Below are 70,849 nucleotides of genomic sequence, written 5' to 3' on the forward strand. Positions count from 1 at the left end.
AAAATTTATTCTAATAGGAAAGAATCACCAATAAACAAATGCTAATATCCAGTTGACTGTTTCTCACATCCCATCACTTTGATACATCTCATTTCTTCATCACTCTCTTGTGATTTTGGACTTGGTAATTCTACTGAATGCACTATAATAATTAATGATAATATCCTTATTTTCAATCAGCTGATTCTCAATCTTGATTTCATCTGAAACCTTATATTTCCTTTGCCATGAACTGTGAAATATTTTCAGTATCTGAGAATTAAAATGAACATACTTAAGGGGCTTTATTGCCCCTTAAAGATTATATTGTGTTTACCAATAATCTAATTCTTCTACCTAAAAATGATGCTGATTTTCTCCAAGTTTATTTTTCATCCCAGAAATATTTTATGAGACTCTCTTCCTCTCAGTACAGGAGTGCCACCTCTTAATTATCAAGAAAAAAATTGCCACTTTAGTCATTGCTTGACAACCATGAACTTGCACCTAAATAATCACATGTTGATTCTTTTCCTGAGACATCACTTACTGCAGGGATACTCTCAAATGCCTAGAAAAATACTGTCTCCAATAGTAAAGGTAATTCCCCTAAAGTTTTCTCAGAATATCTCCAATACCAGAATATCTTGTAAAGTTTCACAGAATAATGATGCAGTTACTGTCTCATGTTATTTAGCTTGGGTTCGGGCATCATTATTTCATCAGTTGAATTTAATCCAGAACTAAGAACAGTTTAGCTTCATGACATGGAGAAATAGAAAACCACCACCTTCATTCAGATTCTTACAAGATGAAGATGTGTGTCTATCTCTATATTCAAGGACACTTATTACTGTACTGTCCCATAAATATAAATACGTAAGGCAAAGCAGAAATGTTGACAGTTAGCATTCTTGGCTAATAATCAGGCTAGGCTGACTGATGACTGAGGTAGAAAATTGCCTTAAAGCCACCTGATACATATATAAAATAAGACATACATTGTATAGTTAATTAAATAATTGTTAGTTTTTTAAAGGTTTAATCTAGTAAGAAAACACGTTTATTTTAGCTGCAAGAACCAAACGACAGAGAGCTCCTACCAGCATACAGTGGCGCCCTTGGCACAGTTTGGTTCTACTAGCAATTTGGAACCAGAAATAGTAGGATCACATTAAATGAATGACTTAATGTTCTCTAAATATTAGGATTACACTCCATTACCAGTAACAGAATAGTTGGGGATGGATTAATAATATGTGTACAATGATTTATTAACTATATTTATGTAATTTTATTGGTATACTCCATGTTATAAGCCATACATCAAAAAGAGATGATGTAAATAGTTAGATAAAATAACATTGATAATGTTAGTATTTTCTTCTCTCACTACCAATAGATATTGAGCTCACCCTCTCTAATTCATGCCCTTCCCTCTGTTAGGTGGCCATCACATACTGAAAAGGACTTGATTTTCTGAATTATCAAATGGTATATTTCTCCATGAGAACCTGAAGGGCATTGCTACTGAGCCCGGACAGGAAAGAACCATGGTCCCCATGGAACAGGTGTACAAATAATTACTTTTAATAATAAATTATTTTTATCGTATATTTAAAAAATATATCTCAATTGACACAACTGAACTGATTTTTGTCTTCAATATATCAAAAGTGTTTTATTTTTATGCAAATTTTAAACTGTGCATCGTTAATTTCTTCTAATGATTCTGGTAAATTTATTATGAAAAAATCATGGAATTTGCAATAACAGGATGACAAACTGGGAGAAATAAAATAAATAAAAAATTCATAGAAGTTACTTACACTTTGGTCAGAGTACAAAAAATAATTGAGTTTTATTTGATACACTAAAAAAATAAAATCTGAACACACTTTAGCTCTCAATATGATAAGTGACAACTAGAGATTCCTAGGGCTAAGGGTAAAGCTATTCTCAGAGAACACACAATGCAAATTAAGTTCACTCTCATTTTACTGACTTTAATTTTAGGCTGTTCTGAATATCATGAGTCTCAAAGTGTAGACATAATCATGGATAATGATGGGGAAAATAACACCATTAAATGTACTAGGCAAAAAAAGGCTGATCATAACATACGTGGGGTTAGCTCAGACATCTGAAGAAAAGATAAGGCATATAATGAAAAAAAGAACCCAAGAACTATTTGTATAGAATGAATATGTTCCACTGAGGGGAAAAAAGTAGTTGGGTAAAATTTATTTTTTTACCTTCATCACGAGATTTAACTTTTAAAGTGGCTTTATTTTATAAATAATATTTGAATAGTGAGTGATATTTTCACTTTGCCTTCTGTAGATTTAAGAATAAAATCTATTTTTAAAAACTGTTTTGTTATATTAATCAAAGTGTCATTTTAAACATATATTTATTCCATATTAATTGAGGAACCTTGTGAAACCTATGATGGGTCATAATAACAAAAGTAATTATAAGCATTTTGGGTGTCAACTTGAGGGGTTGATTGGCAAATAGCAATAAGTGGCAAACTCAAAAAGTCAGATGACAAATTTAGAAAATAAAAACTCATTTTTCACTAAAATTAATTTCATAAACATATCTTTTTAAGATACACAAATGCCAGAAGAATAACTAGATAAGCATCAAATGTTACTGATTTACTGCAGTGCATCAACAATTCTCTAGAAATTAAACTTAGTGTGGGGTGCAGCTGAAAGTACAACTCTTGCTGACAAGCATATTGTTAATTCTGAGACATTTAATTCTCAGCTGCCCTGGGGGAAAGCATAGGCAGGGAAAGTGTCACTGCTGAATTAGGAGGCAGAAAAATAGCTGGAGAGACTTGATCACAAATTGTGTGCTACCAATTTTGAAAAACCCTAATAATACTACAGGAAAATTTTTTGTTTCTATTTTGTTTACTTTTTTCTGACTATCCCAACCAAGAAGACATCAATTAGTAGACACCCGTCTTTACTAAAGGCTTGAAAGTTTTATTTTTACTCATTATATCCATATATATTACAGTGAAGAGATTGCAAGTCGTAGCTATTAACTGTGTCAAATATTAAATTTGGAGGGATATTTCCAAGTGGGAAATTGAAATGTGAAGGAATGCATTCTTTTCTGTGTACACTAATTAAAAGCAATTGAACTTCTTTCTGATATTATCCTCCCTCAGTGCATAAAATGTAGACAGAACATTTAAAATGCTTTAATTAATTTATTTAATATTCACAGACATAATGATTTTGTGCTTTTAACTTTTCTGGAGAATTCTATGCCTTCATTGATCACAAATTTTTGACCTCAGTTTAGGCTGCTGGCCTAAAAACAGGCACACTTGCCCCACTACTGCCACTGCTAGGGCCCAAAAACTGGTTCACTGGTGTCCAAGTCCCCAGCTAAACTTCAGCACAATTTCAACTAGTATCTGCACCTTAAGCCACTGAGGAAATCACAGAAACCACTGACCCTATGTACTGCCAAAGAAGTCATAAAAAGATCACACTACCATGGGCACACAAAATCAAAGCCAGAGTAATTTCTGCAGTCAACAACATATATACATCCTTAGGAAAACATATTTTTCTACAAATGCAATTTTTAAAAATTGGAACACCAGATGTGTACATATCAATAGAATGACACAGGAGACATAAAAAAGCAGGGAAATATGACATCACCAAAGGACCACAACAATTGTCCAGTGATATAGTTTGGATGTGTGTCCCTGCCCAAATTTCATATAGAAATGTAATTCCCAAGGTTGGAAGTGGGGACTGGTGGGAGGTAACTGGATCATGGGACTGGATTTCTCACGAATAATTTAGTACCATCCCTCTTGGTACTGTCCTCATAATAGTGAGTGAGTTCTCATGAGTTCTGTTCATTTAAAAGTGTGTAACACCTCCCCTTTGTTGTCTTGCTCCTGCTTTTACCATGTGATGTGTGTGCTCCCCCTTGGCCTTCTGCCATGATTGGAAGCTTCCTGAGGCTCCTCCAGAAGCAGGTGTCACTATTCTTCTTGTAATGTCTGCGAAACTGTGAGCCAATTAAACTTCTTTTCCTTATAAATTACCCAGTTTCAGATATTTCTTTATAGCAATGCGAGAACATGCTAATACATTCAGCAACAGACCCTAATATAAAAAGAATTGCTCAAAATGCCACATGAGGAATACAAAATATTGATTTGAAAGAAGCTCAATGAGATACAAGAGTGTAGGGAAAAGAAAAAAAATGAAAAATTGCTTTGCTTAAATGCTGTTAATTTGTAACTTTGCCCCAGCCACTTTGCCCCAACCTTGTGCTCACAGAAATATGTGTTGTATGAAATCAAAGTTTAAGGGATCTAGGGCTCTACAGGACATGCCTTGTTAACAAAATGTTTACAAGCAGTACGCTTGATAAAAGTCATCGCCATTCTCTAGTCTCAATAAACCAGGGGCACAATGCACTGTGAAAAGCTGCAGGGACCTCTGCCTTGAAAAGCTGGGTATTGTCCAAAGTTTATCCCCTTGTGATAGTCTGAAATTGGCCTCAGGGAATTAGAAAGACCTGACCATCCCCCAGCCTGACGCCTGTAAAGGGTCTGTGCTGAGGTGGATTAGTAAAAGAGGAAAGCCTCTTGCAGTTGAGATAGAGGAGGGCCACTGTCTCCTGCCTGCCCCTGGGAACTGAACGTCTCAGTATAAAACCCGATTGTACCTTTGTTCAGTTCTGAGATACGAGAAAAAACTGCCCTATGGCAGGAGGCGAGACATGTTGGCAGCAATGCTGCTTTGTTATTCTTTACTCCACTGAGATGTTTGGGTGGAGAGAAACATAAATCTGGCCTACATGCACATCCAGGCATAGTACCTCCCCTTGAACTTAATTATGACATAGATTCTTTTGTTCACATGTTTTCTTGCTGACCTTCTCCCTGTTATCACCCTGTTCTCCTACCGCATTCCTCTTGCTGAGATAATGAAAATAATAATCAATAAAAACTGAGGGAACTCAGAGACCGGTGCCAGTGCACATCCTTGGTATGCTGAGTATCGGTCTCCTGGGCCCACTGTCATTTCTCTATATTTTATCTCTGTCTTATTTCTTTTCTCAGTCTCTTGTCCCACCTGACGAGATATACCCACAGGTGTAGAGGGGCAGGCCACCCCTTCACAAGAGAAATCTAGAAACAAATACAAAGAAATCAGAAAATCAATTCAGGATAAGAACCGAGAAATTTACCAGAGAGATCAATATTTTAAAGAAAAAGCAAGCAGAAAATCTGGAACTAAAAAAGTCATTGAAAGAAATACAAAATACAGTGAAATCATTAATAATAAAATAATCAGAATAACAAATCTCAGAAATTGAAGACAGGTCTTTTGGAATTATCCAATCAGACAAAAAAAAAAAAAAAAAAAGAATAAGAATGAACATCTTCAAGATGTCTGGGACTACACAGAGTGATGGAACTTACGAATTATCGGTATTCCTGAGATCACCCTCTATTAGTCCATTTTTGCACTGCTATAAAGAAATGCCTGAGACTGGATAATTTATAAAGAGAAGAGGTTTAATTGACTCACAGTTCTGCAGGATATACAGAAAGCACAGTGGCTTCTGCTTCTAAGGAGGCTTTAGAAAGCCTCCAATCATAGCAGAAGGCAAAGGGGGAGTGAGGCACATCACATGGCTGGAGTAGGAGAAAGAGGCAAGGAAGATGCACACTACACAGTTTCAATCAACCACATCTCACAATAACTCACTCACTCACTATTACAAGAACAGCACCAAGGAAATGATACTAAGCCATTTACGAGAAACTGCCTCAGTGATCCAATCATTTTCCAGTAGGCCTCACCTCCAACATTGGGGCCCCACGTTCAACATAAGATTTGAGTGGGGACACAGATCCAAACCATATCACCTTCAGATGTAGATAGACCAAAACTTTAGAAAATATATATAACGAAATAATCAATGAAAACTTCCCAAGTTTATCAAAAGAGTCAGACATCCCGATACAGGAGGCCCAGTGATCCCCAGGAAAATACGTTGCACAAAGGACTTAACCATGGCATATTATATTCAGAAGGTCTGAAGTAAAAGTGAAAGTATTTTAAAATTAGTGAGAGTAAAGTATCTAGTCACCTATAAAGGAAACTGCATCAAACTAACAGCAGACTTTCCAACAGAAACCTTGCAGGCCAGAAGTGAACGAGATGGTACCTTCACAAAGCGCTTAAAGAAAAACACTGTCAGCCAGAAGTTTGTATCCTTTTGATAAGCTTCATAAATGAAGGAGAATTAAAGTTTTCCCTAGACAAGCAAATGCTAAGAGACTTTGTCACCACTAATCTAGTCCTACAGGAAATGCTCAAAAGGGTCTTAAACACGGAAACAAAAGGTTGATATTCACAAAAATACACAAAAGATATAAAATTCACAGCTTGTATAAAACAATCACACAAGGAGCAAGGGAAAAATATAAAACGGCAACATGACAGAATTTCATCAAACCACAAAGACAGAGAAAAAATAAAGAAAAAAAGAAGTTAGGTATTGATGGAACGTATCTCAAAATAATAAGAGCTATTTATGACAAACTCACAGCCAATATCATACTGAATGGGCAAAAACTGGAAGCATTCCCTTTGAAATCTGGCACAAGACAGGGATGCCCTCTCTCACCACTCCTATTCAACATAGTGTTGGAAGTTCTGGCTAGGGCAATCAGGCAAGAGAAAGAAATCAAGGGTATTCGGTTAGGAAAAGAAGAAGTCAAATTGTCCGTGTTTGCAGATGACATGATTGTATATTTAGAAAACCCCACCATCTCAGCCCAAAATCTCCTTAAGCTGATAAGCAACTTCAGCAAAGTCTCAGGATACAAAACTAATGTGCAAAACCCACAAGCATTCTTATACACCAGTAACAGACAGAGAGCCAAATCATGAATGAACTTCCATTCACAATTGCTTCAAAGATAATAAAATACCTAGGAATCTAACTTACAAGGGATGTAAAAGAACTCTTCAAGGAGAACTACAAACCACTGCTCAATGAAATAAAAGAGGACACAAACAAATGGAAGAACATACCATGCTCATGGATAGGAAGAATCAATAGAAAATGGCCATACTGCCCAAGGTAATTTATAGATTCAATGCCATCCCCATTAAGCTCCAATGACTTTCTTCACAGAATTGGAAAAAACTGCTTTAAAGTTCATAAAATTAGCGAGAGTAAAGTATTTAGTCACCTATGAAGGAAACTGCATCAAACTAACAGCAGACTTTCCAACAGAAACCTTGCAGGCCAGAAGTGAACGAGATGGTAACTTCACAAAGTGCTTAAAGAAAAACACTGTCAGCCAGAAGTTTGTATCCTTTTGATAAGCAAAAAAGACCCCGCATTGCCAAGACAATCCTAAGTCAAAAGAACAAAGCTAGAGGCATCACGCTACCTGACTTCAAACTATACTACAAGGCTACGGTAACCAAAACAGCATGATACTGGTACCAAAACAGAGAGATAGATCAATGGAACAGAACAGAGTCCTCAGAAATAATACCACACATCTACAGCCATCTGATCTTTGACAAACCTGAGAAAAACAAGAAATGGGGAAAGGATTCCCTATTTAATAAATGGTGCTGGGAAAATTGGCTAGCCATAAGTCGAAAGCTGAAACTGGATCCTTTCCTTACTCCTTATATGAAAATTAATTCAAGATGGATTAGAGACTTAAATGTTAGACCTAATACCATAAAAACCCTAGAAGAAAACCTAGGTAATACCATTCAGGACATAGGCCTGGGCAACAACTTCATGTCTAAAACACCAAAAGCAACAGCAACAAAAGCCATAATTGACAAATGGGATCTAATTAAACTAAAGAGCTTCTGCACAGCAAAAGAAACTACCACCAGAGTGAACAGGCAACCTACAGAATGGGAGAAAATTTTTGCAATCTACTCATCTGTCAAAGGGCTAATATCCAGAACCTACAAAGAACTCAAACAAATTTACATGAAAAAAACAAACAACCCCATCAAAAAGTGGGCAAAGGAGATGCACAGACATTTCTCAAAAGAAGACATGCATACAGCCAACAGACACATGAAAAAACGCTCATCATCACTGGCCATCAGAGAAATGCAAATCAAAACCACAATGAGATACCATCTCACACCAGTTAGAATGGCAATCATTAAAAAGTCAGGAAACAACAGGTGCTGGAGAGGATGTGGAGAAATAGGAACACTTTTACACTGTTGGTGGGATTATAAATTGGTTCAACCTATGGAAAACAGTATGGTGATTCCTCAAGGATCTAGAACTAGAAATACCATATGACCCAGCCATCCCATTACTGGGTATATACCCAAAGGATTATATAAATCATGCCGCTATAAAGACACATGCACACGTATGTTCACTGTGGCACTATTCACAATAGCAAAGACTTGGAATCAACCCAAATGTCCATCAGTGACAGACTGGATTAAGAAAATGTGGCACATATATACCATGGAATACTATGCAGCCATAAAAAAGGATGAGTTTGTGTCCTTTGTAGGGACATGGATGCAGCTGGAAACCATCATTCTCAGCAAACTATCACAAGAACAGAAAACCAAACACCGCATGTTCTCACTCATAGGTGGGAACTGAACAATGAGATCACTTGGTCAAAGGGGAACATCACACACCGGGGCCTATTATGGGGAGGGGGGTGGGGGGAGGGATTGCATTAAGAGTTATACCTGATGTAAATGATGAGTTGATGGGTGCAGCACACCAACATGGCACAAGTATACATATGTAACAAACCTGCACATGATACACATGTACCCTAGAACTTAAAGTATAATAATTAAATAAATAAATAAATAAATAGAAAAAAAGAAGTCATAAAATAACTTGAAAACAATATAACAGGAATAAAATCTCATATATCAATGTTAACCTTGAATGTAAATAGAATAAATGCTCTACTTAAAAGATAAAGATTGGCGGAATGAATTTTTAAAAACCATAACATAGCTATATGCTGCCTATAAGATACTCATCTTACCCATAAAGACCCATATAAACTAAAAATAAAGAGGTGGATAAAGATATTCCACACAAATGAAAATCAACAGTAAGCAAGACTAGCTATACTTAGATAAACACTGTATAACAAAAATCGTTTTAAAAAAAGACAAAAAAGGTCATTATATAATGATAAAGAGATCAACTTAGCAAGAGGATGTAACAATCCCAAATACATATACATCCAACATCAAGCACCCAAACTCAGAAATACGATATTCCTAGACCTGAAAAAAAGAGATACACAGCACACAATAATAGTGGGGGAATTCAACATCCTGTTCACAGCACCAGACAGATCATCAAGACAAAAATTAACAAACATTGGTCTTAAATTAGACTTGAGACCAAATGGACATAACGGACATTTACAAAGCATTCTACCCAATATATATTCTTTTCATCAGCACATGGAACATTCTCTAAGACTGACTACAAGTTAGGTCATAAAACAAGTCTTAAATTTTTAAAAATCAAAATCATATCGAGTATCTTCTCAGGCTACAGTGGAGAAAAGCTAGAAATCAACAGCAAGAGGAACTTTGGAAACTATATAAATACATGGAAATTAAATAGCATGCTCCTGAACAGTCACTAGGTCAATAAAGAAATTAAGATGGAAATTAAACGTTTTTTGAAACAAGTGAAAATAAAAACACAACATACCAAAACCTATGGTATACAGCAATAGCAGTGCCAAGAGGGAAGTCTTAAGATTAAAGCCTGTATCAAAAAAGTAAAAGGACCACAAATTTACAAGCTAACGTCACACCTTAAGGAACTAGGAAAAGAACAAACCAAACACAAAGTTAGCAGAAAAATATAAATAACAAGGAACAGAACAAAAATAAATAAAATAGAACCCCCCCCAAAATACAAAGGATCAATGAAACAAAAAAATTAGTTCTTTGAAGATACACAAAACTGACAAACCACTAGCTAGACTAAGAAGAAAAAAAAAAAAAAAGAAGATCCAAATAAACACAATCAGAAATGACAAAGGAGACATTACAACTGATACCACAGACGTACAAAAGGTCACTAAAGACTATTACAAACAAGTATTCACAACTTAGATAATCTAGAGTAAATGGATAAATTCCTGAAAACACAGTTTCCCAAGATTAAACCAAGATAAAAGAGAATTCCTGAACAGACAAAAAATTGGTAATGAGATTGAAATCAGTAATAAAAAATCTCTCAACAAAAAAATCCCAGGATGAGGAGGATTCACAGCCAAATTACACTAAACATATAAAAAAATTAATACCCATTCTTTTGAAACTATTCTAAAACATAGATAAGGAGGGAATCCTCAACAAGACACTAAAAAATGGAATCCAACAGCACCTTAAAAAGATACTACACCATGATCAGGTGGAATTTATCCCAAGGGCGGAAGGATAGTTCAACATATGAAAATCAGTAAGCGTGATATATCACATCAACAGAATTAGAAACAAAAACCGTATGATCATCTCAACAGATGCAGAAAAGGCATCCAATAAAACTCAGCATCCCTTTATGATAAAAATCCTCAACAAACTAGGCATAGAAGAAATACACCTCAACATAATAAAGATTATATATAACAAACCCCCAGCCAGCATCATACTTTTTAAAAAATAGAAACCTTTCAGATCCTCCTGTGTATCATTCATCTATAAGAATGTTTTAGTACTTCTGCTTATTACAAGAGGGCAGCTGATTAATATCAATCTCTTTTTCTTTCTCCCACTAGAATCAGAAGACCTTTCAGAACAGGATTTTCTTGTTCACTTGTTTTACCTACATCCTTAGCAACTAGCACAGGGCCCTAAATAGAGAAATTTGAAAATACATTTAATGATGCTGGTAGAAATATTTCTGAGGACATGTTTTGTGCATAAGGAAATGAGTAAGAAGACTTTTTCCCCACTTTTTGCAAAGACCTCAATCGCAAGTCTAAAATATGCATTACCTAAAGTCTATCTCATTTTTTAATAATTCTATCTTATTTTTAAACATTTTATATTCAGGGGGTACCTGTGCAGGTTTTTTATGTGGGTATATTTTGTGATGCTGAGGTTTGGGCTTCTAATGATCCTGTTGCCCAAGTAGCAAACATAGTACCCCACAGGTAATCTCCCAACGCTTGCTCCCTATCGTCCCTCCTCTAATTTAGAGTGTCCCACGTCTACTCTTCCCATTTTGTGTCCATGTGTACCCAACAACATCATATTTAATATGGGAAAGTTGAAAGCATTTCCTGTAAGAACTAGAACAAGACAAGGATGCCAACTTTCACTACTCTTATTCAACACAGTGCTGGAATTCCTTGCCAGAGCAATCAGGCAGAAAAAAGAAATAAAACGCATCCAAATTGGAAAACAGGAAGTCAAGTTATCCCTGTTTGATGATGATATAATATTATTCCTGAAGAGCCCTAAAGACACCACCAAAAATTCTTAAATTTGACAAAGGAAGCAGTAAAGCTTCAGGATACAAAAATTAATGTACAAAGATCAGTAGTGTTTATAGACACCAATAATGAGCCAGCCAAAGACCGAATCAAGAAAAAAATTCCATTTACAACAGCTACAAAAAAATACCGAGGAATATCTTTAACCTAGGAAAGACTTCTAGAAGGAGAACTATGAAACACTGATGAAAAAAATCCTAGATGACATAAACAAATGAAAAACCCCACGCTGATAAATTAGAATATACAATATCATTAAAATGACCATACTGTTCAAGGCAAACTACAGATTCAACACAATCCCTATCAAAGAAAGAAAGAAAAAGAAATTGCCCAGCTGGTGTCTGCTGCAGAATTGCTTGCTTACTTATTGGGGAGCAATCTCCCATGTTTGGTCACAGAAGTGTTCTGTATTGATTGTTGGGGTGTGAGAGCAGAGGATAAACAGTTTGTTTTTCAGTCCCTGGGGTTTTTACAGAGGTAATCAAGTTAAATGAGGTCATTAGGATGGGCCCTAATCCAATGTGACTGGTGTCCTTATAAGAAGAGGAGATTTGAGCTGGGCGCGGTGGCTCACGCTTGTAATCCCAGCACTTTTGGAGGCTGAGACACGAGGTCAGGAGTTTGAGACCAGCCTGGCCAATATGGTGAAACTCCATCTCTACTAAAAATACAAAAATTAGCCAGGTGTGGTGGCACACACCTGTAATCCCAGCTACTCAGGAGGCTGAGGCGGAAGAATCACTTGAACCTGGGAGGTGGATGTTGGAGTGAGCCAAGATCCTGCCACTGCACTCCAGCCTGGGCAACAGAGCGAGACTCTGTCTCAAAAAACAAAACAAAACAACCCAAAACAGAACAAAACAAAACAAAACAAAACAAAAGAGGAGATTTGAGAGAGAGCTCATGGGAAGGTGATGGCAGACATGGAGGTGAAGCCAATGAACACCAGAATGCCAGAAAACTACCAGAAGATAGGAGAGAGGCTGGAACAGATTCTCCCTTCTAGAGGGAACCCACCTACACTTTAATCTTGGATTAATGCCCTCTAGAATGGTGAGAAACTAAATTTCAGTTGTTTAAGTCCCCTAGTCTGTGGCATTTTGTAATGGCAGCCCTAGCAAATGAGTACAACACTCCACTCTTTCCATCAAGAGGTGGAGTTGATTTATCCTTCCCTTGAATATGGGCTGACCTTATGACTTTCTTCAGCCATAGAATGTGGTAGAAATCATGACTTGGCAGTTCTGAGTCTAGGTCTTAAGATGTTTGGTTGCTTCCATATTCACCCTCTGGGAAGCCAAACCACCACATGCTAAGGAAGTCTAGGCTATCCTGCTGGAGAGGTCCCATGGAGAAACAGGCCATTTTGATTGTTCCAGCTTCAGTCAAGCTTCTAGCTAATGTCCCCAGTCAACATCATATGCAGCAGAACTGTCCAATTGAGTCCAGCAAACCCCCCAAATAGTGAGAAATAAGAAATCATTCAGCTGGGCATGGTGGCTCACGCCTGGGAGGCCGAGGCGGGTGGATCACCTGAGGTCAGGAGTTCGAGACCAGCCTGACCAACATGGTGAAACTCCATCTCTACTAAAAATACAAAATAATTAGCTGGGTTTAATCTCAGCTACTTGGGAGGCTGAGGCAGGAGGATCACTTGAACCCAGGAGGTGGAGGTTGCAGTGAGCCAAGATTGCGCCACTGCATGCAGCCTGGACAACAGAGTGAGATTCTGACTCAAAAAGAAAAAAAAAAAGTTGTTTTAAACCACTACATTTGGGGCAGCTTGTTATGTAGCAATGGGCAACTGAGATGTGCATCTTCAGTTCAGTGGGGCAAGTACTCCAGCATCTCTGCCACTGCTGCCCTTAAAGCCTCCAGTGCCATCCTTGCCACCCTCCTCCTGATGGATTCTGGGTGACTCCTGCCTCCTCATATTGCTTGCTTCTCTTCTTTTTTATTTTTATTTTTAAAGATACATTCTATTTGATGTTCCCAGCATTGCTCACTTCTATACACTAATTTTCAGGGGTGCATCTTGTTGGCAGGGCCTGGGTGCTGCCAGCACTTCAGCTGCAAAGGAGACTGGGAAAGAGTGTTTCTGGCTTTGGCATGTGGGGAGGGGTTGGAAAGGTCCCCTAACATACAAAGATGTTCAAAAGGTACTGGCATCCCTGAAATGTAATGAAGGTCTTCAACCATGCCCAATACTTTTTGGGAACTTAATGTGTTCTTGGCACACAGCTCTGGGTCCGTTCACCTTCTAAGGGTAAACAGGGCCCTGAAATCACCTTTCCTCACTCTCCATCCACATGAATTAGGAAGAATTGACTCTAGGGATGGATGTGTGACTCAGACCCAACTAATCTGAATATCAGAACCTCAGTGATTAGTTTGGAATGATATGTGAACCAGTCCAAGGCAACTAGGTGTCACCTTGGCTTTTTGCTGAAATAAATGAGGACTTGGGCTGAGAGGATGGAGCCTAGAGCAGCTGGAAGCCAACTTCCTACTGCAAAGAACAGAGATGAAAGAGGGGAAGGAAGACCAAATGCTGATGTATTTTGTGCTTCTTGGTACCTGAATCAGTCAGACCACCTTTTATGTGAGCATATAAATTACCTGTCTGCTTACACCAAGCCAATTTGCATAGTTTCCCATCATTTGTAATCCATCAAGTCCATATTAATATTTTTATTTAACAAACTATTTTTTATTTTTTATTTTTTGAGATGGTGTCTTGCTCTGTCACACAGGCTAGAGTGCAGTGGTGTGATCTTGGCTCACTGCAACCTCCGCCTCCCGGGTCCAAGCGATTTTCCTATTTCAGCCTCCCGGGTAGCCCCCCACTACGCCCGGCTAATTTCTGTATTTTTAGTAGAAACGGGGTTTCACCATATTGGTCAGGCTGGTCTTGAACTCCTGACCTCAGGAGATCCACCTGCCTCGGCCTCCCAAAATGCGGGGATTACAGGCATGAGCCACCGTGCTGGCCTTATTTAATAAACTCTTTGAAGTAGGTACTATTTATTAACCCTATTTTACAAGTGAAGAAACTGAAGCAAAGAGATTAAGTAGTTTACCTAAGGCTACCTAGGGGCAGAATTCAAATCCAGGAGATACAATTCTGAGAGCTAACAAATATTCCGCTCTCCTCGGTGACCCAGGAGGATTCACAGAGGAGGGTGTGACATGTAGACTGACATTTAACCCCAAGAGGGCATAGGGATTTGTGGGGTGGGGTGGGGAGAAGAGGCTTCCAGGGGACGGAACAGCTTGGGCAATGACAAGGCCTTTTCTGCTGAGAGGAAACCTCACCTGAAATTCACTTGCCCCAGTCCTGAAGCCTGTCCCCAAGCGGTTCCCTCTTGGAGGGGAGCATCAAACCCCATTTCTCCAGGGCCACCTCTACCCTCCTGGCTTCTGGACCTCTGCCGCCGCCCTATGCTACACGTCGCTGCCTGTCCTGCGGTGGGTCCCCTGCGGGAGGGGGGACCCCTGATAGGGAGGGAGGAGGTGCGGGCCCAGATCTGGGCGCGGGACCTGGGTTTCCGAGGCAGGAATCCAGCAGTCTCCGGCTTCAGCGGCTTCCAGCTTCCTGGCTCCCGGCTCCCGGCTCCCGGCTCCCGGCTCCCGGCGGGGCGGGCCCGGGGAGGAGCTCGGCGCGTCCCCGCCCAGAGGCGGAACGGAGGGCCGGGCCGGAGCGGGGTGGGTAGGGGACGCGAGGCGCAGCGGGGCCCCACACAGGCCGCGGCGGCTGGCTCGGGCCCCTACAGTCCCGGCGGCGGCTGGAGGAGGAAGCCAGGCGGCTGGCGGAGGAGGAGAGAAGGAGGAGGCCGAGACCGGTGCGCCGCTCGCCGCAGACTTACTTCCCCGGCTCAGCAGGGAAAGGTACGGTGCGCCCGCTCTCCGGCCCCGGGCCCCGGCTCTCAGCCTCCCTCGGGCGCAGGCAGGGGCTGCGGCCGCAGCGAGAGGGTGAGGGGCCCGGAGCGGTCCCCGAGGGCTCGGCCGGCGCGGGGCTTGGGCGGCCAGCGCGGCGCTCGGGCGCTCGGGCGGGGGTGCGGGGCGTTCCGGGAGGCTCGCGGGGAGCGGGGGGCGCCGCGCCCCCCTGGCTCCCGCGGGGGAAAGCAGTGGTGTGGGCCGGGGTGGCGGTGATCCCGGCGCTAGGGCTGCGCGGCCCGGGCCGGGCGCCGGGGGTAGAGTGCCGGACGGACCTCCGGGCTGCGTGCGGGAGGGGAGCCTCCCGGCTGCCCGGCAGGCGCGCCCCGTGGGCGCAGACAAAGCCGGGCGCGGACGCCCCGCGACGACTCGGACTGCCGGGAGGGTGGGCACCGGGGAGAGGACAGAAGGCTCCCCAGTGATGGCCCGAACGCCAGGAGAGTCTGTGCTGACCGCTCTGGGCTCCGGGCGTCCGGGTGGTCCCTTTAGGGCCCCTGGCAGGGTGAGGAGCTGCTTTCTCCTAAGGGCCAACTAGGGTCTTACGGGATGCCCCGGGCTTGGCGGGAGCCGGGCTCGCAAAGGGTTCGGGCGTGTTGGACGGCTTACTTTGGGGGAGGGGCTGAGGGAAGCCACTGCCCTGGGGTAGGGACGAGGGCTCCTTTAGAGCAGTTGAGGGGCCCGCGGCGCTTGAGCCAGGGGGCTTGGCCCGATGAGATACGGGCGGTTCCTGGCATGTATAGTGAGAGGTGCCCACAGGTTGTTTGCAGAACATTGCTGTTGATGGCATATCACGTACCAATCTGTGGGGGCAAGTTGGCCATGATTGGAGCCAGCAGTAGGTGCCCTGGGGTTACCGGGAGCGGCGCGGGCCGGGGTGCCATGCATCCGAAAGTGTGTGCAGTGAAGCCCGCACATCTGCATTCGGCCACCCCTGCCCCCTTGCCTCCTGTTAGGCGGAGAAAGCATCCCAATTCCTGCCGCTGGCCCTGCCTCCGCTTGGGCTCCAAGGTCCTCTCCCTGTCCCCCTTTCTGCAGTTACCCCTGCTCTCTCCGGTGTTAGAAGTGGCTTCTTTCCCCCTGGATCGTCCATAGCTTTATGAGAAATATGCTTTGGCACCCTGTCTCTCCAATTTTGTAGCTCCCTTTTTGCCTTATTCCCTCATTCCCTCCAGCTTCAGACCTTTTTCCCTTCACAGCAAAACTTCTCTGGAGAGCCTTCTGCACTCGCTTCTTCGGAGCACAGCTCTTCCGTTCTTTAGCTGGCTTGCCCTGACTTCGGTCCTACCCCTTCACTGAAATAGCCTCAACCAAGCTCTCCAGTGAGCTCCACGCCCCCACAAGCAAGTCTTCTTCCACCTCTCCTGGTCTCCTTGAACACTCTCCTTCAAGAACCAGTATCCTCCCTTGGCTTCTCCTGGTTTTCTTCCCTCCTTGGCTGCCGTTTTTCTTAGACTTCTTTTCAGACAACTTCACTCAGCTCCAAATGTTGGAGGGCCCCAGGGCTCTGTCCATAGCCGCTTCTCTCCCCGGTCTATTTACAAACTCTTCCCCGTTTCATTCTTTCTTATGATTTTAAAAATCAAGCATCAGTTTGCAAACATACAGATCTTAAATGTACATCATTCTGATAGTTTTAAATAGCAGATTTTATCTCCAGCCCCAGCCTCTCTACCTAACCCCCATCTGATGATTTTTGATGTCCTGGGTGACAAAAAACTTAATATGGATGAAAATAGAACCCTGATGGCACTCCCCAGGCCTTCCCATCTTAGTGAATGACCCATCATCTACTCACTTTTTTTATTCTTATTTTTATTTTTTGAGACGGAGTTTCGCTGTTTTCGCCCAGGCTGGAGTGCGATGACGTGATCTCGGCTCACTGCAACCTCCGCCTCCTGAGTTCAAGTTATTTTCCTGCCTCAGCCTCCCAAGTAGCTGGGATTACAGGCATGCGCCACCACGCCCGGCTAATTTTTATATTTTTAGTAGAGATGGGGTTTCACCATGTTGCCCAGGCTGGTCTCAAACTCCTGACCTCAGGTGATCCACCCGTCTTGGCCTCCCAAAGTGCTGGGATTACAGGCATGAGCCATTTCTCCTGGCCCATCTACTCACTTTTAAAGATGGGAAACCTAGCCGGGCGTGGTGGCTCACGCCTGTAATCCCAGCACTTTGGGAGGCCAAGGCAGGTGGATCACCTGAGGTCGGGAGTTCAAGACCAGCCTGACCAACGTGGAGAAACCCCGTCTCTACTAAAAATACAAAATTAGCTGGGCGTGGTGGCGCACGCCTGTAATCCCAGCTACTCAGGAGGCTGAGGCTGGGAATTGCTTGAACCCGGGAGGCGGAGGTTGCCGTGAGCCGAGATCGTGCCATCGCTCTCCAGCCTGGGCAACAAAAGTGAAGCTCCATCTCAGTCAAGAAAGAAAGAAAGGAAGGAAGGGAGGGAGGGAGGGAGGAAGGAAGGAAGATGGAAAAGAGGGAGGGAGGAAGGGAGGGAGGGAGGAAGGAAGGAAGGCAGGAAGGAAGGAAGGAAGGAAGGAAGGAAGGAAGGAAGGAAGGAAGGAAGGAAGGAAGGAAGATGGGAAACCAGGGGCACAACTCCACCAAGAGCAAGTCCTTTTGGTTCTTTTCACAAAATTGATCTCAGGTCTGCCCTCTGTGCTCTGACTCCACTGTTACGGCCCCAGGCTACCTGCCCCAAGCCAAGCCAAGCCACCTAACCCTCTCCCCAGGTCTGCACTTGTCCTCCTCTGATCTATTTTAGTAGAGCAGCAAGAATGATATAGAAACTGTTGATGGGACCATCTCATTTCTCTAAAATTCTTGATAGCTCCCTATCACACTTGATTAAAATCTCAAAGCTTTCCCTCAGCCTACCAGACCCTTCCCATTCTGGCCACAGCTGACCTCCCCAGCCTTATCTGGACCACTGTCTCCTCTGCATTCTCCCTGACAGACTCATCTGAATCATTTCTGCCCTTTGGACACCCTAAGCTCTCTCCTGCCCCAGGGCCTTTGCTTGTGCTATCTTTCCTGCCACGAGTGTTTTTCCAGTGCCCTTTACTGGCCTGGCTTTTCTCCTTCTTATTTTTAAGGTCTTCACTTAATTATACCTTCCTCAAATGCCTTCCCAGTCTTGGGAAGTCCCCCATAATTCATCATAGCACCTGACTTACTTTCTATATTATATTTATCACAATTCACAACCATTTGTTACAGTTGTTTGTATATTTGACTTATCTGGCTTCTTAAGGGCCGGAACCTTGACTGAAAGGACCAGTGCTGTATCTGGAGCATCTAGCACAGTGCCTGGCATATAGCTGATGCCCAGGAAATCTGAAGCCAGGTGGGCAGATTGGGGCTGGGTTGGGCAGACAGGTGGGTATTGCAGTGAGCACAGGAGCCCCCTTTAAACTTCAAGTGACCCTGAGGATTTTTTTTTTTTCCCCACAAAAGCAATTGTGCAGATTGCTGCAAGAATCTAAGGGCGCCAATGGGATGTGAAAAAGGGAAGTGGAGAAGGTACGGGTGGCTCGAGAGCAGGCCTGTATGTCGAGGGCAGCCGGTGGGATGTGAGTCTGTGCGTGTCACTGTGGTTGGGGTAAATGATTTCCTTTGCTTTCTTTGGTAGAAATCCAGGCTGGGTCAGCAGAAGGATATGTGTGCATGTTGGGTGGGAGGGAGATTCTCTAGCTCGCAAGATGTGGGCAGCCTGGGCAGCCAGGAATTGATTTCAGCCCACTCTCTTGGGGGACTGCTGGGTGCCTAGCCCTGGGGTGGTCTCTCTCTAGACTCTTGCCTTTCTACCCACAGCTTTCCTGTTTGCACAGAGGAGCCAGCTGAGTGTTAAATTGTGTGGCTGGTACTCTCAGAATGGAAGGCTGAGAGCTAGGGGACCTCAGATCTGGGAGGGAGGGGAGCTGGGCCCTGGACAGGAGACAGGGGTGGACCAAGGTAACACCACGACGTGGGTGCTAGAACTAGGGGCAGTGGTCCAGATCTGGGATCGGGCTGGCATGCCTAGGAAAGGCCTTGAGCTGGGATAGGTGGGGATGAGGAGGGCATCCTGGGTGGGAGGAATCAAGCAGAGGTCAAGAGGCAGGGCAGGGCCCTGGCAAATTCACTGTATGCCCTGCATTGTTCTAAGGACTTTGCAAACGTTAACTCCTTTAATCCTCTTAAAGGCTCTATAAGGTAGGTCTTATTCCCATTTTACAGATGGGAAGACTGAGACACAGTCATACAACTAAATAATGACAGAATGAGGATTGAATCCAAACATTTTACAGATGGGAAGACTGAGTCATAGTCATACAACTAAATAATGACAAAGTGAGGATTGAATCTAAGCAACTTGACTCCAGAATCCATGTTCAAAATCAGTCCACTCTGCCACTTCTCTCATGCCTCTCAGTTATGTGTCAGCCGAGGGCTTCCTAAGAAGAGGCTTTCCCTGCCTCCCAGAGGTGCCTGGCCTTGGGGGCTGGGGAGGTGGGAAAGAAGTTACACCCTTTAAGGTAGAAGGGATCCTCACTTGGAGTGGGTAACCGAATTTTTCTGCTTCATGCCCCGCTTTTTCTTCCAGGAGAGGCTCCGGACCCAGACCAATGGGTTGGGCATCACGTGCACTGTGATTTTGGGGTGCTGGGAAGGTCTGCTGCTTCTGGTTCAGCTAGTGCTTTCTGCCTGAGATGCCATCATTAGAATGTCACCCTTCTGGGTTTAGCATTGCCCTCGTCATCTGCCTGTAAAATGGGATTAGAGGGACTTTTTTTCTTTGCTCCCTGGAGGTCACATGCTTGAGTGCCTTCTCCTTGTAGACTCTGAAAGGAGGAAAGGCTTCCCCTGGGATGCCAGGCTGAGGAACTGGGCCAGGAAGCAGGGAGGAGGGTGTGACAGCTCTGCCCTGGGAGGCTTTCCTGTTTGGCATGAGGATGGCTCTGAGCAGGTGACCTGGCCTCCCAAGGACCTGACTGGCTGGCTGAGGAACGGTTTGCTGACCACACAGGGATGGGGTCTGTTTTCTCCGAATTCTGAGCCCCAGAGTTGAGGGTATCTGCTCATCTATCTGGACAGATCCTGCCAGCCTCCTAGGAGGACAGGGAGGCAGGGTTAGTGGAAACTGAGGCACAGGGAAAACATTGCTGTCGGAAGCTCACTCATGGTTGTCAGGAAGGGCTCCCTTCTCTGGCAGGGGAGCATGGAGGAGGTCTGTCCACGATGCCCAAGTCCTTGTCTGCTGAGTTGCAGTGAAGGCTATGGCTGAGCCTGAGATGGACAGGCTAGAGCTGAGGTGGACTTCCTGACAAGTAGACACTGGGCCTTGTTAGCTGTGGTTAGCACCTGGCATCTCCTGTGCCCCAGCCTGGTGTTCAGAGCCTTTGGGAACACAGGACATGGTTCCTGCTCTCCAGGAAATAAACGTGAGCCATGCCAGGTGTGATACAATGAGGTCCTCTTCCCAGATGAGGTGGTGCTTTGGGAGGGTTCTGAAATCTTGGGCGGCTTTGGCAGACAGAGGAGGGGATGGCATTCCTAAGGTGGAGGAGAAGTGGGTTGAAGCCAGGCCTGGAGTGGTTTGAAGCCAGGTTGGGAAAGGCCTTGGCTGCCAAGCTGCTGAGTCTGGCCTTGATTCAGTGGGCCCTGGGGAGCCTTTGAAGGTTATAGGGCATGGGGGCAATTACCTGATTAGAGCAGTGGTCTATAAAAGTGCTTTTCAGACTCGAATGCACATAGATCACCTAGGCAGCTTGTTAAAATGCAGGTCTGTCCTGTCTGATTCAGCAGGTCTGGGGTGAGGCCTGTGACTCTGCATTTCTTCCTTTTTTTTTTTTTTTTTGAGACGGTGTCTTGCTCTGTTGTCCAAGCTGGAGTGCAATGACAGGATCTTGGCTCACTGCAACCTTCGCCTCCTGGGTTCAAACGATTCTCCTGCCTCAGCCTTCTGAGTAGCTGGGATTACAGGTGCCCACCACCATCTTTAGTAGAGACAGGGTTTCACCATGTTGGTCAGGCTGGGCTCGAACTCCTGGCTTCAAGTGATCCGCCTGCCTCAGTCTCCCAAAGTGCTGGGATTACAGGCGTGAGCCACTGCGCCCCGCCTGAGACTGCATTTCTAATAAGCTCCTTGGCAGTGCAGTGCTGCTGCTCCATGGAGCACACTTTGTATAGCAAGGATTTAGACTAGAGTCTTGAGGGATGAGTGCAGTTCAGGTGGGTGGAACAGGTAAAGGGAACCACCTTGGCTCCTGCGGCTCGTGTGTTTCAGGATGTGTAGGGAGCTGCCAGTGTAGGGGGTGGGGGCGGTGTAGGTGGGCTGGGGCCGGACAGAGGGCACTGTAGAAGATGTGAGATGCAGGGGCTCTGCTGGGAGCTGGAGCTGTGTAAGGGCCTCTGGGTGCTTGGTTCATAGGCCAGGAACAGGTCTGATTTCCAGGGCCCCTAACTGTAAGGAGCTCCCAAGACTATGAGTGGGTACATTGAGTGACTGTATCCCAGGGCAGGGTGACATGCAGACAGCACGGAGGGCACCTTATCTCTGCCCACAGCCGAGCCTGGCACTGAGAGCAACCAATCTGGAGTGAGCAGCCTTCCTCCAGCCAGGGCAGGGCAGAGAGATTGGGGAAACAGCTGATCCAGCCCTCTAGCTCCAGTTGTGACGTGTCTTCATAAAAGACCGTAGTCTCCCCAGCTGCCGGGCCATCACCCCAGTATGTGCAGTGCCTGTCACCCTGACCCAAGTCCTTGTTGCCTGATGGTTACGTGAGCTGCTGTTGGGGGATCTTATCCCACTCTGGCCACCTCTGCGGTATACATGGGAGTAGTGGGGGCCTGGATGCTTCTCTCTGCTCTGCCCTGGCTGGGCCACTACAGGCAAGTGTCTGTTCCTCTCTGAGGTGTCAGTCTCCTCATCTGTAAACTGAGGGGTTCAGGTCCCTCCTTGGGGGGTTATCACAGGGTTTGTTGGGTGGGGCATTGCATCTTCCCAGAGAGTCAGCTAAACACATTTTAGTTTAATCTTAAATATTAAAGTTAACATTAAAATTTACATGGGGTCGAATTAGCAATTTGCTTGCAAAAAACCAGGTTGCTTTGGGGCTCTCCCAAGGCCCCTTGCACCTCAGACTCTAAATGACCTGCGGTGGGTATCTGAGGACACTGGTCGGTTGAGTCCCCCCAGATGCTAGCAGAGGGGTAGCAGTCACCACACCTAAAGGAAGGTGCAGAGGGCAGACACAAAGGGCAAAGGTTCAGCTGCCCTGGGCAGTGCCATGAGGGGCTGGCAGGGTAGGGGTTGACTGGCTCTCAGTCTGAGCTCCCTAGGTATCCCACATACGCCTCCTCAGAGGAGGACAAGGCCAAGCCAATCATACCCCACTTTGACCCCTGCCCCTGGGCCAGGCTGTCCTGCAGGATGGGAGGGGATAACATTTCTCAAAGACTGTTCTGGGCAGCCTCAAGGGTTCAGGGGACAAATAAGGGTAGAAACTGGCAAATTCACTCCACTACCCTATGGGAGGTTCAGAATACATTGAAGAGAATTAAAGGCCCTGACAAGTCCTGTAGAAAAGAAACTGTTGAGTGTTTCCCAGCCTGATCTGACCATGGAAATATTTTTTTAAACGACTGCCAATAATGTCCCACCCACCAGGAAAACACCTGCTGGGAGGAGCTGATGTGGAAAGATGCTGCTCACTGGAAGGCCATGAACATGAGAGCACAGGTGGACTTCCTGGTAGAGGTGGACTTGGTGGGATGGGCACATTTGGACAATCAGTAGAAGAAAAGGGCACTGCAGAGAGAGAGAGATGCCAGGCTCCCCTCTGAGGCCTCAGTTTCTTCATCTCTGTAAATCTTTGCCCTCCATGTCTGCCTCCCCACCTTCCTTTGGGTGTAGTGACTGCTACCTCCCTGCCAGTGCCTGTGGGGACCTCAACTGACCAGGGCCCTCAGATGTGCCTATCCCACCTCTACCAGGAAGCTCCCTGCCATCCTTCCTTTTCTCCCTGGTATTTCTGGGCTGAGGGCCAGCCCTGGGTTCTTTTGGCAATGGCTCTGCCTCACTGGGTAAGTGAGGAAGGATCTGGAAGGACCTGTCTGGTGCCTGGGATCCCCAGGTAGCTGGGCCTGGGTCTTCTGGATTCTTTTTCTTTTTTTTGAGATGGAGGCTCACTCTGTCGCCCAGGCTGGAGTGCAGTGGCGTAATCTCAGCTTACTGCAACCTCCACCTGCTGGGTTCAAGCATTATCTTGCCTCAGCCTCCTGAGTAGCTGGGATTACAGGCGCTCACCACCATGCCCAGTTAATTTTTGTGCTTTTAGTAGAGACGAGGTTTCACCGTGTTGGCCAGGCTGGTCTGAAACTCCTGACCTCAGGCAGTCTTCTCGCCTTGACCTCCCAAAGTGCTAGGATTACAGATGTGAGCCAGCCCAGCCGTCTTCTGGATTCTGAGAGGGCCTTTTCCTTATACCTCCTGGGCATCTCCTCGCTCTGCAAGTTCTCCCCAGCCTTTCATCTCAGAGCTTAACACAGCAGGGTTGTGAACTCTGAACAAGAAGCTAAGCCTCTCTGTGCCTCTGTTCCCTCATTTGTACCCTGAGGCTAATATTTCCTCCCTCCTAGGGTGGCTGGGTTGTTGTGACACTCTAATACCGGTTGGCTGCTCTTACTACTGTGATTGACATGGCTGGAGGAGGGACCCTGGGGAGGGTCCTGTCATCGTGGACATGAGGGAAGAAGGCAAGAACCAGCAGAAAGCAGCACAAGGCTTAGGGTGGGGTCCTGGTTAGACCAGAGCGGCCTGCAGAGGAGAAGAGTGAGGGTGCAAGTAGCTAGCAGGACTGGCTTCCTGGAGGAATAGCCAGTGGGGCAGGGAGATCTGGACAGAATGAGAAGTCACAGGTTTGGGTCTGAGAGTCAGAGGATCCTGGTGGGTGTGTGTAGGAGACAGGCGGCCTTCGGGCAGGGAGGAGGCATCAGGGACTGCCTTGGTTCACTGGGCTGTGGCAGCCCATAGAAGGTTTTGAGCAGGGCAGTGATGTGATCAGAGCAGTGCATTAGTGCGAAATGAGGCAGGGTGTGAGTGATGGTGGGCTGTGGGCGGGGACGGTGCTGTGCCCCTTCATGGACTTGAAGCTTGGGGAGGGGCCAGGTTACGGACGTGACCCTCATTCTCAGACTCTCAGGGCAGTCAGTGAGGCTACCCTGCCTTGCCTCTACCACACCTCCTTTCCTCTGCGGTGTGAGGCTCTTTGTTCAGCAGCTCGGGTTGGGGAGATGGGGTGTGGTTGTTTTTTTTTTTTTTTGAGAGTCTCACTCTGTTGCCCAGGCTGGAGTGCAGTGGCGCCTCCCCGGTTCACACCATTCTCCTGCCTCAGCCTCCCAAGTAGCTGGGACTACAGGCGCCCGCCACCATGCCCGGCTAATTTTTTGTATTTTTAGTAGAGATGGGGTTTCATCATGTTAGCCAGGATGGTCTCGATCTGCCGACCTCGTGATCTGTCTGCCTCGGCCTCCCAAAGTGCTGGGATTACAGGCGTGAGCTACCGTGCCCTGCCGGGATGTGGCATTTTAAATAGTACCCAGGAGGAGCTACGGTGGTGCTTGGGGCAACGTTGGCCCTCCGACCTGACCTGGAGGCCCTGGTGGGTCATGCTCAGTGGATTTTCCTACCCAACCCCAGCTCCACTCTCTTGTCCTCCTTTGCCGCTTTGCCTTACTTCCTCAAGCACGTAGGAGCCCACTGCTTTCTAAATCCGGGGCTGGGAGGCTGGAGGATGAGGAAAAGCATCTGGGTTCAGGTGGAGCATGGTGGCCTAGCTGGGGGCCATTGCAGTACCCCTTAGTCCAGATTCCCTTCTTCTCCACCTGCTTCTTGAGGGATGGCATTAAGGAAGGTGTGACTTAAAGCCAGAAGAACAAGCACTTGGGAATGAGTTGCAATTTATTAGAAAACAGAACAAAGAATCTAGCCACCCCTGCCAACTCTGTGCCCGGCCCTGGCAGACACATGGGTCCTGTCTTCCCCATACAGCCTCATGGGGCCTGAGTGAGGCATGATGGGTCTCACTCAGGTTCTGGGACATCTGGCTTGATGCCCTTTCCTCAACCCTACAGCTCTCTCAGAGCCTGTCCTCATACCTTCAACTGCTCCTCACCCATAACCAGACCTCTGGGACAGCCCAGCTCAGCCACCGCACCTCTGATTGTGGCGGGTGGTGGTGATACTCCTTGCAGGCTGAGTTGGCTGGATTTTAGGATGACTCAAGCAGGAGACACCCAGGACCACCAAGAGGAATATATTCTTAGGAAATATTTTTAAATGATGCCTTTAAATGTTAAACACACAGGGACCTTTTTCTCTCTCTTATTTTGGAAAATAATAAAAAAAAAATCATACGCAATGCAAAACCTGGAGAGTTAATCTGAAAAGGTTCGGAGTTTAAAAAGTAACTCAAGGAAAGACAATGAACTTGACTTCTTCATTAGATTTTTTCTTTTGTCTTTTTTTTTTTTTTTTTTTTGAGACAAAGTTTTACTCTTGTTGCCCAGGCTGGAGTGCAATGGCATGATCTTGGCTCACTGCAACCTCCACTTCCTGGGTTCAAGTGATTCTCCTGCCTTAGCCTCCCGAGTAGTTAGGATTACAGGTACCCGCCACCATACCCGGCTAAGTTTTGTATTTTTAGTAGAGACGGGGTTTCACCATGTTGGCCAGGCTGGTCTCAAACTCCTGACTTCAAGTGATCCGCCCACTTCGGCCTTTCAAAGTGCTGAGATTACAGGCGTGAGCCACTGCACCCAGCTGCTTCTTCATTAGATTTTAAAAAGAGCAAGGCCTGAGGCTTAATATATTACTAAGTAAAGTTTAGAGGCAGGCTCATGGCAGGCTGTGGAACCTCTCTGAATCTCAGTTGCCTCCTCTGTAGTATGGGAGTATTGATGTGAGGACTGAGGTATTCCACACAAAATGCTTGACACTGCACTCTGTATCTCAGACGTATTCAGCTAAAAATAGAGTGATAACAATGATGACGGGATTTTAAGAACAGACCTTTCTTGATGCTTCAAAAGCTAGTGAGTTATTCTGTCTTTGAACTCCACAAAAGGGCCTAAAGAATATGTTTATGTCCAAACTCAGCGTCTCAACTCCGTAGGGGTTTTATGGATTAAATCATGGGTGCATGGCCCATGTGTACATTTTGAAATGAACCTCAGTGGTTTTTGAGACCTGGTTCCAGCTCTCGCTTGGGTGGGGGACTGGGCTTCATGGTTGACTTCTATGGAAAGTGCTTTATTGGTTAGTCCTGTGGACTTGTTAGGAGAGCACAGTTAATGTGCCCTGAAGTCACCAGGAGGGGAAAGTCTTGGGCCAGTGATCAAGGACCGTCTAGAGGCAGTTATGAGTTACTTGCTTTTTGAATTTTCTTTTGTGCTGGCCAAAGCAATTAGAACTTGTCCCTGGCCCTGTTTACGGAGGAGGAGATCAAGGGTGAAGGACTGGGGCCTGGCTAGTTTAGTGCCTGGCAAGCCTAATCCAGCTGCATGGGGCAGGGAGACCAGGATGACCTGCAGGGACCCCACTAAGCGCCCAGGCCAGAAAGCAGGTAGCTTCCCTGTGGCAGCCCCAGGCTTTGGCAGTGAAGCTGGAGTGAGCCGCCAGGCCTTGAGATGACTCCTGCCAGCCCCAAGTGCCTGGCACAATGTGTGCATATCAGTATGTGCGGAGGAGTAAGATGGGAGAATTGCCAAGCCAGGGCAGTCTTCAGGCCTGCAGCACCCCTGGGAAGGCTGAGTGGGGGGGCCTGAGGTCACAGCAAGGGTTGAGCAGTGTTGCCCCACCCTGCCCCTCGCTCCGTCCAGGTAGCCTCTGTCATGCCTCTGAACCTCTTGGGGCCTGTTTCCTCATCTGTAAAATGGGCAGCAGGGAGTTTATGATTATTAAAGGATGCAATGAATGGAAAGTGCCCAGCAAAGGGCCTGGCACAGGAGGGGCAAAATAGAGGTTTGCTGTGAGGTTCATCTAGTGACTAGATTTTTCTTTGGATATTTTCCTTTTTTCGTTTTGGGATTATGTATGCCACCTTTGCTCTATGATAAATTATGTTGCATGGACACCGTAAGAGAGGTATTTGTGCTGGAAAAGGGTTTACAGTGGAGGAAGACCCTTCCCCACCTTCTGGGAGGAAGGCTGCCCAGATCCAGCACAGCTCAGACAGCTCTGACACTGGGGCTGTCGTGTCTCTTTGTGGGCAGAAAGCACAGGTCCCAGGCTGGGCGGAGTGGGACCTTGTGGCTCAGGAGACAGGATGGGCTTGCCGGAGACCCCACCCCCTCCCGGGGCTGGAGCTGAAGCACAGTTGGGCTTTGTGCAGAGTCACGAGGGGCCGCTGAGGGGGAACTGCGCCCGGGCTGAGCTCACAGGCCTCAGTTCTTGTAAGTGGTTTTGAAAGAGTCGGCGGAAAGTGCTGACTGGGCTGTTCTCCTTCACCCCAGAATTGTGATGCTGCGGCTCCTGGCAGGGATAGGGGAGAAGCCCCACCGGGAAGCCACCCCCTCAGCTGCCAGCTCACACCTCCCACGCGTCAAGTGTCCAGGCTGCAGAATGGGCGGATCTCTGTGCCGGGTGGTGCTGGGGACACTGACTCACGTTGGGGCCGTGCCTGCAGGTGATGCCTGATGTATGGGGCTGTGTTTCGGGGTGTGCTTGGCCCTGCGATAGCAGGCGGCTTGGAGAAACTCTCCCAACCCTGCTGATAGCCGGGAGGAGAGAACTGGGCTTAGTAATCAGACCCCTGGGCTGACCTCCCCACCGCAGTCCTGCACTGAGGTGTTTGGCTTCTGTCATTTTTCTGACCCCACCAGCTTGTTGTGAAGGGCAAAGATGATGACCAGTTGACACAGTTAGAACTGGTCTGGGTTTGTCCCAGTGGTGTCATGCCTGCTCACCCAGGTCATGCTGATGTGGCCCTTGCCCTCACCCCACATCCTGCCATTCAGCAAGTCCCCAGGAGGTTGACACAGCACTGCACCTCTGCTGCAGCGTTGCCTTGGCAGGAGGCTTTCCCTGACGCCCCTGTGCAAACAGTTTCCTGTGTCTCTGCCCTGCTTTTCCCTGACCTGACAGATCCTTAAGGGGGGCATCTGGGTGTTGCAGTATCCCCAGTGCCTCAGACAGTGCCTGGCACAGGTAGCCCTCCAGAAAGCTTTTTGAATGAATGAAAAATCTGTCGCCGGGCGCGGTGGCTCAAGCCTGTAATCCCAGCACTTTGGGAGGCCGAGATGGGCGGATCACAGCCTCACTCACGAACCGTGTCTGTGCTTTTTTCCAGTCTCCTTAGCACTGGCCCCACCCTAGGCTGGAAACATGCCCCCCACCTGCCCGGTGCCCATCCAGACTCCCATTCGCGGAGGCCACCGGGTTGCAGGGCCTGTGTGTCTCCAGCGCCTGTGCCTGCCCCGCCCCCTTCCTGGTGCCTTGGGTGGCAGGTCGTGTGCCTCCTGGCAGGTGTGCATCCTGCCCTTCCCCAGGGCGCCTCGGGGAGCCAACCTGCATGGCTGACTTGCCCAGGAAGCGCAGGGCAGCACGGGTGGGGCTGGGGCAGGCCCTGAGCGGAGGCGGGAGGTGTGTTCTCCCCACCTGACGCTGGAAGGCTTCCCCACTCCCCACTCCCGACTCCCAACTCCCAGGGCGGGGTGAGGCAGCTGCCACAGTTATGGAGGAAGCTCAGGAGAGTGCATAGCGTGGGGCCAGGGGATTCCAAGCTGGTCCAGGTGAGTTCTGGGAGAGAGCGAAAAGGGACAGCTTTGGAATCACATGTTGAGAGATGATCCTGTTAGCAGTGCCTCTGAGCCTCTGCATGTGCAGTTTCCCTGCGTGGAGCTCACTTCTCTCTCCTGGGAATTTCTGCCTCCTCTTCCACCCTCCATTAGGTCTTCCTTCCCATCGTCTCTTGAATTCATCATGATCCTTATTTCTGTACCTTTGAGTTCACTGGCTGTGAGCCTCAGGGCAGGGCCCTGTCTCTTTAATCCACTGCTGCGGAATCTCCAGGGGCTGATGCAGGGCCAGGCAAGGGTGCATCTTGCGGGAGACAAAACATACAAATATAGGTCTCTCTAAGGGCTTCTGATGAGGAGCCTGGGACCCAGCAGAGAGCAGAACAGATGTGATGGTCATTCCCATTTTGTGGATGAGGAAACAGTCTTTCCAAGATCACTCAGAGCTAGACCCCATCCCTGCTTCCTGGCTCCCGTCCTCTAGGGGAGCAGTCCCAGCACAGAGGTTGGACCTGAAGAGGGTGTTGAGATGCAGAGAGAAAGACGGGGAAGATGCGACTGTGTGTGGTGGTGTGTGAACAAGGTTGGGCAAGGACATCTGTGTGGCCTGAGGTGCTTTGTATGCCTGGAGAGCAGGGGGCTATGGGAGCTGGGCAGCAGCGGGGTGGAGGGAGACCCAAGCCTAAGCCCAGGGTGGAGAGCTTGGGCACTGCCTGGCCTTGTGGCTCTCTCTACCTCCTCCTCTCCTGCACTGTCAGACCCCAGTGGCTCTGGGCTGGCCAGGAGGCTGCGATTGGAACCTGAGCCTTGGCTGTACGTTAGCATCATGTAGGTCCTTAAAGGAAAAAAAAAAAAAAAAAAATCCATGGTTGGGCCCCACCCCAGAGAGTCTAATTTAGATGACCTGGTATAGGTAGGGGTTATTTGTAAAAATCTCCAGGTGAGTCTAATGTACTGGCTGGGAGAAGTTCCTGTCTCTTGGGCCTTGTAAGCTGTAGGACCTGGAGCAGGCTACCTGCCCACTTCATCCTAGCTCTGCATTTCAGAACAGCGGGGTCTGAGGCCCTGAGTGGGATTGGTTGGGGGAGTGTTTACCTGATCCACTCTGGGGAGTCTCTGTGGGGAGAGAGATGCTGACTCTTAGTTATCTATTGTTGGCTAACCAGTGACCCCAAAACCGGTAGCTTAAAATGGCAGTAAACATTTATTATGCTCACAGTTTGTGTAGGTCGGAAATTTGGTAGCAGTTTAGTTGGGTGGTTCTGGCTCGGGCTCTCTCATGAGGTTGCAGTCACAGTGTCAGCCAGCACTGCAGACATCTGAAGGGGCAGGAGGATTTGCTTCTGAGATGGTGCGCTCACATGCATGGCAGGACGGTTTGGCTGTTTATGGGAGGGCTCAGTTCCGTGCCCTGTGGGCTGCCCCAGGGTTGCCTGAGTGTCCTTCCCCCATAGTGACTGGCTTCTCCCAGAGTAAGCTGCCCAAGGGAGCAAGGTGGAAGCCACAGTGTCTTTTATGTCTAGTTTCAGAAGTAACATTCCATCATTTCTGCCATATCCTATTAGCTGCAATGGTCAGCTTGGGAGAGAACTACACCAAGGCATGAATCCCAGGAGGCGGGGATCACTGAGGGGCATCTTAGAGGCTGGTGGCCACACAGATTGTCCTGTTGTTGCACCTGCAGCCTCACAGCCCTAGCCTAGGAGCTCCAAGCACCCCTACCAAGTAGGATAGTGGGTCGACCTTTCTATCCTGTTCTTCCCATTGTTAGTCCATAACAGTGTCTCTGTGGGGTAGGGTGGCCCTCTCTGAGGCCTGGTGGCTCTGCTCTGGAATCATTCTGCAGGGGGATCTGTGATCTTTCTACTGGCTGGGCTTCCTTCATCCCCACCTCTGCCTCTTACCTGGCCCAATCTTCCCTGCAGTGACTACCACTAGTGTGCAGACTGGGGCCTGTAGGAAAACATAAGGACTGTTGCTGCTACACACCTGGCTCTGGGATAAGCCCTCTGCATGCATTGTCACACACCCCTGTGGGGCAGGCACACTTTATCCCCATTTTACTGATGAGGAAACTGAGGCTCAGATCACTCATCTAATAAGTGGTGGGGATTCAAATGACTGGTATTCAAAAGCCAGTATCACATCCCAGGACCTGTGTGAAAACTGTGGTACTATAAGGCGTTCCCAAAGGATAGGCCTGTTTATTAAGTTGCGTCATCAAATGAAACATAAGGAAATACGCTTTCATGATTTGTGTGTGTGTGTAAGAGAAGTGTCTCTTCCTGGGGTTCCCCAAGGGCTGTGGTGACTTGGGTACCTCAAAACAGGGCTGATACCTTGGTCTTGAGGCTAGTATTCCCTCTCTGGGTTTCAGCTGTGTTAGGAGACTTTTTTTCTAAGGAAGCAAGCAGCTGTGAGCACCATCACCTATTGACCCTCTCCTGCCAGTGGCCTCGTCTGCTGTTATCAACGGCAGTCTTACACCAGCGTATTCACCAGGGCAGTGACCGGTTCTGTGGTCTTTTTTTTAATTTAGAGACAAGGTCGCCCATAGTGGAGTAGAGTGGCATGATCATAGCTCATTGCAGCCTTACATACCTGGGCTCAGGTGATCCTCCCACCTCAGCCTTTGGAGTAGCTGGGACTCCAGTTGTGCATCACCATGCCCTAGCTAAGTTTTTTTTTTTTTTTTGACATGGAGTCTCGCTCTGTTGCCCAGGCTGGAGTACAGTGGGGTGATCTTGGCTCACTGCAACCTCTGCCTCCCAGGTTCAAGCGATGCTCCTGCCTCAGCCTCCTAAGCAGCTGGGATTAACAGGTGCATGTCACCCCACCTGGCTAATTTTTGTATTTTTAGTAGAGACGGGGTTTCACCCTGTTGGCCAGGCTGGTCTCGAACTCCTGACCTCGTGATTCACCTGCCTTGGCCTCCCAAAGTGCTGGGATTACAGGCGTGAACCACTCTCCCCAGCCCTAGCTAACTTTTAAATTTTTATTTTTGTAGAGACAGGGTCTTGCTGTGTTGCCCAGGCTGGTCTCAACTTCCTGACCTCAAGCAATCCTCCTGCCTCAGCTTCCTAAAGCACTAGAATTACAGGCATGAGCCGCCATGCTGGGCCTGGTCTTTCTTACACCTGTGTGGTTGATGGCTTCCTGCAGTGGAATTCAGAGTTGGGGTGTTAGGTCTTGCTTACAGGGAGGGAATCCAGACCATGGGGTCTTATCTTGAGAGCCACTAAAGGAAGCTGCAGTAGACTTTGCTGGGGATACAGGAGGCTGGTGAATAGGTTCGGGAGTCAGGGCTGGCCTCTCTCAGGGTAGGGGTGATTTTCCCTATTAGACAAATGGGGAAAATGAGGTTCAAGTGCTAACAGACTCTCCCAAGGCCACACTGGTTAGTGGCAGAGGCTGCTGCCTGGGCAATTCATCTTCTCTAGGAGCATCCTGGAGTGGCATATCCTCCCAGCAGATCTCTGGTTGCTGAGAGGGCATGGAGCTTGCCTACCTCTGGAAGATCTGGAATCTGATGGGAAGAATGTGGGTTCTGTCTGCTGAGTGATGACTATCTATCTGGCAAGCCAGGGACGTCTGCAGATAGACATACACAAAGATGGGAAGCAGGGTGTGGGGTGTGAGGAGACTGAAAGTGGAAACTGAGCTGGTGGGGCTGGCCCAGAGCTTGAAAGGTTCAGAGGTGTTCAGAGTAATTGTGCCCAGGGCCTGACCTAATCTATTGTCAGAGTGTGATCAAGTGGCTAATTTTTGCTGAAGGTGGGACCTATAGAGTGGGGATTGGGATAAAGCTGCAGGGATGTGGCCTGGGGAAGGAATTGCAGTACCAGCCTCTGTTCTGGCCCATCTGTACCTGTTTCTCTCTCTGACTGACACTGTCATCAGGGCCCTCAGTGAGCTTTCTGCCCATCAGAAAGACCCTGCCCTTTGTCTGGCTTCTGTTTTTTGAGACAAGGTCTTGCTCTGTCTCCCAAGCTGGAGTGCAGTGGTGTGATCATGATTCACTGTAGCCTTGACTTTCTAGACTGAAGCAATCCTCCTGCCTTGGCCTCCCAAAGTGCTATGATTGCAGGTGTGAGCCAATGTATCCCCCACCAGCCTCTCTGGCTTCTTTCTGAGCTTTCTTCCCCTCCTCCACCCCCAATTAGGTTTCTAGTTGAGTAGTCTCCTGGGTCTGCCCCTACAGGGAGCTATAAAATCACCTTATGCCTCCCAGGCCAAAGGGTCCTGAAACAATGAACCTTGGTGGTGTGCAGGACACCAAGGGACACAGAGACGCCCCAAAGTGCTCACCTCTCCCGGGGGGCCCTCCTCCTTTTGCCTCCCAGTGCCTGTGGGGGCCGTGTCTTTGGCTCTGTCCCTCCATGCACTGAGCCAATGGCTGCCTCTCCTTGCAACATATGCCTGCCAAGGGCCCCTGGCTCCTTCTTCTCATCTGAAATTGGCTTACAAAGCCTTTTTAAAGTTGTGCTTTTAGGGACTTTATGATTTTAGGGAAGAAATGTGGGTAGCAATGACAATGTGCTTGGAGAGAAGTCTGGGTGCCAGGCAGGATGATGGAGCCCTTCCGTGTTTTTGGCCTGTGAGGGCCAGGGGACATTGCTGGGGGCGGGGGCTCTGTTGAAAGAGGTTCCCACAGCTTTTCCCTTTCATGAGCTTGGAACTGGCTAATGGCCACCACCTCTGATGCCCCCTTCCCCTCAACAGTGGGGAGGATGGTCAGACTGAGTCAGGATTGAGAGGCTCGGGCCGAGTCAGTATTGGGTTGGGGTTAGTCAGATAGAGATGTGGGGTGCCTGCATGATGTCAGTGTCAAGGTCCAGCCTGATATTAGGGTTGGGGCCAAGGTGAAGGCTGGGTTCTGAGCTCAGATGAAGATCAGGGTTCTTCTATAAGTGAGACAGAGCTCTGGGCCCTAGGAAAGGTGACTTTTGTACTGGTCTCTTTGGGGATCTTCCTCCCTCTCCCGCCCGCTCTGAGATGACCCTCACAGTGGCCACACCTTTTACCTGTGCTAATTTAATCGTCCTGCAAGGTAGCTGTACCTGTCCCCATTTTACAGATGGGAAAGCTTAAAGACCAAAGGAAGCCTTCAGATATCAGATAGGGCTGAGACAAGTGTGCCTGGGTGGTGGGGTACAGAGGGTGCGTCCTTGGAGTGAGTTCAGAGGTGTTGGCCAAGTGGGGCCTAGAGAAGGGAAGACGACACTGGCCCAGGGGTCACCTGGCAAGGTAGAGATTGAGCTGGGGCCTGAACCGAGGTCTCCAGGCTCCTGGGCCAGTGTTCTCTCCCTTCCCTTGTGTTTCCTGGACTCATGGGCTGCCCCTGCTCTGTTCCCCACACCTGCGACCCCCTTCTCCCTCCGTGGCGGCCCAGCCTGGCCCAGCAGTCCTTTTACTTCCTGACTGGCCTGAGTGAGGAGGCTGGGGAGGGTCTGGCTGGGAGGAGTTGGGGCCCAGCCCCTCCCCGGTTGAGGGGTGGGAGGAGCCTCACCGCAGACACAGAGCCCCTTTGTCTGGGCCGTTGTGCAAAGCAGCTGGTCTGGGATTTCTGGGCGTTTTTACATTTGAAGAATAATTGCATTGTCTGGGGGGCCTCAAGAATCCAAATCCCTCCCCAGACTTCCAGGCAGTCCAAAGATGTGCCCCTGGAGCAGCTCCCCAGCTTCCCTCCCACTCCCTCTCCTCCTGTTAGAAACCTGAGAAAGAGCAGGGTGGGGGTGGGAGGCATGGGGAAACTGAGGTGGGGCTGCCCTCAGGGACTAGAAGTCTCCATTGGGAAGAGAGGTTTAAAGTCCCCAAGGCTGGTCGGGAAGGGGGCAAGTGAGCTGTCCCCTGCTGCCGAGGGCACCACAGTCCTGGACAGGTCTCATGAGCAGATGTGGGGTTGAAGGAGGGAGGAGGCTGCTGGTGGAAGGGCTGGGTATATTTTGGGGCACTTCAGCTGGTGGAGTCCTGGGTTCCAAGGGGAGCCAGGCAAAGTGAGCCAGGTGGGCCAACTTCCTGGGAGCCTCACTCTTCTCTGGGAAACGGATTAGGAAATTCATCCTGGGGTGACCTTGAGAAAACGGCAGGGCTCAGGCACACTTGGGAATAGCCTGTGTTCAGAGGGGGCCAGAGATGGGTAGGAGTTTTTTTTTTTTTTTCTCTCTCTCTCTTTTTTTTTTTTGAGAGGGAGTCTCACTCTGTCACCCAGGCTGGAGTGCAGTGGTGTGATCTTGACTCACTGCACCCTCTACCTCCCGGGTTCAAGTGATTCTCCTGCCTCAGCCTCCCGAGTAGCTGGGATTACAGGCACGCACCACCACACCCGGCTAATTTTTGTATTTTTAGTAGAGACAGGGTTTCACCATGTTGGCCAGGCTGGTCTCAAACTCTTGACTTCAAGTGATCCACCTGCCTCGGCCTCCCAAAGTACTGGGATTATAGGCGTGAGCCACCATGCCTGGTTCTCTCTCTCTCTTTTTAAAAGTAAAGCTTTATTTTAGTTTATTTTAGAGACAGGGTCTTGCTCTGTTGCCCAGACTAGAGTGCCATGGCGCTATCATAGCTCATTGCAACCTCAAACTTCCAGGCTCAAGCCATCCTTCGTCCTTGGTCTCCTGTGTAGCTGGGACTACAGACGCATTTCACCACAACTAGCTAATTTTTAAATTTTTTTTTTTGTTTATGTTTCCAATAGTCTGAATATGTTTGCGATTTTTAATTTTTAGTAGAAACTAGGTCTCACTATGTTGTCCAGGCTGGTCTCTTAACTCCTGGGCTCAAGTGATCCTCCCACTTTGGCCTCCCAAAGTGCCGGGATTACAGGCATGAGCCACCTGTAATGGCTCTGACCACACCTGGCCAGATTTTTATGTCTTGTGAGGGGTGTCTTGGAAGGGTGTGGGGTACGGGAGGCTGGCCTCTCCTGGCACTGTTTTGTTTCAGTAGCCACTCTTGGAGAGAGGCGTGATGTACTGATTTTTGGGTGATGCTGAGGTGGGCTTCAATGTTAAAGAAAGGACACCGCACACCCAGCTGGGTGATTGAGTCCACTGTGGTTCACTCACAGGGCTTGGCTGTGCTCACCTTGGGCAGGGGCTCACCAGTCTAGCCTGGGACCTCAGCCCTGCTCTGTGGCTGTGGGGCTCCAACCTCATTCTTGAGATAATAGACAACAGAATTTCCTGGGGTGAGATGCCTGTGCTTTGGGGTAGGCTGGGGGGCAGGTGACAGTGCAGAACCAGTATGAGGGACTCACATTTCAAGGGTGTCTGTTGCTTCAGGAAACAGTAATGGAGCAGGCCTTGCTGGTGGTTCGAGCAGCACCCAGGCCTGAAATCACACAAGGGTGTGCATATGTTAAGAGAACCCAGAACCAGCTTCTCTGATGTGTATGAGGGAGGCTGTTTCCTGCAGGCCTTCAGGTGGGCTGGGCTGGGGAGGCTCCCGGCTTTTGGTGAAGCTGGGGGTCTGTGTGTATGTTTTGGAGGGGGAGTTATGAGTGAGAACTGAAGCTAGAAAGGCCAACTGGGTCGAGAGGGCAAGGCTGACATGCAGAGATCTTCCCCAGGCCTGCTACATAGTAGGTACTCAGTGAATTGCTAAATTACATTCCCTGGTCAACGAGATGCCCAGCTGTGCTTATCCTTGGAGGGTGGGGCTGGGAGATTGAGACCTGCATAGGTGAGGCTCAGATAGAGGAGGGGGGTGGGAGGTGCTCCTGGGGCAGCTACGGCGGAGGTGACAATGATTCAGGCTGTGGGGTTGCCATGGCTTGAACCGACGAATGAGGAGGGTCTCCCACTAAGGGTGACTCCAGATTTGAGCCTAGGGACTGCTTGGTGGTCCTGTGATTTGACCTCAGTGAGGAAAGTGCCAGGAGTTGGGTGGTGCCCCCAGTTTAGTTCTGGCCACTTCCAAGGGGGGCTTGGCAGGGTCAAACGTTGGAGACCAGGACTAACACGTGTCTCTAGTATTTGGCCATTAGGAGGTACTTGCTGGAGTGTAAATTTCTTTACCTTTTTTTTTTTTTTCTGAGACAGGGTCTCACTCTGTTGCCCAGGCTGGAGCACAATGATGCGATCTCAGCTCACTGCAACTAGAGTGTATATTTCTGCGAGTGTCAAAATGAAATTGGGGAGGATGTTCCAGGGATGGGATGAAGAAGTGGCAGTTCACACAAAGTTTGGTGGCTCATGCCCACTCTGGTCACCTGACCTCTGAGTCTTTATTCATCCGTCTTTGGCAACCCTGCCACAGGACAGGGTTTTTCTTCCCTCTTTTCCTCTCTCCATATCCTGCTACTTTCCTGTGTCCAGTGTGGCTTCTTGGGACACTTCAGTCAGGGTGGTGGCGGCTCTGGACAGCTGGGGGAGGCGGAGTCCTGCAGGCTGGAGAATTGGCTGCACGGCATCTTGGATGAAATTGCCAGGGGACCAGGGGGTGCACTCATGTCCTGGCTGGCCTGATTTCTTGATGCTCCCAGGCATTGCCTGCTTGGGGACATGAAGAATTAACTCAAGGCGTGGGTGCAGGCACTGGGCAACAGGCTTACACCCCCCGCCTTTGCCATGGAAGCAGGAGCAAGAAGGCAAGTGTCTGTTGCCCGCCCTCCTCCTCTTCCCTGCCTGGCTGAGCCAGCACTTTTTTCTTCTCTCCTTTATCTGCTCAAAAAGTACGGGGTGTTCTGTTTCTCCTGTGCATACAGATCAAGGAGTGGATGTTATTTCTTTCTTTCTTTCCCCAAGGCGAGAGAAGGACAGGGCAGGCACCGAGGACCATTTAAGCGATTGTCCTTCCTCAATAAGGCAGTTTCTCATACATTAAAACAAAACAAAACAAACCCCAAAAGGGAAAGGAAACGATGACACAAACCAACAGAAAACAAGTTGCTCCTTACTGTCCCCACTCCCCACCAGGCGTTTAGCACACAGTAGGTGTCCTGGCTATGTTCTCTCTCTCCCTTTCAGTTGGACCCCAGGGTGTGCTGGCTCCATGGGATGATGAAGTGATGTTAAGGACGCTGCTGTCCAGGGTGTGCTGGCTCCATGGGATGATATTAGGGCCACAGGACAGACTCATTTCTCTGCCCTCTGTGGGCTGTGTAGGGGGCTCCTCTGGCTTCCTGGAGGCACTGGGGGTTGACAGACTTATCTAGGACAGAGCCTGAGGAGGGACAGGACTGTGGGATTAGCTCTGAGGGTCAGGATACAGGGGACTCACATGGCCCCTGCTTACTTGCGTGGCATTCCATGTGCGATGTCTGTTTGAGTTCAAAGTCTCTGAGACCAGGTGCAGGGAGCTGGGGGTTCTTTCTGTGCTGATCTTGGAGGCTGCCTACATTCACGTTGTCCATTCCACAGCTTGTTCCAAAGACAGTCTGCTCACGGTGGAGCTTCCGCACTTGACAAATTATTTTTATGCACGAGGCCCTTGAAAATGTTGACAGTCTTGTGACATCCATGGAGGGTCTTATTTGATGGCCACAACAGAGCGGTGAGGACAAGCGGCCCATGCAAGGCTCTGGGAGCTGGGAAGGCAGGTAGCTGGCTAGGACGGCCCTGCTGGTACCGAGGGCTGTTCGCCTATCCTGGTTTCCCAAGGCTGGAGCTTATCTGGTCCCCTGGTTTTCAGAGGTGGTGCTCCAGGGAGCCTGGGGTGAGGGGGACCCCCAGTTTAATATCTGCTACACCCTGACCTCCATAGCAGCTTTTTAAGGGGTTCCACCAGTAAGGCGTGAGAGCCACTGCAGCCATGCCTTTCCGTAGTGGATAGGAGACTGTGTGGGGGGTTGCCTAGGGCAGTCCTGCCGGGCGGGTTGCGGCGCCACGTCAGTCCAGGGTGCGCAGGGTGGCGGCGTCCCCCTCGCAGCTGGCGCCGCCCCCCCGAGCACGCCGCGTGTTTACCGACCTGACGCAGCGTCCCGGCCCTGCTGGCAGACATCCGGCAGCATCACCGCTGACCCTCCCCGCCCGCCCCATGCAGGCGGCCACATCCTTACCTCTAAATTTAGTCTGCAGGAAGGAGAACCTGGGGTAGGGTGGGGGAGGACTGGAGCCAGCCCTGATGCCTGTCCTCCCAGGAGGGAGGCAGGACCTAGCATCTCTGGGGTGAGGGAGGAGAGGGACGGGAGTCAAGAGGACAGAGGCGGCGAGGAGGAAAGCGCCGGAGCGGCCCTGCTGCCGGCGTGGCCCCATCCCCAGCGAAAGCGCGACACCCGCTGTCTGGGAAGGGGAGCGAGAGCCCTTGCCTCCGAACTGGAGGCTGCCCGGATGGGGCTCCGGGTCTCGGGCGCCACCTACCGGCCTTTTTGGGAACCGATTCTGCACGGAGTTGGCGGGCCTGGGTCTCAGGGGAGCTTGGAGGACTTTTAGGGGCTGGAGGGTGGGCGGGGGGGTGGAGGGAGGATTCCAGTCCAGGCCCAGGTATTGCGAGGGTAGGTGGAATGGGCGGGGGGTGGCGGGGGGGAGGCACAAAGAGCAGCTTCTCAGCCTGAGCATATTTCGAAAAAAGCCTCCTTTGCTCACCCATATCACTAAAGTGATGTTAAGGACGCTGCGGTTCGAAGCAGGATGGAAACCTCAGTGGTCAGACCCTGAAATGCATAGAGAAGAAAGTCAGTATGGCAGCCTTTGACGGATTGATTGGAAGGCAGGAATGACTATCTTGTTAGTGAGGTGTATGTAGATATATACAGTGAATTACACATATCTCAAATGTGTAACTCAGCGAATCTTCATATGTGCACTGGGTACCCACTCTTCAGATTAAGATACTTATTCCCTCTACGTAAGAAAGTCCCCTCCTGCCCCCTTCAGTCATCTCCCTGCCTCCTAACCTCTCTTCTGACCTCTGGCTTCACAGATTGGGTTTGCCTCTTCCTGAGCTTCGTGGGAATGAGGTCATAGTCTGTGCCTTTTTGTCTCTGGCTTCTTTTGCTCAGTGTGTGGTTGAGGTGCATCTGTGTGGTTGGGAGTATCAGTAGTTGGGTTCTGTTTATTGCTGAAGAGTAGTGCGTGGTGTGGATATGCTACTTACAGCACCGGATATGTATCTGTTCTCCTGCTGATAGACTTGTGGGGTGTTTTTATTTTCAGGCTGTTATAAATGTAGCTGCTGTGCACACTCTTTAACATGTGTCTTTGGTGGAATCTGCCCCCTTTCTGTTGGGCGTATGCTTTAGAGTGGGATTGCTATGTCATGGGAACAGTTATGCACAGCTTTATTAGGTACGGGTGACAGTGCCCCTTGTTTGCTGTCTGGCAGCCGCCTTCCACCCACATTTGTTCCCTGTTAGATCCTGGATACTATTAGATTCTGCAACTGCTGCCACTTAAACCTCAGCAAAGACAGCTGGAGTCGAAATTGCTTGAATCAGGGAAGGAACAGGGATAGCATCTGAGTTGAGTGGCTCCTCAGGGTGGCCCCCAGATACCTCCAAACCCTCCGGGTCATTCTAGGAAGAGAAACACAGCCTCTCCTAGCCCTGGGGCCAGATTTGGGGACCCCCTTGGCTTCCCAGCCATCAGCTCCCCTAATCTGGCGTCTCTGAGCAAACTGGTTTAGTGTAACTGTCAATTTCATGTCTGGCCTCTGGTGCCATGGGTCCTCTTGGTCCACTGTTTCCTGGGTTCCTTGCTGCTTTGTGGTGGCTGAGGGACTGGGTGGCTGGGAAAACAACCTACCCGGAATAGCAGGCTTGTTGGATGCAGGCCTCGTGGCACTTTCTTGGGGGAGGGCGGTACTATATCCTGCCCACCAAATTGCCACTTCATTGAGGCTGTGAAAGACCAACAGAAAGCCAGAGACAAGAGAAGGGGCAAGGGAAAGAGAGAGTGCCAGGGAAAAGCCAGGCAAAGGAGGGAGAACAGAGGGTCCAGGGTTGTGTGTGCATGTATCCTGGGGTCTGTGTGAGTATCCTGAGGTTTGTGTGAATATCTTGGGGTCCATGCAAGTATCTTCGGGTCCAGGCAAGTATCCTGGGGTCTGTGTATCCTGGGGCATCTGTGTGAGTATCTTTGGGTCCAGACAAGTATTGTGGGGTCTGTGTGAGCATCCTGGTATTGGCACCAGGTGGACCACAGCAGCTATGCCATGCTGAGCTGGTCCAGAATCAGCAGCCCCAAGCCCCAGTCTGTCCTGACTGTGGCCTTCTTGGTCATCTCCTCACTGGCCACCTCTCATCTCCACTTTGGGGCCTGTGGTCAGGGAAGAAGCAGTGCCTAACAAGTTTGGGGGTGGCATTGAGAATTTCAGGGGCTTAAGATGGGCTCCCAGGTCTCCTGCCTGCTGGTGGGGACCCAAAATGCATCCCTCCCTTACATTCTCCTTCCCTCCCTTTCTTCCTTTTTTCCTCCCTTCCTGCCACCTTCTCTTATTTATTCTTCCCTCCCTCCCTGCCCCTTTGGAGGTGGCTCTTCTTGTCCAGGTCCTCAGAGAGGGAGGGAGAGGACTCCAGGTTCCCCCACCCGCAACAGAGGGCAGAGTGTGATGGGAGCCCTGAGTGTCCCTTGGGGCAGGTGGGAAGTGAAGGCAGAGCCAGTAAGCTGTGATACCTCCTCCTGCAGGTTCCTAGAAGGTGAGTGCGGACGGTATGCAAAGTTGTGAATCTAGTGGCGACAGTGCGGATGACCCTCTCAGTCGTGGCCTACGGAGAAGGGGACAGCCTCGTGTGGTAGTGATCGGCGCCGACTTGGCTGGCCTGGCTGCAGCCAAAGCACTTCTCGAGCAGGGCTTCACGGATGTCACTGTGCTTGAGGCTTCCAGCCACATCGGAGGCCGTGTGCAGAGTGTGAAACTTGGTAAGTGCCACCCAGTCCGGTCCAGCCACCTCCCCAGGTCACCTTTAGTCTCCTAATTCCCGGCTCTGCCTGAAGTCTCATTATTTTAGCTTCTGGGATAAATGTTCCATTGTGCATCCTGCCTGGGCGTTTTCCAGAAGCTTCCTTTGCTCCTCGTGGCAGCCCTCTGAAGTGGGCACAGTAGGGCCCTGACTTTCACTTGTGGAGAATGCTGGCTATATTCTGACGTAGCGTTCACAGTGTTTAGGAGGGAGTGGACATCCATGCTGTCTTGGTACTGAGTGGGCCAGTTTCTATTTCACAAGAAGTGAAATTCTTCTGCAAGGCCCTAGTAGTTGTTAACTTTTGATTGTGAGTTAGTCTGTCATGACTGAGAGCTAGCCCTGCAGCAGTAGGATCCTGGGTTAGCAGAGGTGAAAGGGGATTTTGGATCTCCATGTGTGCAATGGGCAGGTCTTGGGATTATCTGGGAAGTGGATCTGTCCAGGTTGCAGAGCAGTGAGGACCCTAGAGAAAGCAGCCAGGTAAGAGACTTGCCTTAGGGGTGGGCAGACTTTGCCAGGGGTCTCAGAGAGTGGGGAAATTGCCCGAAATCCCCCAGTCAGGGCTTCCCAACCGGGGGGCGGGGGGTGGTGGGATCTGACCAACGAGGGGTTGGGTGGGTAGGAACTATGAAAATGACCCAGTGAGACCACACATGGCCTGGAATGTGTGGCTACACTGGTCCTCTAGAGGATATTTTTTTTTTTTTTTTTTTTTTTTTTTTCTGAGACAGTCTTGCTGTGTCACCCAGGCTGGAGTGCAGTGGCATGATCTTGGTTCACTGCAACCTCCGCCTCTGGGGTTCAGAAGATTCTCTGGCCTCAGCCTCCTGAGTAGCTGGGATTACAGGTGTGTGCCACCGTACCTGGCTAATTTTTGTATTTTTAGTACAGACGGGCATTTCACCATGTTGGCCAGGCTGGTCTTGAACTCCTGACCTCAGGTGATCTGCCTGCCTTGGCCTCTTGTAGAAACTTTGATCACATTAAGTGTCTTCCCCTACAGCATTTCCTGCAAGGCATAACCAAAGCTGTCCCTTTTCCCCGGCACACACAATAGTGTCTGGCAGGGAAACAGACTCCGCCTTCTCATGGGAGGAATGGCAAAGTCACGTTGCAAAAGGGGTGTGTGTACAAAGATAGGAGGAATCATTGTGACTATCTTGGCAAAAAATGTACCACATATATCTTGAAGCAGGCCTGCAAAAACAAAACAAAACACACCCCCCAAAATTTCTATTTTCCTTTCATCGTTTCAGCTTCCCTGGGAGCTAGGTAGGGATGGAGATGAATGGGAGAAGGAGACAGTTTCTGCAGCATCAGAAGAAGAAACCGCAGCCCAGGCACAGAGGCAACTTGCCTCAGAGTATGTGGTACCTTTGCTGGGAATGGGGTAGTGGACCTCGTTCCCAGGTCATCCCAACTTGGACCCAGGAGATGTCCCCTGCCCCAGTCCGGCTCTCAGGGTTTTTTGTACTGCGCCAAAGGATGTAGAGGGCTTCACTTTCCCTGGAAGTGTGCTTTAGATTGCTTTATGGGTGAATCTTGCAAACTGGGATGTTTGGCCTTCTCTCCTGCCCCATGTTGAATTTGGAGGGGACCATTTTCTGTCTGGGAAATGCTTTAGATCTTGGAGCCACTGGGGATGTTGAAGAATTGAAAAAAGCCCAGGTGGGGACCCTCAGGTGCGCACAGTGCTGCTCCCAGGTGAGGAGGCACCAGTGAGGAAGTGGGGTCTGGTATCTGGTATTACCTGAGAAAAAGGTGGGACTGAAAAAGAAGAGCCTTCTAACTGGTCCAGTAAGGTGACTCTGGGACAAATCACAGAGTCATCCAAGGTGGCAGTTATGGTAGCTATAAGGTGTTTTTCGGTGGGAACTTTTCACTGAGGACCTTTGTTGTTTGCCAGCAGTGGGAGTTCAATCTCTTTCCTGCCCTGTTGTAGGGGTGGAAAGACCCTCTTGGAGGAAGGAGGGGGAAGCCGTGCTGGCCTTCTCTGGAGAAGTCCCTAAGCCTCTAAGGGCCTGTTGTTGTCACCCTCAGGACACGCCACCTTTGAGCTGGGAGCCACCTGGATCCATGGCTCCCCTGGGAACCCTATCTATCATCTAGCAGAAGCCAGCGGCCTCCTGGAAGAGACAACCGATGGGGAACGCAGCGTGGGTCGCATCAGCCTCTATTCCAAGAATGGCGTGGCCTGCTACCTTACCAACCACGGCCGCAGGATCCCCAAGGACGTGGTTGAGGAATTCAGCGATTTATACAACGAGGTGAGGTGTGAGCAGAGTAGCTGGGCATGAGGGCATGGGGAGACCTGGGAGGTCTGTGATTCTGGTCATGTCTCTGCACACTCCCTGGGCCCTGCATTTGGAAAACCAGCATAATGTGAGGGTAAATGAAGATACTGAGTGGGAAAGTACTAGCCAAGAGATTATTGATACGTGTGATTAAATATTCCTTTAAAAAGTCCTTAAACATTTTTTGTTAGATTTATTACTAGGTATGTGGGGGTGGTGGTGATGGTTGTTGCTGTTGTTGTTTTTGGATACTCTTATAAGTAGTAGTTTTTTTTCTTTTTGGGATGGAGTCTCGCTCTGTCGCCCAGGCTGGAGTGCAGTGGTGTGATCTCAGCTTACTGCAACCTCTGCCTTCTGGGTTCAAGCAATTCTCCTGCCTCTGCCTCCCGAGTAAGTAGCTGGGATTACAGGCACGCGCCGCCATGCCTGGCTAATTTTTGTATTTTTAGTAGAGACAGGGTTTCACTGTGTTGGCCAGACTGGTTTTGAACTCCTGACCTCTTGATCTGCCTGCCTTGGCCTCCCAAAGTGCTGGGATTACAGGTGTGAGCCACCACACCTGGCCATAAATAGTAATTTTTAAAAACTTTATTTTCTAATTGTTTCTGATATATAGAAATATAATTGATTTTTATATATTGATTTGTTACGTTGCTAAATTATTTTTAATTCTAATAATATATCTATTATGTTAATTATATTAATTTATATTCTAATAATATTTTGGAATTTATGTATAGAACTCTACACAAAAAATGAGAATTTTGTCTTTTTTTCCTTTCTAGTCCTTAGACCAGCATTTATCCAATAGAACTTTCCACAGTGACGGTGATGTTTTAGACCTGCCCTATGCAGTGTGGCAGTCACTAGCCACATTTGGCTCTTGAGCACTTGAAATGACGCAAGTAAAACCGAGGAACTGAATATTTAATTTTGTTGTTGTTGTTGTTTATTTTTGAGATGGAGTCTCGCTCTGTTACCCAGGCTGGAGTGCAGTGGCACAATCTCAGCTCACTGCAACCTCTACCTCTCTGGTTCAAGCGATTCTCCTGCCTCAGCCTCCTGAGTAGCTGGGATTACAGGTGCGCAACACCACGCCCAGCTAATCTTTGTATTTTTAGTAGAGACAGAGTTTCACCATGTTGTTCAGGTTGGTCTCGAACTCCTGACTTCATGATCTGCCCCCTTGGCCTCCCAAAGTGCTGGGATTACAGATGTGAGCCACTGTACCCGGCCTAATTTCTTAATTTTAAATTGCTACAGGTGTCTAGTAGCTGCTGTGTTGGATAGCACAGCTGTAGACAGTTTTATTTTTTTCTTGCCTTACTGCACGGGTTAGTATCTCAGTAAAGTGTTGGATAGAAGTGGCAATGGCACACATCCTTGTTTTATTCAGATTTTAAAAAATTATTAATATTGTTAGTATTCTTTAGCTGTGTGAACTGCACTGAACAAGCAAAGTAATGTGTAGGCCCTGTCATCTGATAGCTTGTCATTTATGGTGTAATGATCCTTCACTCCAGGTCAGTAATTTGGCCAGCAAACACCTATTGTGCATTTTCTTTTCTTTCTTTCTTTCCTTCTTTGTTTCTTTTCCTTCTTTCTTTCTTTTCTTTCTTTTTTTTGAGATGGAGTTTTGCTCTCGTTGTCCAGACTGGAGTGCAATGGCACGATCTCGGCTCACCACAACCTCCGCCTCTCAGGTTCAAGTGGTTCTCCTGCCTCAGCCTCTGAGTAGCTGGGATTACAGGCATGCACCACCATGTCCAGCTAATTTTGTATGTTTAGTAGAAACGGAGTTTCTCCGTGGTGGTCAGGCTGGTCTCAAACTCCTGACCTCAGGTGATCGGCCTCCCAAAGTGCTGGGATTTACAAGCGGGAGCCACCACGCCCAGCCTATTGTGCATTTTCTAATCTCTTGGGCATGAGAAAGGAGACATGACCCTTGCTTTGGGGCGGTCCTTGCTCTATGGAGGACAGGCACACTCAGTGTCTTGTGTGTGTGCACCAACAAGGTACGTTGTGTGCAGTCCGTTGCATTGTGCATTCTCACTCATGTGCCAAGAGACTGAATTGTTAATGGGTCAGATAAGAACTAGTATTCTTCAAAGTAGACCTCTCTGGTCTGCTGGAAATCTGCCCCAGCCTGATTCCCAGGTTATTGTGAGTGATTCAAACATGGATGCCTCTTGAAAATGACTTTCAGGGCCCATGGTTTGTTTTTTCAAATGTGTTTAAAAGTAGATCATCATCAAATTCTGCAGGTGGGTTTGATTTTTGAAAGTCAAGAGTGTGCATTGTGAATATGGGGTGGATATGGTGGATTATCATCTAGGTGGTGATGTTTTGAGTCAAAAGGATAAGGCATGATGATGATGTCAAGATTTCTTTGTGTGGCTTTTAACCAATCCTAGAGGCCATTCTGAGGAGGTGTGCTCTAAGCACGTGAAGCCTTGCCTCAATGTGGCTTCATAATAAATATGCAGCCCCCCAAAGATGATGACTTTGAAGAGCCACTCATTTGAATGTATTTTATTTATTAACAAATAAATGAGTTTGTGCAATAGTATCATCTAGAGCTTAGTTTCTGGAGTAAGACTGCCTTGATCAAATACCAGTTCTACCATTTATTAGCTGTGGAATCTTGAGCAGGCTATTGAACCTCTCTGAGCCTTACTTTCCTCTTCTGTAAAATGGGCATGGTGGTACCTACCTCATAGTATTATGAGGATTGAATGAGATCCAATGATAAATGCTTAATGAGAATTGGGGTGAGTATTATTAGCTGACACAGACGTGTCCCATTTTCCTTGGGTCACATTGGGAAGGTGTCAGATAATCCAGGAGAGGAGACTGTGCCATATGGCACACCCATGTGCAGTGAAGGCTGCTGTAGTCGGTGGCTGATACAAAGAGTCATGTCGATGGACTAAATTTGTTACTCCTCAGCTGGGCATTTTGGCCTCTAGTTAACATAAGCTAAGGACTGGCTACCATGTTGCTTATTGCCCAAGGGAAAAACCCAGGGAGGAGGAGGCAAATTGAAACCCTGACCCTTGGCAGTGCTCCTGGGTGAAGAATTTGCTGAGGACTCCAGCTAAGGCTAACCACTCAGCATCTCCTGATTGCAGGGAGGCAAGACAAAACAATTTCCCTCACTTTCTTCTTTATAATTTAGTCTCCAGAGATAAGTTTAATTCATGTCTGTGTCTCAGGTGGAGGCCTTCCCCTTGAGTGAGATGGTGGTGGTGGAGGGTGGTGGACATCACTGCGCTTTGCCATCTTCCTTCACCCTGTGGCCCCAGGGCCTAGCCCAGGGCTGGGGGACAGGGCAGACACCATTCCCAGACATGTGTGCTGACCACACTCACTTTAGGAAGGGAAACAAACCATTCATCAGCTCAGCCACAGAGGCCCGGCCAAGGAGCCTCCATTAGCTGGTGTCCTGGGAATGACAGCTGTGGGCATGTGATCCTGCCGCCTTTTTGCTCAGCCCTCCAGCGATGCCAGGGCCTTGGATCAAGTCCAGAGTTCTTGGAATGACTCTCAGTCCTTTATGCCCTGGACCCTGCCTGCCTTTCCAAAGTCGGCTCTCAGATCCTCTCTCCTTGCTGCCCCCTCCAGCAAAACCACACTCCTTTAGGATTCCTGACTGCTTCTCCATCTTTGAGGTTGCTGTTCCCTCTGCCTGAAATGCTTTTCTTCCCCCTCCTGCTCCACCCTGGCTGTCTCCCAGCTGCCCATGGTTGTCTGCGTTGACCTCACAGCCCCAGGTTCTTTCCTATCACGGCAGCCCAATGGTGGACTGTCTCCCCAGCTGGAGTGAGGATAGGGGCAGGGACTGTTTCGCCCACATCACAAGCTGTGTCCTGTGCAGAGTTCGGTAAATGTTGAGTAAATGTTGCTTCTGGGGATCCCAGGACTGCCCCTGGACTGGCTTACTTCCTTCAGAGAGCTCTGCCTGGTGCTTAGTGGGGGCTGTAGATGAGGCAGGTACGGGGGTGGGCGGGCAGTCAGACCCCTTTCCAAGCGACTGATCGTCATTACCTGTTGATGAGGTGTGGGCTGGAGTTCTTGCTGAAATGTGCCTGTGAAATGCATCTTCCTTCCTTGGCACACTGGGGCCTCCTGAGACCCTGGCTTTTGTGTTCCTGTCTTCCCCACTGCATCAGCTTCCTTACTCATGGTTGAGGCCTGAAGCAAAGGGGGTACTTTGTACGGACCTGCACAGGCCCAGGGAGGTGTCTCCAGGCTTCAGGGGCCCTTCTGCTGGCCTGGCCACAGCTCCAGACTGCCCTCTTGGGAGCGGGCAAAGCAGACACACTTGGGCAGGGGTGGCAGGGAAAGTACATGTATGGCTCTTGGAACAGGTAAATGTGTGCAAATGCCCATCCTCCAGTGGGAGGTAGAGCCCATGGAGGCCCATGCAGAGTCCATGAGGGGTGGCTTCTTTCCCACAGACTGTGTGGGCACCAAATGTTTCACATCGTCCTAAGCGAGGGCCCGGCAAGAAAGCCTCCAGGGCCCATCTCACCTCCCCAACAGGCCATAGGTGAGGAGGTGGCTGCCCAGGGCCTTGGCTGTTGGTGCAGTCCTGATGCAGCATTGAGTGCGACATCAGATCCCTAAGGGACAGAGACCAGGGGCTCAGTGCATCCAGGGGACACCTGGGAACTGGTGGGTTTGAGTTGGGAGCCTTCTGTTTGAGATGGAGGTGTGATGAGGTGTTTTCAGTCTTTCTCATGGGGTCTCTCTGGCAGGTCTATAACTTGACCCAGGAGTTCTTCCAGCATGATAAACCAGTCAATGCTGAAAGTCAAAATAGCGTGGGGGTGTTCACCCGAGAGGAGGTGCGTAACCGCATCAGGAATGACCCTGATGACCCAGAGGCCACCAAGCGCCTGAAGCTCGCCATGATCCAGCAGTACCTGAAGGTATCTTGAGGAAGACGGATTCTGGGGGCGTCTGGGTCTGAGGAGGGCTGCGCTGCTCCTACCCCTGTCCAACCCTGGCAGTCACCTGGCTTCTCCTTGGGTCTTCCCGCAGGTGGAGAGCTGTGAGAGCAGCTCACACAGCATGGACGAGGTGTCCCTGAGTGCCTTCGGGGAGTGGACCGAGATCCCCGGCGCTCACCACATCATCCCCTCAGGCTTCATGCGGGTTGTGGAGCTGCTGGCGGAGGGCATCCCTGCCCACGTCATCCAGCTAGGGAAACCTGTCCGCTGCATTCACTGGGACCAGGCCTCAGCCCGCCCCAGAGGCCCTGAGATTCAGCCCCGGGGTGAGGGCGACCACAATCACGACACTGGGGAGGGTAGCCAAGGGGGACAGGAGCCCCGGGGGGGCAGGTGGGATGAGGATGAGCAGTGGCCAGTGGTGGTGGAGTGCGAGGACTGTGAGCTGATCCCAGCGGACCACGTGATTGTGACCGTGTCGCTGGGTGTGCTGAAGAGGCAGTACACCAGTTTCTTCCGGCCAGGCCTGCCCACAGAGAAGGTGGCTGCCATCCACCGCCTGGGCATTGGCACCACCGACAAGATCTTTCTGGAATTCGAGGAGCCCTTCTGGGGCCCCGAGTGCAACAGCCTACAGTTTGTGTGGGAGGACGAGGCGGAGAGCCGCACCCTCACCTACCCACCCGAGCTCTGGTACCGCAAGATCTGCGGCTTTGATGTCCTCTACCCGCCTGAGCGCTACGGCCATGTGCTGAGCGGCTGGATCTGCGGGGAGGAGGCCCTCATCATGGAGAAGTGTGATGACGAGGCAGTGGCCAAGATCTGCACGGAGATGCTGCGTCAGTTCACAGGTGTGCCATGTGCCCCACGACCCGCTTCCCCCATGCCACTTCTTCCTCACCTGCCCTCCTCTGGTGGACCCGTGGCAGCTCTCTCCTCCCCAGACTGTGAAGCTCGGATGCTGTGCCCCACGGGAGAGCCACTGCAGGGTGCCACATTCAGCCAAAGGCTCTTCAGTTGCTGACAGTTTAGAACTTGAAACATTCAGAATTATGGGCGCTGTGTCTCTTCCCTCTTTCTAAGGGCTAATGGTAAAACTCTCAAACATCACTGCCCATTGTGCTCTGTTGCTAAGAGTTGGATTTGTATTTTACTCTCTGAGCCTTTCAGCTGAACATTTTCCACCCACTATTCCAGGAGGGCCTCACAAGAACCCCCGACATTAGGCAGGGAAACATGATTATCTGTCCCTTCTTTTCAGCTAGATAGGAAAAGTAAGGTGGAGTGTTTTGCTGGGGGTCACAGGAGGTGCTGAGTGGGTACACAGCTCGAGCCCCAGCCTCCCTCCTTCCTCCTCTATCCTCCATGCCTACCCCTGGCAGCCTGGTCCTCCTGGAGCCCTGGAGGTGGGGTGGGGGGTTGTCCATTTGGGGTCATTTTCTATATGCAGCCATTTCTTATTCTCCCTCCCCTTGGCTTTTCTGACTCCCCATCAGGGAACCCCAACATTCCAAAACCTCGGCGAATCCTGCGCTCGGCCTGGGGCAGCAACCCCTACTTCCGTGGCTCTTATTCATACACGCAGGTGGGCTCCAGTGGGGCGGATGTGGAGAAGCTGGCCAAGCCCCTGCCGTACACGGAGAGCTCGAAGACAGCGGTAAGCAGGGGCGTTTGGGGTGAGGAGGGGAGTTGTGGGTGTATTTCGTAGGTGTGTCTGGTCCAGGGTGAGGAGGGCTAGGGTAGTGTTCACTAAGGGGTGCTCAGGTGAGGCAGGGATGGAGTAGCTTCTGTAATGAGAGAGAACACAAGGAGAAAGGTGTGCACTTACTATCTGGAAGAAAAAATGGAATCAAATTGAAACTTAAAGTGTTTTCTTGATATTATGAAAACTGAGCTATTCCGTGCTGTGCTGGCCAATATGGTAGCTATCAGCCACTTTCAATTTAAATTAATTAATTAAAATTTAAGTTAATACAGTATTTTTTTTCTTTTCTTGAGACAGGGTCTTGCCCTATCTACACTTCAGACTGGGGTATAGTTGTGCGATCACAACTCACTGCAGCCTTGACCTCCCAGGCTCAAGTGATCCTCCCACCTCAGCCTCCCAAGTAGCTGGGACCACAGGCATGCTGGCACGCCACCACATCCAGCTAATTTTTGTATTTTTTTGGGTAGACACAAGGTTTCATCATCCTGCTAGGCTGGTCTTGAACTCCTGGGCTCAACCTATCCTCCCGTCTCAACCTCCTGAAGTGCTAGGATTATAGGAATGAGCCACCACACTTGGCCAATATAGTAAAGTTTTTGTTCCTTGGTTGCACTAGTCGCATAGCCACATGTGGCTAGAGGCTCCATAGTAAATTATATAGTGATAGAACATTTCCAGCATCATGGCATGTCCTATTGGACAGCACTGATTCAATGGAAATGTTTTCCCAATATATTTTAGAAAATAAAGTTTAGATTACTGATGTTCTCCACAATTATGCCAGCTGTACACTTAAAAAAAAAATCTGAAATATATATTTTTGCTCCCATAAAGTGGATTTTGAGTTTCCCCCATCAAGTAGACACACACAGTAAATGTTAAAACTCAACAGAGTTATATTTAAAACAATTATTTGGTATAATTGGTGAAGAAGAGTTCAGTCAACCAGCATCTACTGTGCCTGCCCAACTGTGCTCAGAGGGAAAGAGAAAAGGACTGGTGTGTAAAGAAAGAGAGGTCCTCAGAAAGGCCCTTTCTGCTGCCACAGCCATCCTGCTAAAAAGCAAATCTCTTTTCACTTGCATCAGTTAGGACTAGTGCATGTAACAAAAAGCAAAGCAAAGCAAAGCAAACACACCTGTGACTTAAACAAGGAAAATCAAAAGGAAATCTGGAGGCAGGCAGCAGGATCCCGTATCATTAGCACCTGGCTCTCATCTTCAAAACCATCTTGTGGTCCAAGAGGGCTGCAGAAGCTCCAGTTCTCACATCTGCATCTGAGGCTGGAAGGAGGAGGAAAGGCAGATGGCAAGAAGGGAACCCTTAGAGCTGAGTCAGCTGTGTCTCTAAGCAACGGTGGACTTTAATGCTTATTGGCCAGAACATAGTCACATGACTGCACCTAGCTGCTAGAGAGGCTGGGTAGTATCATTTTTATTCTGGATGGCAATGGACCCAGTTAAAAATCAGGACTTTGTTATTGAGGAGAAATAGGAGAATGGGTGGATGTGGGAGTAGGCAGCTTGCACCCTGACACAGTATACAGCACCCCTTTCAGTGTAACAGCCTTTGTGGGCTCCTTGGTGGTGGGATACGGCCTCACTACTCAGGGTAGGTAGATCAGTACCAGCCTCACCTGGGAGGTGGTTAGAAATGCAGACTCTCAGCCTGGCCAACATGGCGAAACCCTGTCTCTACTAAAAATAGAAAATTAGCCACGCATGGTGGTGCACACCTGTAGTTCTAGCTACTCAGGAGGCTGAGGCATGAGAATTGCTTGAACCCGGGAGGCGGAGGTTGCAGTGAGCGGAGATCATGCCATTGCACTCCAGCCTGGGTATCAGAGCGAGACCCTGTCTCAAAACAAAAAACAAAAAACAACAACCCCTGCCACCTCAAACACACACACACACAAATAAATAAATAAAAAGCAATGCAAACTCTCAGCCCACCCCAGACCTGCTGGATTAAAAACTCTGCATTCTGGCCAGGGATGCAGGCTCCTGCCTATAATCCCAGCACTATGGGAGGCTGAAGTGGGAGGATGGCTTAAGCTCAGGAGTTCAAGACCAGCCTGGGCAAAAAAGTAAGACCCCCATCTCTACAAAAAATTAAAAAAAAAAAAAAAAAAAAAAAGAAATTAGCCAGATGTAGTGGTGTGTGCTTGTAGTCCCAGCTACTTAGGAAGCTTAGGTGGGAGGATTACTTGAGCCCAGGAGGCCAAGGCTGCAGTGAGCTGTGATACTGCACTCCAACCGGAGCAATGGAGTGAGACACTGTCTCAAAAATAATAAATAAAAACTGCATTTTATCAGGATCCACAGCTGGTGCCTTGCACATTGAATTTGAGAGGAACCAGGATAAAGACCAAACGCAAATTTGGGGTGCAAGAACTTGTATCTTGCCTAGGCCTCACCTAGAGAGCCTGCTTTCTCAGGGCTGAGCCCTGGCTGTACCAAAATTCTCACTGTCCCCTGAGCAAGGCCTGCTTTCGTACATTTTTACCCCCACCTTTCCCTCTGTCCGAAATGTCCTTTGCCTGCCCATTCACTCAGCATCTTCTGAGAACCCGTTCAAAGGTCCTGTCCTCTGGGAAGCTTTGTGGGATCCCCTGACACTGGGCCTCTTTTCTGGGCTTTTGGCGCCACGTGCAAACCCCATTCCATCACGTATGACGCTGTTTAGTAATTGGGTTTCATGTCTGGCTTCCTCACCAGCATGGAAGCTCCACAAAGCAGCAGCCTGGTCACCTTTTCTCTTCCAAGTGCCCAGAACAGCCCCTGGATGCTAACAGGGGCGCCGTAAAGGTTTGTCAAATTACCACCGACTTTATTGAGTGCTTTGTTCTTCCAGGTTCTAAGTGCTTTAGATACATGATTTCCCTTAACCCTTATAACCACCCTCCGAAGTAGGTGGTGTAAACCCATTTGGCAGATGAGAAAAGCAAGGCTTAGGGAGGTTAAACCACCTGCCTCAAGTTCACAAGTAAGAGGCACAAAGAGCATTTGAGACCGCAGAGCCAGGACTCCTAATGGCCTCAAGACAGAAAGAGCCAAGGGAAGAAGCAGGGGAAAGTGGCCAGATAGGATGGGCAGCTCTTCATCCTGTGGAAGCAGCAGCACCTGTGTCTCAGAGCCTCTCTAATTTGTCATTGGGATGGGGGGTTCTGGTGGAGAGGGGTGGCCTCGTGGCCTGTGCTGCTCCTCCACCCTGACCTCCCTGTCCCCGGCCCCCAGCCCATGCAGGTGCTGTTTTCCGGTGAGGCCACCCACCGCAAGTACTATTCCACTACCCACGGTGCTCTGCTCTCTGGCCAGCGCGAGGCTGCCCGCCTCATCGAGATGTACCGAGACCTCTTCCAGCAGGGGACCTGAGGGCTGTCCTCGCTGCCGAGAAGAGCCACTAACTTGTGACCTCCAGCCTACCCCTTGCTGCCATGTGCTCCTGCCTTCCTGATCCTCTGTAGAAAGGACTTTTATCTTCTTTAGAGCTAGCTGCCCTGACTGCCTTCAGACCCGGCCCTGTAGCTTTTCTTTCTCTCCAGGTCGGGCCATGAGCAGGTGGGCTGTTGAGTTACCTCTGTGTTGGATCCTGCGCCCTCCCTTGCCTACCCTCTGTCCCGCCTTGTTATTGTAAGTGCCTTCAATACTTTGCATTTTGGGATAATAAAAGAGGCTCCCTCCCCTGCCCCTCAGCTTCTCTCTGGTTTTCTCAGCCTCTGTGTATGTGTGTGTGTGTTTATTTCTGTCATACCCGCTTTGAGTGAGAAGAAGGTGGGGGGAGCCCTGGCCTGGCTGTGTCCCCAGAGGGAAGGTGCTGCTTTTACTGGAAAGGGTGTCCCCTCCCCACATCTGTTGGGGTGTTTACCTTCCTGCCAGTAAGGCCCCTCAGGAATACAGGCCTCTCACTGTCCACCTGCTCCTTCAGGTCTGGCCTGAGTCTGCCTGCTGGCCCTTTTTTTGCTGGACTTGTCTGAGTTTAATTGAGTGACACGCTGCCTGGAGTAAAGAAGTTCTGTGGGAGCCAGCAGTGGTGGCTCCATGCCAAACCTAGGTATGTTCATTGTTTTCTTTTTTTTGAGACAGAGTCTCGCTCTGTCACCCAGGCTGGAGTGCAATGGCGCAATCTCAGCTCACTGCAACCTCCGCCTCCTGGGTTCAAGCAATTCTCTGCCTCAGCCTCCTGAATAGCTGGGATTACAGGCGCCTGCCACCACACCTGGATAATTTTTGTATTTTTAGTATTTTTGTAGTTTCACCATCTTGGCCAGGCTGGTCTCGAACTCCTGACCTCAGGTGATCCACCCGCCTTGGCCTCCCAAAGTGCTGGGATTATAGGCGTGAGGTACCGTGCCTGGTCTGTTCATTGTTAATTAGTGTTACCTGGCCACTGGGCTGTGGGTCTGGCCCCTGGGGTGGCCTCCTTTTGAACATCTGGGCAGGTGATCATTCTGGGCTTTATTTTTTGGCAGGGGGAGTATCCTAAGGCCTGCCGTTTATTGGGGGATAGATTTTTCTTCTCTTCAGCTGGGTTCAGTGCTTCCAACACTTTGGGAGGCCAAGATGGGAGGATCGCTTGAGCCCAGGAGTCTGAGGCTGCAGTAAGCCATGATTGTACCACTGCACTCCAGCTTGGGTGACAGAGTGAAAAATAAAAGAAGGTGTTATTTATAATCCTTTACATGTAAGCTGTCAAGCTTCTCAGTATTAAGGAATAATTCACACACCAAATATAAAGTGATCAATACTTTCCTTTACATACTAGGCATCTAGAAAAGGGTCCTAGGCTGGACATGGTGGCTCATGCTTGTAATCCCAGCAATTTGGGAGGCTGAGGCAGGAGGATCGCTTGAGCCTGGGAGCTTGAAACCAGCCTGGGCAACACAGTGATACCCCATCTCTACAGGTGTCTCTAAAAAAAAGAAAAACTTCTTTTTCTTCTCTTTTTGCTGAGTAAAAAGACACACCTACCCCCTTACGTATACTCACCCACATATATAGGTACACATATCTACATATACTCACCACTACACCTTACACATAACCCACATGGCATATGCAGGTACACACACCTGTATTCACTCACCTCTACACCCTACACATATACCCATCTACATACACACACACAACCTTAAAGAACAGTCATTTTGTTACTCCACATTTCTAGTGATGAAATTTGAATCCAGATCCACATGGATCTGTCCATGTGGTTTAAGCCCAAAAGCTATATAAGAATACACTAAAATGTCCCCATTCACACTATCCCCAGTCATCTTAAAGAAGAGTTAGTCATTTTGTTATCCTAGATTTCTAGTGATGAAATTTGAATTCTATAGAGTTGAAGGGGTGGGGTGATGGGGAGAAGTTATGAAGAGCCAGGTAGGCCCCCCTGGTCTAATTCCATGTGAGCTTAGGTTAAGTCCCCTCCATGGACATTTAGGGCCCTGCCCTTGATAGGACATGACATCACCTTCCTCCTCTCAGGTGATTGATTGATTGATTGAGATAGCATCTCACTCTGTTGCTCAGGCTGGAGTACAGTGGTGCGATCGTGGCTCACTGCAGCCTCAGACTCCTGGGCTTAAATGATCCTCCTTCCTCAGGAGTAGCTGGGACTACAGGCACGTGCCACCATGCATGGCTAATTTTTATTTTGATTTTTTCATAGAGACAGTGTCTTGTTATATTGCCCAGGCTGGTAGGTTGTGATGGAGATGTCTAACACACAGACACACCTACACACATGCTTACCTACATCCACTTACACACACACACCTATGTGCACAAACCTCGCAGACATTTTGCTTTGCCAGGGTTGATCCACCAGAAATCTTCATGGAGCTTATATCAAGGGATTCATACACACCTGCTGGCATAGCTGAAAAATATCTAAGTATATATATGAATTTTTCTTGTTTTTGAGATGGAGTTTCACTAAGTTGCCTAGGCTGGAGTGCAGTGGCACGATCCCGGCTCATTGCAACCTCCACCTCCCAGGTTCAAGCGATTCTCCTGCCTCAGTTTCTTGAGTAGCTGGGATTATAGGCATGCACCATCATGCCTGGCTAATTTTTCTATTTTAAATAGAGTCGGGGTTTTGCTATATTGGCCAGGCTGGTCTCGAACTCCTGACCTCAGGTGATCCACCTGCCTCAGACTCCCAAAGTGTTGGGATTACAGGCGTGAGCCACTGCGCCCGGCCTATATATGAAAAATTCTCTGAATAGAGGATCTGTTCATGTAGTTTAAGCCCAAAAGCTGTCCATGTGGATACAATACACTGAAATGTTCCCCCCACAGTGTCCCCAGTCACTGTTGCCTCTCCCACAGCCCTGTGGGTATCCATTCCTAGATGTAAGTCATTATAAAAAAACTCTTCTCCCTCCTTTTTATACAAAAGCGCCTAAGTATTCATCCTGTCCTGCATTTTGCTTGTTTTAGTTAACAATATGTCTTGTAGGCTGGGTGCGGTAGTTCACGCCTGTAGTCCCAGCACTTTGGGAGGCCGAGGTGGGTGGATCACCTGAGGTCAGGTGTTCAAGACAAGCCTGATCAACATGGTGAAACCCCATCTCTACTAAAAGTATAAAAAAGTAGCCAGGTGGGTGGTGCGTGCCTGTAATCCCAGCTACTCAGGAGGCTGAAGCAGGAGAATTTTTTGAACCCAGGAGGTGGAGGTCGCAGTGAGACGAGATCGCACCATGGCACTCCAGCCTGGGCAACAAGAGCGAAACTCCATCTCAAAAACAAACATACAAACAAATAAACAAAAAACAAAAAACCCCACAATATGTCTTGGACATCTTTCCATAACAGTACATAAACAGACAATGTAAATTTGGACCTTACTTTGGTCAAAGCATGTCTGTCTCCTCCCAGGGTCACTTCATGGGAAGCCACCTTCTATTACCTGTTACCTTCCATGACTCACAGTCTGCTGTCTACTTCTGACTCCTCAGTTGTTGGATTTCCCCACCCACTGCAGTGGGATGGAGACAAGCAGCCCCATCACGTAAGTATTGGGGAAGAAAGTGATAAATAGGTTCTCGGTGTACAGGCAGAGGAATTTTAAAGGACCCCGTGGGGGTGAAAGGTCTGGAAATGTTTACTTGACTGCACTTCGGGGAACTTCATGGGTAGGTAAGAGGGAGGGAGAGAATATTCACTTAGCGCCAATTGCCTGGCACTATGCCACGTGGATGTGATACTGATTTGACAGTGATGCCAACTCAGGCTTGGGAGGGTGATTTATTCCTGTGGGCAAATGAAACCTCAGAGAAGTTAAGTAACTTGCCCAAGGTTGCTCAGAGGTGCCGAGACATGAGCTGAAGTCTGTCTGAGCACGCGGTGTGGGCTCGTTCTATTGTATGATAAAAAGAAGAGGCTGGTGCCACCAAAAAAGCTTAAGGCCATTGCTGGAGAGAATGGGTGTGGTATGACCACACCAGGGGACTGTGGCAGAGTCAGCTAAAACTGGCCATGGGCTGGTCAGCATTCCCACCCCTGGGTATACACCCAGGAGAAAGGTATGCAGACGCTCACAAACATATATGCCAAGGTGTCCACAGCAACATAGTTCCTAATAGCTAAAAAACTGGAAACTACCCAGATGTCCGTCAACAGTAGAATGGATAAATTGCAGTGCACTCATACAATGGAATACTATATAGCAATAAATAAAAGGAAACTTTTGCAACAACATAATCTCAAAAACGTTATGTTGGCAGGGTAGGATGGCTCCTGTACTCCCAGCACTTTGAGAGGCCAAGGCAGGTGGATTGCTTGAGCCCAGGAGTTCATCAGCTGGGCAACATGGCGAAACCCCGTCTCCACAAAAAAACAGAAATTAGCTGGGCATGGTGGTGCATGCCTATAGTCTCAGCTACTGGGGAGGCTGAGGTGGGAGGATTGCTTGAGTCCAGAAGGTTGAGGCTGCAGTGAGCTGTGATCATGCCACTGCACTCCAGCCTGAGCAACATAGCAAGATTCCGTCTCCAACAACAACAACAACCCCCAAAACATTATGTTGAGTTAAAGAAGCCAGACAAAAGGCTTTGTACTGTATGATTTCTTTTACATGATGTTCAAGAACTTGCAAAACTAATCTACTGTGTTGGAGACGAGGGACTGGGGGTGGTGGCTGGGCAGAAGTGGGATGGGTGCACTTCTTGGGGTTATGGAAGTGTTCTACATCTTGATGTGGGTGGTGGTTGCATGGGCATGCACATTGGTAAAAATGCATCAAGTTATACATGGAAGAAAGTTTGAAGAGTTTGAGAATGCCCTCCCTTCCTTCTCTCATTCCCAAACATGGTTGTGTTGGCCCAGCTAATTTCCTCCTTGCAGCAGAGATGACACATCTGAGAGCAGATAAAGGGAGGAGGGCCCTCTTAGGCCCCACTGGCTGCCTGGTGATAAGGAGTGACCTTAAATTCATATAGGATGTCACTGTTTACCAGTTCCATTGCCTGTATCCCGTTATCTTCTCTGCATCTGCAACCACGCGAGGGGGGTTGGGATTGTTCCACAGCAGAGGAAATGGAGGTTCTCAGAAGGACCTTGGGGTGGCCATGCAAGGCCACTCAGCTTGGAGAGGACATGACCTCATGGGGAAGGGAGCAACCCTGGGAGGAAGCCAATGGGGAGCCTTTGGACACACAGGCAGGGACAGGTGCCAGAGGGGGCATCTCCTCCAGTGTGCTGTCTCCACATCATTAATTGCATAATGTGGGTGCCATTTATGATTGACAGTTCCAAAAACCAAACCCACTCCAGACAGAGGAGCAAGGAAGAGCAAGAGCCATTCAGAAGTGAGGAGATATGGCATACAAGGAACACAGGATATGTTTCATGCTGTGATGAAGTTTCAAAATAGACTTGGCATAGATTGAAACCCAAGGGGCTCTATCAGGAGTGGCAAATGTGGCATGCTCAGGCCAACACCCATGCCAATGGTTCCTATAAAATTCCCATTGCCTGACAGAAGTTCACAGGAGAGGAAAGTTCTTTCCGGCACCAGGTTCTATGGAGAATTGGTTGCATGGTTTCTCATGCTGTGGGTATCAGGGACTTCAGGGTCAAGGTGTTTAGTTGTGGCTTTGTGCAAACCTCAGAACTGTTTCCTCCAAGGGCCTGGGGTATTTGGCAGGCACTGTCTCTTGCTGCCTTTGCTGCTGTGTGACAGGTGAGTAATATGTTATGTCCTATTTCTTGGGAGCTGCCTGGAGTGTATGCCCCTCCTGCAAAAAATGTAGGAGTGAAGCACCTCTAGTTTGAGTCACCTGCACTTACTAGGTCCTGTTGGGGTGAGCTCAAGGGTAACCCCAAGGTGCAGAGTGAGTTAGGTTGCTGGGTCAGTTCTTGAGAATTGCCTGTCTAATTAGTGGTCTGCCAAACTTAATGGTAGAGTTACGAAGGCTATACTCTTTATAATGACTGGCTGGGCTGTTTGTTGAGACTCCTTATTTGTGTAGGACAATCAAGCCATCCACACGCAGGAAGAGTTGTTGCTCTACCAAGGTGGCATTCAGGACATCTAATCTTGTGTTATGTATTTAGTATTAAAAAAAGGGGGTCGTTCACTGCCCTGTTTCATACTGTTCAGCTTGAGACTGATAGGTACAAAAGTCTTCTCACTTCCCATGATTCTTGCAGTGGTTGTTTAACACTGTTTTTGCCAGAATGTTCAAAGCCTAGATCTCTCTCAGGGAATGCAGAGTGTCAGGCATATTTTAGTTCGGCAAACTCAGTGTTTGTGCAATTTTGATCTGTTGGATTGGGTATTCCTTCTCCATTTCACTGCAGTCCCAGCCACTCCCTTTTGTCTTAGATTGTCACCATCCCACTCCCATACATGGGGCACGTGGGCTTACACAGTTGTCTTTCAGCCCCAGTTCAAGGTCATGTGGCCACTTTATTATGCCTTGAAGCTCTTTCTTTTCATTTGTGAGCTACTTGGGTGTGCTTTCTGCTACTTGAGTCATTGGTTCCTCCTCTTTTGCTTAAATTAGTTTGGGTTAGGCTTCTGTCACTTGTGATCAGTTCAGACTAATTAAAATTGGTTCCAGGACTGGAGTTTTACATTTGGTCTATCATTTCACTGGGTCTCCTTCTAATACCCTCAACTCTCTTACCCCCTATTTTGTTAAAGCCAGTTGACATAATTCCTATCAGGGATCAGTCTACAGCTATGGCTGGGCCACCAACAGGTGCTGCTGGAAAAAAACAGAGCCACACCTGCTGGGCAAAGCAAAGCAACTAACAGTGCTGCCTGCAGAATCTTTCCAGGGACTTAACATATTTAAAGCAGAAGTTCTGCTTCTTCCCAAATCTAATCTACTTTTGGTCTTCCACTTTTGAGTAAGTGGTACCACCATTTGGCCCGGAGCAAACACCTGAGTCATCATCAACTCCTCTTTTTCGTTTCACATTCCACATCTGATCATCAGATTTGCCATCAGCAAATCCTGTTGGCTCTCCCTGCAAAACACATCCTGGATGTGATGACTTTGAGCCTCCTTCACTGCTCCTCACATCTTTGCTGTGTATGGCTGCAACAGCCTCCCAAGTGGGGTCCCTTTTTCCACGTCTGCCCCTTTTAGCCTGTCCTCTGCACAGCAGCAGCGTGATCCTTTCAAAATATGAATCCAGCCACGTCACTTCCCTGGTTCTTAGTAACAACAATCATGCTAAAGATCAAAGGTGATTTCCAACATCCTATGTGATCTGTCTCCCTGGGTCGCACCTCCTCTCTGCCCTCTCCTTCCCTTTACCCTGGCTGTCCTCTTTAACTGAAATGCTCTCTGTCCCCCAGATATTCGCAGGGCTCTTTGCTGCTGCCTTCTGATCTCTACTCAGATGTCACTTCTTTGGGAAGACTTCCTGAGCAAAAGACCTCCTTGAGCACCTTGTTTCCACAGCCTCCCACACTCTCTGCTCTCTCATCCTGCCTGTTTCTTCATAGTCCTTCTCTTTCCCCGATGTTTTTGGTTTTGATGTTTATGTGTTTACTTGTCTATTTTCCCTCAACCCCTGAACATAAGTTCTATGTTCACTTCTGCATGTCCAGTGAGTCCAAAATAGTGCCTAGCATAATAGGTTATCAATACATATTTGCAGAAGGAATAAGCAAGAGATTGAAGAAGTCAAGATAAATGGTGGAAATCCGGAGGACACCCCTCTCCACCATCATTTGTCAATAGACAACTTGGTCTCTTGCTTCATAGACAAAATAGAAGCCACGTGGAGGCAACTTCCTCCCCCATCGACAAGCTCACCAGCCTTCATGCCTATCCTTCGGAGCTTCCCTGCAGACAGTGGCAGGTGAGGCTTCTGCCTCTCCGAGGCTGACCCTCTACCTCTGCTTCCCATGCCTCAAGTGCAGGGACGTTGCCTCGTCCTTTCCGTCCCCTATCTCTCTACTTCATCCTTTCCACCCACATTTCAGTATGCTCACGTCTTTCCCATCAGCCATCTTCCTCTGGAACCACCTTCCTGGGCCTCTCCTTCAGTCAAGCTGCACAGCAGCATTTTGTATACTTACTCTGGCTGCATCCTTACTATCCTGTACTAAGCAGTTGTTGGTGAGGCTCTTCAAACTGCAGATGGAGACATAGGAAGGGCTGGACTGACTCCCCTTCTCACTGTGGCTGGGCGGGGTGCGGGGTACCCCAGCTTCCAGGATCTCTGGAAGCAAGGACAACCTCAAAGGCTGAGCCACATCCTCTGGCGCCATCTGCTGCCCAGATGGGGACACAGCCCTCTTGCTGCACTGAGAACATGTGTGTCCTGGACTCTCCGTGAGGTTTTCTGAATTTAAACAAACAACATAAAATCATGGGAGTGCCTTTAATTAATGTTGAATAAGTGAATAAAAAAAGATTATAATATTCTACAGTATCATTTATTTTTCATTTTTAACATTATAAAGAAGGTTTGTTGGCCGGGCGCGGTGGCTTGCCTGTAATCCCAGCACTTTGGGAGGCCGAGGCGGGTGGATCACAAGGTCAGGAGATCGAGACCATCCTGGCTAACATGGTGAAACCCCGTCTCCACTAAAAGTACAAAAAATTAGCCAGGCGTGGTGGCTCGTGCCTGTAGTCCCAGCTACTCAGGAGGCTGAGGCAGGAGAATGGCGTGAACCCAGGAGGGGGAGCATGCAGTGAGCCGAGATTGTGCCAATGCACTCCAGCCTGGCCAACAGTGCATGACTCCATCTCAAAAAAAAAAAAAAAAAAAAAAAAAAAAAAAGAGGGCTTAGTGGCCCCCAAGATGAGATACTTACTTTTGTTCAATTGTTCACTCATTCTTTTGTTCATCTATCAGACTTTTAATGATTTCCGTTTGTATGCCAGGCTATATGCTAAAAAAAGAGCTTCATTATGCTTTAATAAATAAGTTTAGTAAATAAATAAGAAATGTGTCCTTAGTTTGTTCCCTAAGGGAAGCTGGACTTACGGGTTGTATTTGTAATAGTTGTGTGTGTGGATTAAGTAATGTGAGTGTGAGGAATGTCATAGGTGTGGATATATCTTATGTGTCCTGTTAAATCTGGCTTCCTAATGGGGACAAAATAAGGTCTCATTTAAAAAAATAATAAACATATTTATTGGAAGTATAATTGTGTACAATAATACACAGATCACGAGGCTGGGTGTGGTGGCTCACGCCTGTAATCCCAGCACTTTGGGAGGCGGAGGTGGGTGCATCACCTGAGGTCAGGAGTTCGAGAACGGCCTGACCAACATGGTAAAACCCCATCTCTACTAAATAGAAAAATAATTAGCCAGGCATGGTGGCGCATGCCTGTAATCCCAGCTACCTGGGAGGCTGAGGCAGGAGAATGGCTTGAATCCGAGAGGCAGAGGTTGCAGTGAGCTGAGATTGTGCCATTCCATGTCAAAAATAAATAAATAAATATATAAAATTAACAATAACGGATCACGAGTGTACAGCTTTATAAATTTTGAACCTACCTATGTAACTGGCACCCAGATCAGGAAACAGAAGTATCCCTTTGTTCTTCCAGTCACAAGCTACCATTATCTTGACTTCTAATGCTTTAGTTTAACCTGTGCTCATTTTTGTACTTCATGTAAACATGCCCCATTTGGTTTCTTTATCTCACTTGGTTTCTTTAGCTTGTGTCTGTGAGATCCATCCACGTTGTTTCGTGTAGCAAGCATTTGTTCATTCTTGCTGCAGGATCGTATTCCATTGTGTGATATGCCATGATTTGTGTATCCTTTCTCCTGGTGATGGACGTTGGAATTGTTTCAAGTTTTTGGCTATTAAAAGCAGTGTAGCTAGCCAGGCGCGGTGGCTCATGCCTGTACTACCAGCACTTTGGGAGGCTGAGGCAGGCCGATCACAAGGTCAGGAGTTCAAGACCAGCCTGGGCAATATGGTGAAACCCCGTCTCTACTAAAAATACAAAAATTAGCTGGGTGTGGTGGCGTGTGCCTGTAGTCCCAGTTACTTAGGAGGCTGAGGCAGAATAATTGCTTGAACCCTGGAGACGGAGATTGCAGTGAGCAGAGATCACGCCACTGCACTCCAGGCTGGGTGACAGAGGGAGACTCCGTCTAAAAAAAACAAAACAAAACAAAGAACAGTGCAGCTACCAACATTCTAGTATTAGTCTTCTGGTGAATATACATATATGTGTGTATATATGTGCATTTTTTTTTTTTTTCTTTTTTGAGATGGAGTCTTGCTCTGTTGCCCAGGCCGGAGTACAGTGGTGCAATCTTGGCTCACTGCAACCTATGCCTCCTGGGTTCAAGCGATTCTCCTGCCACAGCCTCCCGAGTAACTGGGATTATAGGTGCCCGCCACCATGCCCAGCTGATTTTTGTATTTTTAGTAGAGACCTGGTTTTACCACAATGGCCAGGCAGGTCTTGAACTCCTGACCTCAAGTGATCTGCCTGCCTCGGCCTCTCAAAGTGCTGGGATTACAGGCATGAGCCACTGCGCCTGGCGTATGTATGCATTTCTATTGACTCTATACCTAGGAGAAGAACGGACGGGTCACAGATTAGGAGTGGTTTAGCTTTGTGAGTTCAAGGTAAAATGGCTCCAAGCTCCCACATTCCACACTAGCAGGAAGTGTAGATTTATCTCTGGTTCTCCTCCAAGGGTACTGACACTGAGTCATTATGCATCTTAGTTCTCTTCTCCCTGAGAAAATTCACCTGAGCCTCCTTCTAGTTAATATCACCATAGCTGGTGTCTGGGGGTTCTGCAGCCCTCATTTCTATCAAAGCATCTTTGGAGGTTCTTGGGGCCACCACAGATATCAGGGCAGCCAGCACAAGTTCCAGTGGCCAAGGCTCTGTGAGCAGAGGCCCAGGGCTATTCCAGGGCTGGCTGCCAGGCCCTGTCCATTCCCAGCTGGGTTAAGTTGACTTTCCGTCCTCCACTCTGGTCCTCCTTGCTTTTTGTCTACACTGTTGTTTTTCCAAGTGTGGTCCCCTGACTAGCAGCATCAGCATCTCCCAGGAACTCAGTAGAAATGCAGAACATCAGGCTCCTCTTCCGACCTGAATCAGAATCTGCATTTTAACAAGATCTCCAGGTGATTTGTGTGCACATTTGGCTTGATCTGTGCTAACTATAATACCTCACTAATAGTGAGGCTCAGCTGTGCCTCATGCTTTTCAGACAGCAGGGGTTAATAATCTCCTTATATCCCTCTCCTCCATGCCCCTTGTCATACATTTCTAGAGCTCACCTCCCAGGGAGAGTTTGCCCATCTTTAAGTTATTTTGCAGGCAGGTGTTAGGGCTTCCCCACAGCCTGTGAGTGTTCCAGTGCTGCGGTGGCTCTCCATTTCTTTTGCCTGTCTAGAGCCTTGCCCTTCTAAGTGTGTTCAGTGGATCATCAGCATGGGCCTCACCTGGGAGCTTTTTAGAGTGTCAGAATGCCAGGCTCCATCCTCAGACCTACTGGATCATAAAGCAGGACAGGTGAGCCCCTAAACTGGGGCTTAGCTGCCCTGCATTATGAGTTTTTGGCTTTGCCCAGGAAAGAATTTAAGGGTGAGCTGGTGGTGTTAGACAGCAACTCTTACTGAAGTGGCAGTGCACAGCAGCAGCAGAGGCACAGTTCCTTGAGGGGCAGGGCTACCCACAGGCAGTGTGCCCAGAGGAGCGGCTCAGAGGCAGTTCTGCAGTCATATTTATACCTACTTTTAATTACATGCAAATTAAGGGGTGAATTTTGCAGACATTTTTAGGAAAAAGGTAGTAACTTCTGGAACGTTGGGTGGTTGCCATGGAAAGGGGTGGTAACTTTCAGGTGTTGCTGTGGCAACAGAGAACTGACATGGCACACTGATGGACATGTCTTATAGAGGGATGCTTTAGTCTCTTCCTGTTTCAGCTAGTTCTCAATTTGGTGTGGTGTCCTAGCCTCACCTCTGGAGTCAAGTCCCACCTCCTACCTCAACCAGAACCTGAGTTTTTCCAACACGAGCTCTAGGTGATTTGATTACACAGTAAAGTCTGAGATGTGCTGTTTACACCACTGGTTCCTCACCATGGCATTAGGATCATTTGGGGAGATTTAAAAAACCAACAACTCAGTGTTTCTGGCTTAACTTAGAGTTATGGTTCCTGCCCTTGACTGCACATTGGATCACCTGGAAGCTTTAAAAGCCATGGGTGACCAGGCGTGGTGGCTCATGTCTGTAATCCCAGCACTTTGGGAGACTGAGGTGAGCAAACCACCTGAGGTCAGGAGTTTGAGACTAGCCTGGCCAACATGGTGAAACCCTATCTCTACTAAAAATACAAAAATTAGGGCAGGTACAGTGGCTCACATCTGTAGTCCCAGCACTCTGGGAGGCTCAGGTGGGTGAATCTCCTGAGGTCTGGAGTTCAAGACCAGCCAGCCTGGCCAACATGGTGAAATCCTATCTCTACTAAAAAAATACAAAAAATTAGCTGAGCATGGTGGTGGGAGCCTGTAATCCCAGCTACTCAGGAGGCTGAGGCAGGATAATCGCTTGAACCTATGGGGCGGAGGTCGCAGTGAGCCGAGGCTGTGCCATTGCACTCCAGCCTGGGCAACAAGAGTGAAACTCCATCTCAAAAATAAATAAATTTAAAAAAAATAAAAATAAAAATTAACTGGGTGTGGTGTGCATGCCTATAATCCCAGCTACTCTGGAGGCTGATGCAGGAGAATCACTTGAACCCAGGAGGCGGAGGTTGCAGTGAGCTGAGATCATGCCATTGCACTCCAGCTTGGGCGATAAGAGAAAAAAAAAAAAAAAAAAGCCGTGGATGCCCAGGGCCACCCCCAGAACTGGTTTGAATTGGCCTTTCCCCCGTGTTCTTCAATGTAGACAGCAACTCCTGCCTCTAATTCCATCAGGGGCTACCTTGTGACTTTTCCTACCATAATGGCTTTCATTTCACAAGTCAGGGGGCCAAAGAGATGAGCTTGACTGTTGTCAAGGATATCTGCCTTTGCTCTTCATGCAGGAACTGGGGAACTAACCCTGCAGGGGTTCAGATTTCTTGGGCTACTGCAAGACAGACTTTGGTCAAAGCTCCATTAACTTACTATCTACATGGTCCCCACTGTGATCAGTGTTATTTAATCTCTGAAAGGTTTTTATCCACCCCTAGTGAACAATCATACAAATACTTTTGTAGAAGGAAGATGTTTACAAAACAAAGTATATGGATCAAGTGTACCCAGCCTTCCTTTTATTCAAGAGGTTCTGGGACAGTGAACTTATCCAGATTAATCAATTTCACGGGGTATGCCATATTTCAGGAATAACCTTTTGGACAATTTGTCCGCATGTCTATTTCCTTAAACTTGCCATTTTTTGTCCTTGCACAGTTATTATGTTACAATATATTCTCCACCATCAAATTTTCACACTGCCAGGATTCAATAATAAAGCTTAGCAATGCCTATGAGGCATGAAGATTACCTTCTGAATCATCAAAGAGAGATTTTTTTTTGTTTTTTTGAGATGGAGTCTCACTCTATCACCCAGGTTGGAGTGCAGTGGCCTGATCTCAGTTCACTGCAACCTCCGCTTCCTGGGTTCAAGTGATTCTCCTGCTTCAGCCTCAGGAGCAGCTGGGATTACACGCATGCAGCACTATGCCTGGCTTTTATTTTTTAGTTTTTGGATTTTTAGTGAGGATGGGGTTTCACCATATTGTTAAGGCTGGTCTCGAACTCCTGACCTCAAGTGGTCCGCCTGCCTCTGCCTCCCAAAGTGATGGGATTATAGGCATGAGTCACCGCTCCCAGCCTGAATTGTCAAAGAGAGATTTGATTAGGAACCATTGCTATATCCTAAGTCTCTTTGGTCTATAATTCTTTCTCCTTTTTACTTCAACCTTTTTTTTTTTTTTTTTTTTTTTTTTTTTTTTTGACAGGCTCTTGCTCTGTCGCCCAGTCTGGAGTGCAGTGGCGTGATCATGGCTCACTGCAGCCTCCATCTTCTGGGCTCAAGCCATCCTCCCACCTCTGCCTCCTGAGTAGCTGGGACCACAGGCACGCACCACCACACCTAGCTAATTTAAAAAATTATTTGTAGAGTCAAGGTCTCACTATGTTGGCCAGGCTAGTATCTAACTTCTGGGCTCAAGCAGTCCTCCTGACTTGACATCCGAAAGTGTTAGGATTACAGGCATGAGCCACTGCACCTGGCCTTTCTTCAACTTTTTATACTGAAACATAGCATACAGAGTGCAGGACAGTTCTCCTGGTGGCCTTGGACCAACCCAGCTCTTCCCCCTTTCTGGCTTATAGTTCTCAAAATAACTTGAATGTGCTGGGAATGCAACATCCTGTGATAAGGAGGGATTCGCTACAACTGCCTGCGCTCTGTTCCAGTCCCCATCAGAAACAGGATGTCCTGGCTGGGCTCGGTGGTTCATGCCTGTAATCCCAGCACTTTGGGAGGCCGAGGTGGATGGATGACCTGAGGTCAGGAGTTCAAGACCAGCCTGGCCAACGTGGTGAAACCCTGCCTCTACTAAAATACAAAAAATTAGCCTGGCGTGGTAGTGGACACCTGTAATCCCAGCTACTCAGGAGGCCAGGCAGGGAAATCGCTTGAACCTGGGAGGCGGAGGTTGCAGTGAGCCGAAATCGCACCACTGCACTCCAGTCTTGGCGACAGAACGAGACTCTGTCTCAAGAAAAAAAAAAAAAAAAGAAAGAAACAGGATGTCCTTCAACACTTTAGTCCAGTGAATCCTGTATCTCCGGGGTATAAAGCCCAGGGTGGGCTGCTTCTTGGGGGCCCTCAGTTGCAGTGCAAGTGGGGCATGCACACTTGAGACGCCTTCTGCCCCAAGCTGCTTTCCTGAGCCTTAGGTGACCAGCTCACAATGAACCCTAGGCTTCTGTTATCCCTTGGTGCCTATCTGTAAGTAATAGATCCTCTTCAGGTAACTTGTTGCATATGTGGGTGTTTTGTCTCACTGGACTCAGATAAGTTGGTAACTAAGTGCACAGTGAACTTGTTTCACAGAGATAATTACTCAAAATATAAATGTATGATGAATTAGCAGAGTAAACAGCTTTGTACCATGAGGCAGGTAAAGAAATGAGACATGGCCAGCACTACCAAAGCCCCTTTCATGAAACGTAAGTTCCTCCCACTTTGCAAAAGGACTTGACTTCTAACACTATCATTTTTAATTTGTTTGCCTATCGTGAACTTTCCATATTTGGAATCTCACAGAATGTGTTCTTTGAAGCTTGGCTTCTTTCGTGAAGCATTATATTCATGAGATGCATTATGTTGTTGTGTGTGGTAGTAGCTCATGCATTTTTATATATAATACATTTTTCTTATCTGATCCTTTTTTAAATTTTAATTTTAATTAATGTATTTATTTTTTTGAGACGGAGTTTCACTCTTGTTGCCAAGGATTGCAATGGCGTGATCTTGGCTCACTGCAACCTCTGCCTCCTGGTTTCATGCGATTCTCCTGCCTCAGCCTCCAGAGTAGCAGGGATTACAGGCACCTGCCACCAGGCCCGGCTAATTTTTTTGTATTTTGAGTAGAGATGGGGCTTCCCCATGTTGGCCAGGCTGGTCTGGAGCTCCTGGTCTCAAGTGATCCACCCACCTCGGCCTCCCAAAGTGCTGGAATTACAGGTGTGAGCCACCACGACATTTGGGTTGTTTCTAGTTTGTGGCTATTATGAATAAATATTGCAATGAGCATGCTTGTCACATGGTGCACATGGGAACATATATATATATATATATATATATATATATATATTTTAAATGTGTAAAAAGCCTTTATTTGCAGGGAAGCAGGAATTTAATCAAAGAGGCCAAATCCCATGTCATCCTCTGACTCTTCAGACTCCTCCTTCTTCTCATCTTTCTTCTCCTCTGCTGCAGCAGGCGCGGAGCCAGCAGCAGACGCTGCAGAGCCTGGGGCAGCGGAGAGGGCCACAGCCCCACCGGCAGGTACACTGGCAAGCTTGCCAATACCCTGGGCAATGATGTCTTCAATGTTTTTTCCATTCAGCTCACTAATAACCTTGTTGAGCCGGTCGTCGTCCGCCTAGATGCCCACGCTGTCCAAGATCTTCTTGATGTCCTTGACGCTGGGGGAGGAGTTACCCCCGAGGGCAGCCAGCAGGTAGGAGGCGATGTAGCGCATCGGGGCCCGTCTGCGGCGGCGGCGGAGAGGCCTCACGCGTGCGACCTCGGCGGTGTCAGAGAGGAAAAAGAAAACGGGAACACATTTTGATTGGTATGTGCCTGGAGGTGGAACTGATGGTTCATA

The 70,849-nt window shown here is 48.4% G+C and overlaps 1 protein-coding gene and 2 pseudogenes across 4 annotated transcripts; 2 read left to right on the forward strand and 1 right to left on the reverse strand.

Moving 5' to 3' along the window:
• Window positions 1–4,315: 4,315 nt before the first annotated feature.
• LOC140710317 (uncharacterized) lies at window positions 4,316–5,061 on the forward strand (annotated as a pseudogene).
• Window positions 5,062–15,256: 10,195 nt separating this feature from the next.
• On the forward strand, window positions 15,257–54,755 carry LOC119618597 (spermine oxidase-like). Of its 4 annotated transcripts, none has more exons than XM_073008129.1 (8): window positions 15,257–15,430; window positions 41,827–42,060; window positions 44,145–44,371; window positions 49,159–49,332; window positions 49,445–50,204; window positions 50,850–51,010; window positions 53,779–53,868; window positions 54,298–54,755. In XM_073008129.1, exons 2-8 carry the CDS (start codon window positions 41,853–41,855, stop codon window positions 54,433–54,435), a joined length of 1,758 nt encoding a protein of 585 aa, XP_072864230.1. In that variant the 5' UTR covers window positions 15,257–15,430; window positions 41,827–41,852; the 3' UTR covers window positions 54,436–54,755. The 4 variants fall into 4 exon arrangements, with proteins under 4 accessions (XP_072864230.1, XP_072864236.1, XP_072864231.1 ...); XM_073008130.1 differs by lacking the exon at window positions 15,257–15,430 and adding an exon at window positions 22,053–22,354; XM_073008132.1 differs by lacking the exon at window positions 15,257–15,430 and adding an exon at window positions 39,271–39,294.
• Window positions 54,756–70,330: 15,575 nt separating this feature from the next.
• Window positions 70,331–70,849, reverse strand: part of LOC140709393 (large ribosomal subunit protein P2 pseudogene) — a 10,604-nt pseudogene continuing 10,085 nt past the window's right edge.

Source organism: Chlorocebus sabaeus, chromosome 2, assembly GCF_047675955.1.
Source record: "Chlorocebus sabaeus isolate Y175 chromosome 2, mChlSab1.0.hap1, whole genome shotgun sequence".
NCBI classification, from domain to species: Eukaryota; Metazoa; Chordata; class Mammalia; order Primates; family Cercopithecidae; genus Chlorocebus; species Chlorocebus sabaeus.

What these genes read in the sequence shown, in the direction of transcription:
- LOC119618597 (XM_073008129.1), top strand. Translation starts at nt 41,853, where the DNA reads ATGCAAAGTTGTGAATCTAGTGGCGACAGTGCGGATGACCCTCTCAGT. An exon ending in TGTGCAGAGTGTGAAACTTG is followed by an intron (nt 42,061 to 44,144) that starts GTAAGTGCCACC and finishes TGTCACCCTCAG; the next exon opens with GACACGCCACCTTTGAGCTG. An exon ending in TGATCCAGCAGTACCTGAAG is followed by an intron (nt 49,333 to 49,444) that starts GTATCTTGAGGA and finishes GTCTTCCCGCAG; the next exon opens with GTGGAGAGCTGTGAGAGCAG.